This window comes from Scylla paramamosain, chromosome 14 (genome assembly GCF_035594125.1).
Source record: "Scylla paramamosain isolate STU-SP2022 chromosome 14, ASM3559412v1, whole genome shotgun sequence".
In the NCBI taxonomy this organism is placed as follows: Eukaryota; Metazoa; Arthropoda; class Malacostraca; order Decapoda; family Portunidae; genus Scylla; species Scylla paramamosain.
The window spans coordinates 21,860,934-21,931,769 of record NC_087164.1 but is presented as its reverse complement, the minus strand read 5'-3'; the positions used below and the strand labels follow the sequence as shown (position 1 = coordinate 21,931,769).

At 41.7% G+C, this 70,836-nt stretch overlaps 5 protein-coding genes across 7 annotated transcripts; 1 reads left to right on the top strand and 4 right to left on the bottom strand.

Moving 5' to 3' along the window:
• The first annotated feature begins 23,359 nt into the window (after nt 1–23,359).
• On the top strand, nt 23,360–38,509 carry LOC135107024 (D-beta-hydroxybutyrate dehydrogenase, mitochondrial-like). 2 transcript variants are annotated; one of them, XR_010271549.1, is made up of 11 exons: nt 23,360–23,747; nt 29,277–29,448; nt 29,638–29,721; nt 30,131–30,293; nt 30,549–30,704; nt 31,319–31,424; nt 31,685–31,746; nt 32,043–32,185; nt 35,648–35,771; nt 36,781–36,950; nt 38,006–38,144. XR_010271549.1 is itself a non-coding variant. In XM_064016588.1 (9 exons), the coding sequence occupies exons 2-9, from the start codon at nt 29,284–29,286 to the stop codon at nt 38,207–38,209; spliced, it is 1,083 nt and encodes a 360-aa protein (XP_063872658.1). In that variant the 5' UTR covers nt 23,393–23,747; nt 29,277–29,283; the 3' UTR covers nt 38,210–38,509. The 2 variants fall into 2 exon arrangements, 1 of the variants encoding a protein (XP_063872658.1); XM_064016588.1 differs by lacking the exons at nt 35,648–35,771; nt 36,781–36,950 and having other exon boundaries at nt 23,393–23,747; nt 38,006–38,509.
• A 312-nt stretch (nt 38,510–38,821) lies between these two features.
• Nucleotides 38,822–50,448, bottom strand: LOC135107023 (D-beta-hydroxybutyrate dehydrogenase, mitochondrial-like). Of its 2 annotated transcripts, none has more exons than XM_064016587.1 (9): nt 50,313–50,448; nt 47,926–48,093; nt 47,404–47,487; nt 44,737–44,899; nt 44,227–44,382; nt 43,900–44,005; nt 42,151–42,212; nt 41,255–41,400; nt 38,822–39,325 (listed from the first exon to the last, which is right to left on the bottom strand). In XM_064016587.1, the coding sequence occupies exons 1-9, from the start codon at nt 50,355–50,357 to the stop codon at nt 39,134–39,136; spliced, it is 1,122 nt and encodes a 373-aa protein (XP_063872657.1). In that variant the 5' UTR covers nt 50,358–50,448; the 3' UTR covers nt 38,822–39,133. The 2 variants fall into 2 exon arrangements, with proteins under 2 accessions (XP_063872657.1, XP_063872656.1); XM_064016586.1 differs by lacking the exon at nt 50,313–50,448 and adding an exon at nt 49,817–50,029.
• Nucleotides 50,449–52,951: 2,503 nt separating this feature from the next.
• Nucleotides 52,952–55,912, bottom strand: LOC135107021 (uncharacterized). The gene is made up of 4 exons (XM_064016585.1): nt 55,750–55,912; nt 55,032–55,176; nt 54,381–54,600; nt 52,952–54,193 (listed from the first exon to the last, which is right to left on the bottom strand). The coding sequence occupies exons 1-4, from the start codon at nt 55,759–55,761 to the stop codon at nt 54,109–54,111; spliced, it is 462 nt and encodes a 153-aa protein (XP_063872655.1). The 5' UTR covers nt 55,762–55,912; the 3' UTR covers nt 52,952–54,108.
• Nucleotides 55,913–59,946: 4,034 nt separating this feature from the next.
• Nucleotides 59,947–61,945, bottom strand: LOC135107020 (uncharacterized). The gene is made up of 3 exons (XM_064016584.1): nt 61,785–61,945; nt 61,413–61,529; nt 59,947–61,148 (listed from the first exon to the last, which is right to left on the bottom strand). Exons 1-3 carry the CDS (start codon nt 61,938–61,940, stop codon nt 60,804–60,806), a joined length of 618 nt encoding a protein of 205 aa, XP_063872654.1. The 5' UTR covers nt 61,941–61,945; the 3' UTR covers nt 59,947–60,803.
• A 211-nt stretch (nt 61,946–62,156) lies between these two features.
• LOC135107019 (uncharacterized) lies at nt 62,157–66,741 on the bottom strand. The gene is made up of 5 exons (XM_064016583.1): nt 66,592–66,741; nt 65,588–65,715; nt 64,925–65,042; nt 62,540–64,123; nt 62,157–62,385 (listed from the first exon to the last, which is right to left on the bottom strand). The coding sequence occupies exons 1-5, from the start codon at nt 66,641–66,643 to the stop codon at nt 62,285–62,287; spliced, it is 1,983 nt and encodes a 660-aa protein (XP_063872653.1). The 5' UTR covers nt 66,644–66,741; the 3' UTR covers nt 62,157–62,284.
• Nucleotides 66,742–70,836: the final 4,095 nt, after the last annotated feature.

Sequence of the window (70,836 nt, the reverse complement as noted above, 5' to 3'; positions counted from 1 at the left end):
GTTATCTTAACCTATAAATTTTATATACATTGCTTACGTATAAAGAGAGGAGCATGGAAAATAATAAATAAATCAAGAAAGAAGAAAAGAAAGAGAGAAAGAAAAAGGAAAGGAGGAAAGAAGATGAGAAAAAGAAAGAATGAAAAAAAGAAGATAATAAAATAAATAAATACAGAAAGAAAGAAAGAAAATAACCATCACTATAAAAAAAAAAAAAAGGAGAAATTTCTGTACAAATACAACACTTACTAAATTAACTTTGCCGATGAAATTGTAAACACACACACACACACACACACACACACACACACACACACACACACACACACACACAAATAAAAAAAATGCATAAAATTCAAGAAAAAAAAAAAAAAAAACTTAGCGGACGTGATAAAGTGATAATTACATCCGTTGAAGAAGGAATTAGTGCAGCACCATTAACCAACACAACGTCAAGTATCTTTTATTATAGCGGGTTTAGCGTCGTGGATAACCTTCCTTATCGCTATCGTGAGGTTCTACCTGATAGTGCTGCCCTCCTGGAGCTTGTGCGCCGTGTGTTTGAGTGAACTGGTAGATAAAACGTTTCCCTATTGATTCAGTCTCCTCGTTGTCGTTTGATTTGATTGTTTTAGTGGGTGACTTGAATGGTATCGTGTTTAGTGTTTTAGTAATTTGTTAATTTGGTATTCTTAAAACAATATTTCTTCTTATTTTTTTTCATTTTTTTTTATCGATTGATCTATTTAATTTCTATATTTTCTTATTTATCTATTTCTGTTTTTATTTATTTTACCCTTGTCTAGTTTGTTTTTCTCCGTCTTTTCTTAAATATACACTTACAAACTTTTAATTTTCTAGTAACTTGAATCACAAAACTCTCTTAGTCACAGTGAGTATTTGAATTTTTCTTCTTGTAACTCAACATTTACTATCCGTTACCATTCATGTCGAGTTTGTGTTCCTTCATCTATTCTTGAACAATCTTGGAAACTTAAAAAAAAAAAAAAAAAACACTTTCCGAATTATTTGAACCACATTGCAGTCTTCATATCTCAATAAACAACTGAATTATTCTCCTCGTAATGACTCAATATTCTTTATCTATCTTGTATCAATCTTGTCCAGTTTGTCTTCCTCCAACTTTTCTTATACAAACTTTCTGAATGACTTGAATCACAGCACTCACTCAGTATCTTAGCAAACAATTAAAGTTATTCTCTTTCTTTTGACTCAATATTCTTTACTTTGCATAATTCCTGTCAGTGTTTATCTTTCTGAATGACTTAATCACATCGAGAGGACAAAGAGGAGTTGCGGATGGTTGATGGTTCACAAAGAAGCTGAAGTGAGCGTTGGAAGCTGCGGAGATGAAAGGGGAGATAAGACGGACACACGACGAAAGGAGACTGATCTGGCAATATTGTGTGGGTTTACGGTGACGCAGTAGTGAGGAAATACAGTAAAATAGAGATAAGGATGCGGATAAGCGGGAAGACTGCGAGGTAAGGAAGAAAAGAAGAAAAAAGGGGTGAGATTAGAGAGTGGAGTAAAGTGATAGATGGTGTTGGATTGGAAGTGAAAAGCGGGAAAAAAGATAAAAGGAAATAATAAAGAAAAAAAAAAGATGAGGAAGAAGCAAGGCCTACGAGTTTAGACAAAATATTAAGAAGGAGATAGAGATGAAGGAAGATTTGGGTACGGGAGAAGAGGTAGGATATGATAGACAGAAAAAAAGAAATGTGTAGTTAGAATATAATAAAGAAGAATCATAATAATAGGATAAATAGAAGGATAAAGAGAAATGGAAGTCAAAGAACAAGACGAGATGCAAAGAAAAAGTGATAAATGATGTGAAAGAAAGAATGGCAAATACGAAAGAATTAAATAAATAAAAGATAGTAGACAGAGAGATTAGAAAGAGAAGAGGAGAAAAGAAGGAGGAGGAGGAGGAGGAGGAGGAGGAGGAGGAAGAGGAGGTGGAGGGGGAAGATGAGATGAGTGAAGAAAAGAGTGATAAGTAACGGACAGGAAAACGTGAAGAGATGAGACAAGATGATAAATAGAGAAGCAAAAAGAAAAAAAAAAGAAGAAGAAAAGTAAATGTCATAGTTAGAAAATAAGCGGATAGACGTGAAAATAAAAGTTAAAAAAATAAAAAGAAGAAGAAAAAGGAGGAAGACGACATGAGAGAGAGAGAGAAAAAAAAAAAGAAAGAGAATTACAAATGATGAAATGAACAAGAGGAGAAGGATTAAGTCTCAAGAAACTAATAGACTAAACGAAGATATAAGAAAGAGGATGGGATGAAGAAGGAGGAGGAGAAGGAGAAGGAGAAGGAGATGGAGGAGGAGGAGAAGGATTGTGAAGTGAAAGAGGTAGGAGAGTGAAGAGCTTGCCTGTTTATTTATTACGGTAACAGACATTTTTGAGAGGACGTCTAAGAGTCTCCTTTTTTACTCTCTCCCAACTGAATGCGCATCACGACTCGGTAAGCAGAGGCGAAAGATGAACACACACAAAAACGCACGAATCATTTATACATTGTGATCACTTGGACGGCGCTTGACGTGAGGAAGAATGGGCCGGATTTTGAATTAGATACGACCACTGGATATTATTGAGAGAGAGAGAGAGAGAGAGAGAGAGAGAGAGAGAGAGAGAGAGAGAGAGAGAGAGAGAGAGAGAGAGAGAGAGTAAGGAATGACAGAATGGTTCAAAAGTTTTAGTGCCTGTGCTTTAAATCTGCTTAAATAAAATCGTCAGATATAGAGGAAGAGGTTGTCATGGTGTCATTAGCGGTTTGTTACCCAGACTGTTCATTGTTTGGCTACTCTGGCGACGCAACATCGAGGATACCATATGGGTCAGAATTTCAATGAATATAAAACATAAACTAAGAAAAAACAAGTTAGAATATAAGTGTAAAATGAAGTGAGGAATTAGAAAAAGAAGGAGTCTCATTTATGGAGATTCTTAGCCAGACTCGGAATCTTCATTGTTCTAAGTGAGTTATAAAAAAAGAAGAAAAAAAAAACACCTTCCAGCCACGTCTTTGCGTAGAGAAGCGGAGGAGCCTCAGTAACTCTCTCGTTGCTGTTTCTTCGCCTCAGGCTCCATAATACACACTACATATAAATGCACACTCTATATAAATACATGTCTATTTGAATTTTGTATATCTTTCTTCTGTCTCTTTCCACAGCCAAGACTTCACTGTATGAATAAACAAATTATACAAAAGTGCCAAGTCTTTAGATATTCAAGCAATAACTCCCCGAAATTCATAAATCTTTCAACACAGTATAACATTGAAAGACACCAATGAATGCAGGGAGGCGATTATCTTTTATATACTCTAACTCTTTCTTATGACACCTCTGTTTCTTGCTGCTTTGAATTGCTGATTAGATTTTTTTTTCTTTTTCAAGGAGGAGGAGGAGGAGGAGGAGGAGGAAGAGTAGGGAATAATTTCTGGTATTGTAGGTAGTTGATATGTGTAACTATTCGAGTGTCGCCATATGACCCCGCTGCTGAGACACATGGATGCATGAATAAGTTAATGAATCAAGTAGTGATCACAGTGCGTACAAATTTCATTCAGTTATTATTAATCTGTTACGTATATAAATATTTTGGAGAATTTTTGTATTATTATTATTATTATTATTATTATTATTATTATTATTATCATTATTATTATCACGACTTTTATTTCTTAGGTTGCTATTGCCAGTGTTCGCCGCAGTGAGTACTGAATTCCTTCCCTTATTATCATACTTATGTAATGAATCTATTTATTACATTCAAATACCCTGAGATAAGTTGCTGGTACAGTACAATGTTAATAGCAGTAAGTCTAACTCCATCTAGCTCAACACCTGACATGACTGATAAACCTTCCCCGGCGCTAGGTGTGTCAGAGAAGAGGGCAGCACACCAGGAGGAACGGAGGGACACCACCGTTCCTTACACCATTTCCTGCTTACGCTGCCAGAATCCGTAACGAGGCATTTCGTAACCAGCACATTAATCATCCCAAAACAAGACATCTAAACAGGTATATAGTTCTTGGTTTCTTCTTCTTATTTATTTATCTATTTATTTTTGTTATGATGAATCCTGTGTATCGCGTAGTAGTCGGAAATACTGTCATGTCCTTTCACAATCTTACACATTCTAAAACAAGGCATGTAGTATTTTTATTTTGCATTTTTTTATTACTTTTTTTTTCTTTGCTGTAATAAATTTTGTATCTCGTATGGTGGTTGGAAATCCTGCCTATCCATCCCAAAACAACACATCCAAACGAGCGTATAGTCCTTTTATTTATATATTTTTTTATTTATCTATTTACTTTTGTAGTATAATGAATCCTGTGGCTCATATAGTAGTTAGAAATATTATTCTTTTATCCTTCCACAATCCAACCCATCCTAAACAAGACACTCAAATGAATATAAACTCCCTTTTGTACCATAATAAACTCTGCTGCTCGATAAGAATAAAAAAAAATAAATAAATAAGGGAAGTTTCAAGAAGCCTTCATTCCTACACGTGGCAGTCCCTGTATGAAACAAGGAGGCTGGAAATGCTATCCTTTCTTAAGCAATCCTACTCATCCTTAGGGAAACTATGCAGCTACTCGACGCGGGAAGGGTAAGGGAGGGGAAGAGGCGCGCCGGGTCAGATGAGGTCACTGTCCTCCGCGGCCAAGTCATCGTTACTCCCGGTACTGGAAAGGAGCGGTGGGCAGAGTGTGGGGGGATAGGAGGTGGAGCCGGTACTCTTAACTTAAATCCTCTCTCAGCCTACCAGTGGTGGTGGTGGTGGTGGTGGTGGCGGTGATGACGGTGGTGCTGGCAAAAAAGGAACAGTACTCTTAAATGTTTCAGCGTCTTATCTCGATTCCTTTTAACTGGTTCTAGTGGAAGTTGTTATTTATCCTAAATTTATGTAATTACTGATTAACTAACTTACCGATTTATTTATTTATTTATCTATTTATATAGTTAGTTAATTAGTAGATCAGTTGGTTGATTAGTTAATTTAGTTAATTAATTAGTTGGTTAGGTTAGTTTTACGTATCAGGGAGTCCCGCTAAAGGTACGAATAATAAGTGAGAAAGTGAAAAAAAAGAGAAAGAAAAAAAAAACAAAAAACGCTGGCTTAGAATGCAGTTCCAAAAAAAATAAACAGCAGGAGACGGAGAAGTTTTCGTGATTGTAGTGATGGTTTAACAAGGGTCTCAAATCGTGAATGGGGGAAAAACAACCACGACCTCAACTAATCACAAAAGTGGCCTTCGAAAAACAGTTATGATGGGAAAATTAAGCGCTTCAGAATACTCCACTAATTATGTTGAAGATGAAGGTGAAGGTGTTAAAAATATGATACATTCTTGCCTTTATAATTGCCTGCGGTGAATGGTACAAAGATTTCAGGCTCCAGGATATGTAACAATGTTGACACTTAATGTTCCTTATTCATTTATTATTTATTAATTTCCCTCATGCGTGTGTAATTCACCATGACCTTAATTCCTTTGGTACCACAATATAAGTGTGATTTTATTTCAGTAACCATTGCAAGACCACTAAATTTAAGATACTATTTGTCGTGTGAGGTTAATACTCATCTCTTGTTACTTATTTACTATCTTTATACCTCCATTTACTCTCTTCTTACTAGCACATAAGAACATAAGAAAATGAAGGAAGCTGCAAGACGCCGTCATAAATCTGTATAATCTTCTGTTTATCTCCCCAGTGACTCATCACTAACTACCTGAATAATAAGTCTATACCCTCAATTTACCACTTTATTTAAGAACTAATTCCTTCCTTAATCTCTTTTAAATCTAACCTTGTCAAACTTGATCCCATTATTTCTCATCCTATCCTGATTGCTGACCATAAGAATTTTGTTTACGTCATCCTTATTATATCCCTTGTACCACTTAAAGATCTCTATCAGGTCCCCTCTTAACCTACGCCTCTCTAAAGAATGTAAAATTAAAAGCTTCAATCTCCTTTTCTATGGAATACTTCTCATCCCCTGTACGTTTTTTTTTATTTATTTATTTATTTATTTATTTATTTTTTAGTTATTCTCCTTGGTAGTAATTCTAATAGGCCTACATTCTTCCTGTAATATGGGGACCAGAACTGCACAGCATAATCTAGATGAGTCTGACCAGCGCCAAATATAGCTTCAATATTACTTCAGGACTTCTACTTATAACAATTATAAATATTAATCCTAACACACGATCTGCCTTATTTTTGGTCTATGCATTGTTTTCTCTGACGGTGATCAAAGCTAATTATAACTCCAAAATCTTTTTCATTCTCTGATCCTACCAAGACCTCGTTCTTTATTGCGTACATACTGTGTGGGTTTCTTCTACCTTAGCTATATATTTCACATTTGCTAATATTAAACTGCAATTGCCATCCATCTGTCCATTCTTTCATTGTATCTAAGTCTGCAAGGCAATGACATCTGGACTGGTGACTTATGAGGCCTGAAAAGTATGCAGGAAGGGTTACTGAAGGGGCTCTGGATCACGTGTTGTGCTCGTGACAGCCCGCTACCATTGCCCTCCCGCTGAGAGATTATAATACCTTACATAGCCTGATTTATGGTCAAGGATGAGTTTTTGTTGTATTCTCTCTCTCTCTCTCTCTCTCTCTCTCTCTCTCTCTCTCTCTCTCTCTCTCTCTCTCTCTCTCTCTCTCTCTCTCACGTAGTCCAATGAAGTTATACATTTAACCGACCAATATTCCAGTGAAGTAGACGAGTCACCCCCTCAATGCTGTACAAGAAAACGTGCGGACTTTATCACATACACGAGAGATGAGATTCCTGCAAAGCCTCGGTAGAAACATAAAACACTCTTACAATTAATCATTAGTATGCAAAATGAACTAGAATAATAAGAAGGACTTTGGTATATTGATATGATTAGTATGGTGGATTTTAATACTGATAAGGCTGGTGGTGTGTGTGGTTTGATTGTATCCTGTCTGACATAATTTTCTCTCATTGCTAACCACTCTAAGACATTTTTCTTCTTGCTCTACAGCCACCTCCAAGCATTTTCCTGACTATAAATTGGTTAATGTTTTCTTTTCATTCCCTTTTTTTCCTTTCTTGTCGTTGTTTATAAAGATTTCATTGCTTTTTAGGGGTGTGAGTCGTTGCATATCGCAGTGAAAGGGTTGTGTTGTCAGTTATACCTCAGGAATGGTGGAGGGCAGTTGTTTGTGTCTCCAGTCTATGGTAAGGTTTTGCTGGTTGACTACAGAATACAGTGTAGTGTGAAGAGTGATTATTACTACGCTGAATGTTATTAAACTTACACAGGAATGAATGAGAGGCCACGTTTTCTTTCTTCAGCTTTGGTGCGTATTTACTTTTGTAAGAAAACGAGGCAGTTCAGATGAAACAAGGGTAACTTCTTTAAATTTAAGTGTATTGTTTCCGTTGCCGTTACCGTTTTCCTATCTTTTTAATGTACTTATTAACTGATAGGTGATAAAATTTTCAAGAAACATATCATGCACAGACATGGTACGACGCAAAACCTGTACGAACAAAAACTAATAAACAAAGCATAATGGTATAACAAGCAGGGATTCCGATGGAAATATAAGCGTGGGAACAAACGCAGCTGACAGTGTGTGTGTGTGTGTGTGTGTGTGTGTGTGTATGGAAGGAGCATGTGGTAGTATATGAGTCGATAAGTCGAGGCAGCACGAAAACTTTACTCACTCTTTCGAGGAAGCAGTTAAATGAATTTCCATACGTAATGAAAAAAAAAAAAAAAAAGAAAAATAAATCTTGAAAAATGTAATGACTTCCTTGCCGGCATTTATGTATGGAAAAAAAATTATATATATATATATATATATATATATATATATATATATATATATATATATATATATATATATATATATATATATATATATATATATATATATATATATAACGATCTTTCCCTTGCTAACCGAATATGAAGGCTAATTACCACTTGCGTTCTACATATCGAATAATAATAATAATAAAAAAAAGTAATTAAAATTCTACTTTATATGGTTTTATTTCCTCTTTTTAGAATATTGAGCTCTTTAGTATAGTAATTTATACAAACAACAACGAGTAACTTTCATTCCCAAATCATGACCCAAGAGGCTAAATATTTGTGTGTTTTCCTTCCACTGCTGGGAACTTCCTTACGGGAGATCCTGGCCTTGTGTCGCTCTCTCCTTACAGGAGTAGGTGATCCCCACCAGCTGCTGCCCTAATTGTAACCTTAGATTGACTACACACACACACACACACACACACTTGACCACTTTTTCGAGATCATCCAACTCCCTGGAAATACAACAACAACAACAATAACTACTACTACTACTACTACTACTACTACTACTACAATACATAATTTTAGACTTGCTTCCGGGCTGTATTTCAATAAGGGACTGGCATCTTCAGTGGGGCTTTTCTTTCAGTTTACTTATCCTTCGCTAGACCCCATCTTAAATTAAATAATCTTCCTTATCGTAGCATTTTTCCCCGTGAACTGCGTAATAAAGAACACCAAATGACTGCTTCTTGCCTTTTCATTATGCAAATCACTGAGCCACACGCAAATAAACAACTCGTGCTAGCTAACCAAACTTATCTACCCTGCCACTCGTAAACGCTTAAATCTACAACAGTGATATAATTTTAAGTCCTTTTCCTAGTCCTTGATCTGAAGCGTAGTGGTGGGTGGTAATGTGGTGGTTAGTATTCACAGTCGGGAGGATCGTGGTATCAGTGGGTAGTGTTGTGTTGCACTTAAGGCGGAGCAGTGCACATAATAGGAGGAGGTGCTGTGAGTTATCAAGGAACGCTGCATATTCTGAACTGACGCTCTTTTTCACGGTAAGACCTCCATTGCCCTTGCTTTCTTACTTAGGTGTGAGTGACTGAGAGAGAGAGAGAGAGAGTGTGTGTGTGTGTGTGTGTGTGTGTGTGTGTGTGTGTGTTTCGTTTCGTCTTGTGGTCAGCTTCTAATAACATATCACGGTATCTTGAAGCATTATCATATTACATAGCGTGCACAGTATTTATGTTATTACTGTATAATCTATCCATTATTTCGTGGTAATCCTGCTGCTGCTGCTACTGACTGGTAAAGCTCTCGTGTTAGTCGTGTCGGTGTCATGATTTTTCCTTTTATTTTTATGTATTTTCAAGTGAGAGGGACACTGGCCAAACGATCGAAAAAAAAAAAAAAGGCCCATTGAGAGAGCCAATTCGAAGGGAAAGTCGAAAGGATCATACAAAATTGGAGGATAAGTGTCTTGAACGTACAGCCAGCTCCCCACTTGATGAAGCAGAACTTTACATATATTTCTAACAAAAGCGACACCTGTCATCTTTTTTCATGGCAGCGGTGACTGGCTAGAGCTGCCTTTGACGTAGATATGCTTTTAGGCCTGTCCTCTTTCTCTCCCCCTCCACATCCACCCTTCACATATACCTAGCTGTGTGACTTCAGACATAGTAGGAACTTTTAGCACCTGCACATCCCCTCAGCCATGTTCAGATACTTCTTCTATGGCATGAAGAAGAGATTCCTCCTGTCAGTGTTCATCTCCCGTCTGGTATTCCCCATCTGGGTACAATGACCGCCGGTGATGCTCTTCTCTACGGTATGACAGGCGCTGATTGACAGGCTCTGATAATTTTGAATCTCTAGACAGGCGGTCATTCTTGTCACAGTGCAATTCCTGTAGTATGCATGCTGAGTGCTACACACGCGCATACCCTTTCCCACTAACTGTACATGAAAGCAGGCACTTTTCCTATCTGTTCGGTTTGTTACTGTTTCTACGCACCGTCAGTTGGTAAAATCTACCCCTGGATCTTGCTGTCCTATCACCTCATTCCTTTCCTGGGTGATGAGGTACAGTACAAATTATTCTGCTCCCTCTTTCAAAATTTTCCTACCTACGAGGTACGCACTGAACAATCGGTCGTCTTATTAGGAAGTTGCACACTCGTATATTCATTCCATGTATATTATGGGTCGTCAGGGAGGCAGCTTTCCTTCTTACGATGCATAAATGGAAATGTGTATCTTATCTTGACTACTTTTAGCAGCCTCTAATGGAAAGTTAATGGGTTTTTTCAAAAGGAGTTTCGCGATTCTTGTGGTAATCTAACAAGGATTCTGCATCATTAATATAAAAAAAAGAGGAAAAAGTCATGATAACCCGACTGATAATCTCTACGACCATTGAAGCCTTTGGACGTAAGCGAACGAATCCTCTCGAGATACTGATCACTAAGAGTCGTGTATGCTTAAGTGCATTGATCTTTAATTAGTACTTTTCAAAGACTACAGAGATGATTTGTTACGTTATCATGGATGTTTTTTTTAATGATAATGTAGAATACCTATCAAACTTTAACCCTTTTGTTGTTATGATCGTCTTTCTTTATCCTTCCTAGCACTGTGTAAACTGTTTGCAGTGAGACGCAGGAGAGAGAAGAGGAAAAAAAAAAAACAGAAGGTTAATCTTGACTTTTTACGCAGTATTAGTATTTACGAGAGCCTAGCACAAAAAGTGTCTGAAAAAGCAATAGGGTATTAAAGAAGAAAATTTGTCTAGCAGTGAAAGGGGTAACTGAAACAAAGAAAACACCCTTGGATAAAAAAAAAAAAAGTAACTTCCACTGTTGAAAGTAGTCGCGAAAAGACACCAAAACATTTAAGAATACGAACCTAAGTATAAAAATAAATAAATAAATAAATAAATAAAAAAATCAGATAACATGAAGACCTTTGAAGTCCCATCCTTGCCCTAATATTAACATGCATGACAACACTCCCTGACAACGTGGTGAGATGCGAAGACTAAATGGCTGAGATCATAAGGAGGATCAAGCAGGCCGCCAGGAAGATTTGAGAGAGCGTATACACTGCTTGCCTTCCTTGCCTTGCTTCCCGCCACTCCCAGCCATTTGCTACCCGCAGTGCTGACAGTGGTGGTCTTGTGGCGCCACTCACCACATGACTCATAAGTTTTGTGGCTTTATTGATAGTGACGACAGAGTGACTAGTATTCGCGTATCTGCAAAGCTAGGAGGCAGAGATCATTTGGCCTTGTATCTATGTTCTAGTTTCTATGTACGAGTATGTTTGTCTTTTTTGTTTGTACTTATGCATATTTCTGTTTATTTCTGTTTGTATGTGTGTATCTATCTATCTCCCTGTCTATCTGTCTATTTATCTATCTCTTTTTTCTTTCTTTCTTTCATTTACCCATTAATTTTCGTACTTATCTCTCTATGTATGTATCGCATTGATTTATTTAACAATACCTCTCTTTCAATTCATTTACGTCCACTTCACACACACACACACACACACACACACACACACACTTGTCACTCTTCCAGTCATAAACAATGAAGTGACCGTGACCATCCTCTGTCGTCACGTGGAAGGAAACAAGTGTGAAGTGCCTCCGCCTGACCAAAGAAGGAGAGGGAGAGAGGAAGGAAGGGTGAGCATGACAAGACTATCTGACTCAAACTTTTTCCCGTCTGGCCACTTGCAAGGCTAACAATTAACCACTTTCCCAGACGTTTCAGGGCGTTATCTTGACCGTAGTGGAAGCTATCAAGTGTTTTAAGATTTTTTTTGTCTCTGGTGGTATTTGAGTAAGGATAGTGGACCAATAATGGGGAAAAATATCGTGAAAAGAAGACTAATCATATACGTGGCCAAAAATGCTAACCAATAATCCTGAGAATCCTAGTAAGCATATCTGGAATTTAAATATAGTCTCGTAAGCCGAAAGTATTTAAGAAGACGAGTGCAATACAAACCACTAGGGAGACAACGCGTTAGGGTGTTGGGCAGAGGTACTTGCAAGTGATTTTCCTTAGTATCTCCTCGGCTAGCCAGACACCGCTCACTCTGACCCAGCATCAGAGAAGTTAAGGGTATTCAGTCAGTTACATTGAAGCCCTGTGCCGCGTGTTGTACAGAACTGCTACCCATCACATCATAAAGGGTTCATATACACTACTCTCTCAAGTCTGGTGCCCATTCAGTCTTCGTTTGTATTCCTTAGATAACACTCATCATATCATAAGATTGTTTATTTTTACGCGCATCTGGAGACAAGGCCGCGCTTAACAGGAAGGACTCCTCGCCACTCCCAAGACCCATCCTAATCTTCCGCAGTGTATTATGGAGTAAATGAATTCTGTAGTTAAAATAATCACTTTATTGTGACTGCTGCCCTAAACCACGACAGACTTACGTAACTAAATGCGTGGCTGTAACTACTACTACTACTACTACTACTACTACTACTACTACTACTACTACTATTTTTTCGTAAATCCCTACACACGCTCCATCTCCCAACACAACTGCTAGAGCGAACGTACCCGAGGAGGCAGCGAAGTTTACAGGAAGTGATGAAAAACGAGGTGAAGGGTGAGGAGTGAAAGAAGTGGAAGTGAAGAGGGAAGGGTGAGGGAAGGAAGAGGTGAAGAGACGGGGTGAAGGACGGTGTTAATGGGCGGGGCACTGAACGATAAAATATTAGAGATGGTCTGTGCTGTTGCGGAGGAGGAAGAGGAGGAGGAGGAGGAAGAGGAGGAGGAGGAGGAGAATGAGGGTGAGGAGGAGGAAAGGAATATTGAGTTACGAGCAATAACTAACAACGAAGCGTATTGAGGGCGGGAAAGCTTATCAGTAAAAGCAGTATTGTTTACAAGGCGAAAATAATCAAAATGTGAAGGAAAAGAATATAATGATGATGAAGATAATGAGGAGGAGAAGGAGGAACAAGAAGTGGAGGAGACAGAAGAGGAAGAGAGTGAGGTGGAGGTAGTATAGAAATGATAATAATAATAATAATGATAATAATAATAATAATAATAATAATAATAATAATAATAATAATAATAATAATAATAATAAAAGATATTGCACGCATAATTGAGAATTAGAGGAATGAACGAAAAGTTATGAAGCAAACGAAGAGAGAGAGAGAGAGAGAGAGAGAGAGAGAGAGAGAGAGAGAGAGAGAGAGAGAGAGAGAGAGAGAGAGAGAGAGAGAGAGAGAATGAATCATTTACTCAGCAACGTAAACCAAGATTTTAACAACACACACAAATACACACACAGACACACACACACACATTTTTTATTAGACAGAATAAATTGACATTTTTCTTGTCCCAAAACAATCCCTCTAAGTGGTGGTAATTGGACTGCTTCTGTCAGCGTGTTGGAAGGGGGAGAGAGAGGGAGGGAGGGAGGGAGGGAAGGAGACAGGAGGGGAAGAAAGGAAGGAAGGGAAGAGGTGGACTGAGGCAACAGTCACCACCACCATCACCATCACCACCACCACCACCACCACCACCATCACTAACAACAACAATAATAACGGATGAAAGAAGAGCAGTAACACAAGAGAAAAGAAGACGAAGAGGAAGAAGAGGAAGAAGAAGAAAAAGAACAACAACAACAACAACAACAAAAGAAACAAAAGAACAGCATACAAAGGAACATGCGTATTTTGTGATAATTTCCCCTCTCCCTCTCTCTCTCTCTCTCTCTCTCTCTGTCTGTCTCAGCTGGCCGGGCGCAACCTTCATTTACTACACAAGGCTCATCATGCCATTGCTTTCTCCTAAGTTATCGTCCGTCTGGTTGTGTTGTTTGTGCTGATGTTTGTTTTCAATGACGGCCTTCACTAATATTTTCACCAGTGTTCATTTCTTTTTGTCTTTCCTTGCGTCAATCTTACGTAAACTTGGTATGGGGAGAGGAACTAAAGTGTGTGAGTGTGTGTGTGTGTGTGTGTGTGTGTGTGTGTGTGTGTGTGTGTGTGTGTGTGTGTGTGTGTGGTACAGTCAGGTTAGAGAGGGAAGACAAAAGCGTCAGTTTGCATCCCGCGGCGGTCGTGGTGTGTACTAGAGAGGCTCGGGGCAGCAGAGTTGGCTGATTTAACTTGCATGCTGCGAGGTACAGGGCGTCACTAAGGCAAGTCAAGTTTAGAAATGCATTATAAGCTCGCCATGTTTTATCTCGACTACTTTAACAGGCTCTAGCGGAAATTATTGCGGGTTTTCAAGTGGTTTTTCATAATTCCAGTCATACTTTAGCAAGGATTCTGTGTGACTGCTAGTGAAAAAAAACAACAACCATGAATCCGCCGAATCATCTCTGTGGTCTTTGAAAACAGTCCTGGTGAGACCCTTAAGTGTTAGAAAATACGACCATTAGGAAGAAGGAACGAATGAAACGAAAGGGGTTAGTAGCGTGTGTATTGAAGAGATGAGGTGCTGACACAGAGATGTTGGGAAAACCAATACTGAAGTGACTGTTTGTGGCAGAGGACAGTGAAGGATTAAGTGGGTGCGGCGAGCAGTCTGAGGTAGTGGCTTAGTGGCGTGGTATTTAAGGTGTGTGGGTGCCTAGAAGAGGAAGTGTATATATCTTGCAGGAAGTCTCCATGAATGCCGCACGAAAGATTAAAAAAGGGTTACGTTATGCAGTTTGAAGCACTGATGATTTCTTTCTTTCCTTCTTGTTTAAGGAAATTGAGCCGAGTTCCTTTTTTTTCTCGTTAATAGTCCTCGGGGTGTATCGTTTACTTGTTAAAAAAGAAAGAGAAAAAGGCAGATTCTGTTAAAAAAAAAAAATAGTTGTATATGTTTGTAGTTTTGTTATGAGATATCTGCGTAGTGTTTTGAGTAAGTTGGTGTGCTTAAAAGAGGCCAAGTGGATATATCAATACTTAAGTGCAGGGAGCATCCGTGAAGACACTGTATAACCATCTGCGTTGAGTGGTGAAGGATTGCTGTTTGGTATGCAGGCCGAGGCTATACGACACTGGCATGATATTCCAAGTGCCTGTGGGGGTGAGGGGGGGTTGTGTATGTATGTATGTATATGAAAAGATTTGATAAATTTATGGATTGAAATGAAAGGTGAATATAGGTAGAAATTAAATTGTCTCTTCTCTCTCGGTTCTATTTTTTTCTTCTTTTTTTTTGGGAGGGAACGGTAGTTAAGCGTTTATATTCACATATTAAGGCATTATTTTTTTCGTCATTGGCCTATCACTTATGTACATGAAGAAACACTTATGTTTTATACAGGAGCTGCCATGTGTAAGTCTGCTGACTTCTTGGAGCTCTCTTGATTTTTATTATGCTCTTATGTAATCAAAGAAAAAAAATTCCTGTAAACACAATCAAATACACGGATATTCAATATTCCACAAATTTCACTCAGGAAAAAAGAAAAAAATATTCATCACGACTTGACTTGCTGTAGCTTCCTTAAGTAGGTCAACCGGCCTTTAACATTCTCGTTGTTTTCTTATTTTCCTACTCGTATACCCTAAAAAAAAATAAGTACCGTGAACATGAGTGAGGAGACAGCATAACCATCTCGCTGTGGGATGAGGCTGCCATCCCACAGTGGCTACTCAAGTGGATGCGAAGGACCATGTTTTGAAACCCTTCTGGCCACACCACCACATTCAAAAGGCTCTAGTTGATGTTATGTGGGTCTTTGTAGATATTTTTCTATGGTTCTAGTGACAGATTAACAAGATTTCTACATTATTAACAGGAGAAACACTCTTGAGAACCCGTCCACCACATTCAAAAGGTTCTAGTTGAAGTTACATGGGTCTTGAAGGGTGATATATTATGGTTCTAGTGACAGATTAACATAGTTCTGCTTTATTAACAGGAGAAGCACACTTAAGAACCCTTCTAATCATCTCTGTCGCCTTTGTAAATAATCGTGCTGAGAGTCTAAGAGAGTCTGAATACGTGCCTTCGAAGCCACGTGTCTGCATTTACTGTTCCGTGGTACACACGACAATGATGTGGTGAAATGGTAAGCTTCTGGGAACGCAACACCCTATTTTTTCGTCAGGCAAATAAACTGGTCCTGGTGACGCCACTGCGAGGGTGCGTGGTCCACTCAAGAGGAAGTGATAAAGGACTAGAGTCTGCGTCATCAATCATACGAAGCTTGGATTTTTTTCCTGGGACACACATCTGGGTAGGAAAAGGAGTGGTGTAGTATTTCCACGTTCCTTCCCTTCTCGGAAACAGAATGAGTGTTTGTCTGAGATGTCGCGTCCCATTTAGTGGGAATGGAGCAGAAGGAGGAGGATGTGTACACTCGAGTTACACTTTAGAGGATTTGGTGTTGTGGTTGTTACATCGCTACTTACATTACAATATGGTAAACTGTTGCTCTTAAATTGTCCGGGGAAGTAACAGAGTAAATTAATGAATAAACAGATGAGACTACATAGAACACTGTAATACATCCGAAATACCTTCATAAGAGATTTATTTAATGAACATGAAAATTAAATAATATTAAACAAGATGTTTAAATAATAATAAAAAAAAGTATTCTTCATGATAAATAACCTCATGATTTGATGAATAAAAATATATTTCAGAAAGTAACTACGACAACTATTGTTTACTAAATCTCATGAATTTGTCTCCTGTTTTCTTCTCAGGTGTGTTAAGTTTTCATACATTAATTTGTTTTTCGGACTGACTCTAAAAAGAAATAACAGCTAGAACAATAAATAAATAAATAAGTAATAAAACTTCTATCTATGATCCTTCAATTAATACATCTACACATTCTGAATTTTACGCTTGCATTAGAGTCAGTCACCTTACGTTCACTTCACACAGCGGCATTTCCGGTGAGACAGTGAGAAAGGAAGAACTGACCCTAAAAATAACACAAAAAACAAAACAAATAGATCATAAAAGTTAGATATATTAGCCTTTAACTGACGCACCAATTCAAAATTTTCCTCCTCCATTACTTAGGCATCTTACATTCACTTCACATAGCGGCATTTATTTCCTGGGAGAGTGAATGAGGAAGGACAGTCGGGGAATGCTGGTGCTTGTAACTGTCACCAAGTCGCATTATCCCATTGGGGTCACTTTGAACTGATTGTACTACAACCTCACTTTGAATTTCACTCTTCCTTCAAGGCGAGTGAGTGAAAACACGACGGCTGCTCGATTGGTGTTATTGTGGTCGTGCAATGTTGTCCTTCGCGTCTCAGGTGGTCGATAGCCGGTGCCAAACAATACAATAATACGAGGCTCACTGAAGAAGGGGGCCACTGCAATACTCGAGGCTTCCCTGTAATCCCAGTGCTGCTGTGAACACGTGAGGCTGATTGTGAAGGCTGAGGGAATAGATCAAGAAGGAAAAGAAAAAGAAAAAGCGCAGTTATATACAAAGGGGAAAAGAAAGAAGTAGATACACAAAAGAAAGGCAAACGGATATCCACAAAAGAAGAGGAAAGAGAAAGCTCAGTTACAAAAAGAAGAAATGAAACGAAAAACCATACACAGAAAAAGAAAAGAAAAGAAAAAGCAGACACACAAAAAAAAAAAAAAAAATCTGACACACACATAAAATAAAATGAAAGAAAAGAAGTCACATAAAAGAAAAAGGGAAGGAAAAGAAAAGGAAACATCATAAAAAACAACAACAACAATAACAGGACATAGCTACCTGGCGCGTCACTATTTAGTCAAGGTGAGCCAAGTATCGCCTCGAGGCACTGTATTTTCCAGAGTAAACATCCCAAAGCATTGCACCAAGGTTCTTTTTGTATTCCACATCTGTTCGTTCTATTTCCATTTCACCTTTTTCTATTCTTTTTTTTTCAGTGTTGTTTGTGTTGGTTATTTCTGTATAGCCTTAATTTTTTTTCTGTTATTTCTTAAGATGATGTAAAGCAGTGTTCAGGCGATATTTTCCTTCCATCTTGTAATTTTTATTTCCTCTTATTTTTTTTTTGTTTGTTTTCATCTCAAATTCGAAAGATTTCCACTAAGACTTTAGAGAAAATTACGAAAAAAAGTCTAGTGCAATGTTGAGAAACTATTTCTTTATTAATCCTTTAATTTTTGCCTCAGTTCCGTTTGTAATTTCACATTTTTTTTCTTTAATCTTTTCGTTTTCATTTCAATATAACTTTTTTCCCATTTCCCGTTAAAATTAACTCGCACCTTTGACATTGGCTGTTTCAATCTTCCACTTCAACAAAAATTGGTTTAACCGAGAGAGAAAGAAAGTTCCATCAATACAAACCAAGTACATTTACGGATAACCAATTTTGATTACCACCACATCGTCATTCGTCTTCCTGTCCTTACCATTGTTTCCACTAGATCTCCGGTGCAACACGAGAAGCTCAGCTTGACGTGGAGGGTTACGGACAGGTCGTGTCTGCTCGAATGTTGCAGGGAGGGCGGCTCGATGTCTCCACAGCCATTAGTGGTGACACGAGTAAAGGAGTTTTTCTAAAGTGTGGTGTACAGGCTCTGAGCTACACTGCTGCCGTCCTGCCTCTAGGTGACACGAGGTACATTGTCCAGTGTTCCTTATATTGATGCACACACGTATTCCTGTTATTTCTTCGTTCTTTAATCTACTCCAGATATCTGTATTTCTATGAGGGAAGCTGGATGTACTTATTCTTTTAATATCATTTATGCATCTTCTCTATTTCTCGTTTTTCTTGTATTTTCTTAAGTATTCAGTCTTTCTGTTTGTCTCACGATAGATCGTTTCTCTGCATTTCTTCCGGTTTTCCTTATGAACTTTTTTTTTTTTTTTCGTACGTACGTGTCTCCTTTCTCCAATTTCTACAATTTTTCTTTGTTGTGTTCTCTTAAATATCCAGCCCATCTCTGTACCAACAATGAGAGATTTATGCATTTTTTTTTCAATCCGTTCACTAACTAATATATGATGTGTGATCGTGAATTAGTGAGTAAGTTAATGCGTGTGTGTGTGTATGTGTGTGTGTATGTGTGTCATTCTTCCTTCCTCTTATTTTCAGTCTGCTGCTCACCTCGACCCTCTTCTTTGCTTCTCGGCTGAGTGAGGAACAGCCAGTTGACCTTCACGAGCCTCATAACCTCCCGCACCTGGGGCCTCTCACCGGCACTCCCACCAAGTTCTTCCCTCTCCACTTCTTCCTCCTCACTAATTCTCCCCTCTTCATCATTAGCATACATCACCTAATTGAGTTGTCTCGTGTGTTGTTTTGTATCTAGTGGAGGGTAAATTGTTGATGCTCACATGTAGGGCTATGAGATGCTGTTTAGATTACTAATAGTGTGTTTACTGGCAAGGCCGCTTTTTATAGTCGGGCTAATGGAACACACACATGCCTTGACTTGCACTCTTGGCTTTGTTTGTAAACGCTCCTTGTTACTGAGGAAATGGCATCTCATATATTTGTATTATGCGTAGGAAATCTTACGTGTTATCGAATTAATTTTATGTAAGGAACTTTGTGTATGTTAGAGACGAAATTTTATCTGAACACTTAAACATTGCTGGACATGATGTGTGTATGTGTGTATGTGTGTGTGTGTGTGTGTGTGTGTGTGTGGAAGGACAGATAGAGTTTCAGTATTCAGTTGCAATCAATCAACACTTCATTGGTAGGTGTTGTATTTCTTAGACCGTATGTTTTCCTTCTCTCCTTAATGGATCGATACGAGTCACTACGTATTTTTCACTTATCCTCAGCTTTGGGAGGTGGTAACGTACTTAACCCTTTGACTACTATTTGACACACCTTGCTTTAATCGTATGCTACTCGAGATGTTTTTTTTTTACTCTACGACCATATCTAAATATAAGATGGACCAAACATTGGAAAGTTATTTTATTCTGTCTTTTCTTTCCTGTACATGCTTGTAAACATCTTGAACAGAGAGAGAGAGAGAGAGAGAGAGAGAGAGAGAGAGAGAGAGAGAGAGAGAGAGAGAGAGAGAGAGAGAGAGAGAGACTTAGAAATGCTTTTATCTCTTTTAGATATTAACGTAAATATGCTTAAGTTTCTCAGATAAACTCAAAACATAATGCCAGAATCCAAGTGCATGCATATTCCAGTCATTCCTTCTGTATTGAGTACCTAGCCAATAACTTCCCTTACTCTACCCTCTATGTACTGTGCCTGTGTTTTCTTATCATACACATTCACTCCCCAGAGAGCCGCCACTCGTTTACCCTCTAACAGTCGCCTGCATAAATTCATTCCTTCTCGCCTCCCTAAACAAAAGAAAACACTAACCCTATATCATAAGAGGAAAAAACGATCTCTCTCTCTCTCTCTCTCTCTCTCTGTGTGTGTGTGTGTGTGTGTGTGTTCAAGGTCCATAAGCGAAGTTAGGATGACTTGCGTGCAATCAGCCTTGCTAAAAAGAAGCGCGGGACTTCACGCTCAGGAAATCAGTATTACTAATCAAATATGAACGCTGGAGAAGAATAAATTTAAACGAAATCGCACTAAAATTCGAAAGAAAAATGTTGGTAATTGCAAAGCCTCTGTCGGCAGCGGTATCTTCTTACAACACCTTGAGAATCGGTGTTGCTGAACATAATGAATTCCTAATGAATCAAGACGAGAATTAGTGAAGGTTATCCATCCTTGCCTCCGTACTTAATGGTGCTATACATCATTCCTTATAATTTTTTGCCTGTCAGTGGAGGCCTCTCATCGCCAGAACATAGTTAAGCACGACAATAAGTCTTCTCTGCAGGGTATGCAATTATTTTTCTCCATAAAAGCGACCACAGTTTTGAAGATTACTTTGGTGGGCAGCTCACCGACGTTGCCTTATCGAGAAGTGAAACACCTCTCATTAAAATGGCTAGTCACGTGCAATCTCACTCTAAGTTCTGAATCTTGGTCATAGCAACGGACACCTGCTTCTCCCATTTGTTGTCACTAAATAAGGCTGTGATAGAATGATGCCGGTAACGTGAAGCATACAACGGCACAATGGCAAAACAAAGGGGAAGAAAATTAAAATGCAAGCTCATACGTATAAAATTTCATGCGTTAATAGAAAAGAGTTTAGATATACGTCTTAAGGCAACACAAGACAACAGGCAAACATATTTCTGTGCTGTGACTGGCTTGTATAGTGACCAAATGTTGTGCACAGTCACCTCACAATGCAGTAGCTCGGCATGGTAAAGAGCTGCTTAAAATAGATAACTGGTTGTGTCTGAGGCAGCTCGGCAGGATGCGGGCTGACACAAGTGGCTGGTTCCAGGTGTCGCTTGATGCGTTGTCCCTCCTCAAGGCAGCAAATTATGACACAGGAAGCCAAAATCATTATGATGGAATGGAATGTAATCCTCCCAGCGTGCCGGAAACAGGCGCGGCACTGATGCGTCATGGCAGGCATCACGTGATGACACTGTGCTCCGGATAGTAATTTCTCTGGCGTTATGATGAAAATAAATAAATTAATTAATAAATAATCATTTAAAAAGATAAAAAAAAAAAGACTGCATGCGGTGTTTAGAAAAGCTACAAACTCGATTAGCTTTCTTGCACAAATCGGAGACCCAAAATTTCTCGTTCGTCACATCGATAAGACGTGCTGGCTGAATCACTGGCATGTAATGAGCTGCTACTTCATGAGGATGGTACTCCAAAGATATTTCAAGTATAAACCTTGAGATGTGAATCCTGTGTATGCATGGAAACGTGTAGTGTTAATTCCTTCAGCATCACGGGATCAATTATGTTTTATCCCAGATACCACTAGAGAATTTTATGATACTTTCCCTTATCAAGGACTAAAACTTATTCTAGTCACCCATTCACCACAACAACAAGTGTGATATGAAGTCTAGAAATTGTCTTTAGTACAGAATGGGTGGAAGGAATGTGTGATCTTGGACAGTCGTCTCATACACACACGACAACTGTGACTTAGATGTGATGTATTAGGAACGCTGAGCAAAGAGGCTGACAGGTTTATTACTCGAGTGCAACTACGTTATATTACTTCATCAAGGCAAGCCACACCTCAACTTATCGTGTGAAGTTTTCTTTTTTCCTTTCTTTCCTTTTTTTTTTTCATTGGCTGAATACATTAGTTGTGTCCTTTGGAATGAACACGTCATGCTTCCTTATTAACACATCCACATCATTCATCTATCCACACACCGCTCATCCACGTACTCTACAAACCAACCCACTTCCTCGCACATAACCAACACAACCACACATCCACCCACCTTCCACACAGCCATGCATCCACACACCCTGCACACACCCGCCACACATCCTCCACCGGAACTACGTACACACACACACACACACACACACACACACAACGCATTCGCCACACACTACACGGTTCTTCCTGTTCAATCCTTTCGTAAAGCTTCAGACCACACAGCCTAAGAGGAACGAGACGGACAGACAGACAGACGGGCAGGCAGACAGACGGACAAGCAAACAGGTGGAGGTAGGAAGCTCCTCATCATTAATATTTATGACGGAGTAACACAATGACGCGCTGGATTCTTGTAGTTTGTTAACGAAAGGTTCCGGATATGTCGGTGTTATTCTAGTTCATCTGGCTTGTATGAAGGACGCACCGAAGTAATACATGGTGTATTTTGAAAATTGCAGGATACAACAACAACAACAACAACAACTACTACTACTACTACTACTACTATCACTACTACTACTACCACTACTACTGTTATAACTTTTAATGCAACTACTATTATTATTATCATTGCCTCTACTCCTCTACTACTGTATTTCCGTATGTATAACCTTTGTCTTCAAAATGTAAGGAGGTACCTGATTGAAAGTGCAAAAATAGATAGATAGATAAATAGATAGATTAATAGATAGACAGATAAATAGACTAAATATGTATTATGAAAAATTCGCCAAAATTTTATAGTGCCTGAAGGAAAAATGTATAACCATAGAGTTGTTTAGTGTATTTCCGAGAATCAAATGTTGAAAGAAAAAAATAAATAAAAAATTGTGATGAAAAGCGTGAAAATTTTGTTCCAGTTTTTCGTACCTCAAAATTATCTTCGCTACATATTCAAACTGCATCTCCTCCCATAGTTATTAACAAATTTTAACTACGTTTCTTTTCCTAGAAAGAGAAACTTATAATGTAAAGAACTGTAATTGAGAAATAGCAATATCTGTGATAAAAAAAAAAAAATAGTAGTTTGTGTGAAGAAAGGAAAAAAATATATATACTTTTCTTACGCATATATACACAAACGTGAGCAAACTTTGAACGGGTAACTTAACACATTTGCTGACCTTTCCTATAGCGTGGTAAAGAACGAAGAAAAGTTCCCAGAGAGAGAGAGAGAGAGAGAGAGAGAGAGAGAGAGAGAGAGAGAGAGAGAGAGAGAGAGAGAGAGAGAGAGAGAGAGAGAGACCCATTTCCTTATATATATCATCTCCGGTATTGTTAGTTTATCTATGCTGTAAATAATATTCTTAAGACACTGCCTCCACCTCTACTTAACTCCCCACCAAGACAACCACTCCGAGGGATCAACAGTGCACTTCAAAGTTCCTATTTGGACGTGGGTGGAGACTGGAAGTTCAAAGGTGGGGCTTGGAAAAACATGTATACGTTCCCATGACGCCTCTTAAAACGCTTATACTTGCGTCGTGTCGTGGCAGCGCGGGTCCGGTTGGGGTTGGCAGAGAGTTTAGTGCACGTCTAGGGCTGCTGGCGTGTGTGGACTGGTGGTAAGGCTTCGCTCTGCTCCGAGCCTTCAGTCTGTGTTGGTGGGTGCCTTCGAGAGGAGCAACACCGGCCACTACGAGGTAATAGAAGAGAGAGAGAGAGAGAGAGAGAGAGAGAGAGAGAGAGAATGTCAGCACGTACTTCGAATAGTGTAGTGATAATTGGCCTCTTCTTTTGAAACGCATTGAATTCTCATACGGACTACCTTCAAAGGACAGAGATTATATTATCAACCAGGTTCTCATGAGTGTTTCTGCCTTAGACGATGAAGAAATCTCTGTTAAATATCGCTAGAATCACGAATACACCCATCAAAACTTGAAGAACTTACACTAAACCAAAACCTGTTAAAAAAATGGTCGAGGTAAGACGCCGCAAACTATCTCTAAAATCACGAATACATCCTTGAAAACTCCAGTAACTTCCATCAGAGGAGATAAGACGAAGCAAGGTTGAAGAATGCGGTCCCCGGTGCGTGTGTATCAGGTGGCAGAACACGAGCACAGGGAAGTTATGGTGTTTTCATTAATGCCTCGGCGTTTACTGCGCTGCATGACGAGTGATGGAGAAAACAGTTACGTTCTTGTTTTGATATCATTGTGGTCGAGGATGTGCATTTATTTACTGGAACGAATTGATGTTCTTGCTGTAGAGATAAGAGATGAAATAAAACAATATATAGATGAAATAAACATATATGAGTAGATAAACGAGTAAATATAGAGTGAATAGATAACAAAAGTTTATTAGTGAGCCCGTGATGCTTAAGTGAACCTGATTAGTGTGCATTTATTGTGGTTATTATCATTATTATTATTATTATTATTATTATTATTATTATTATTATTATTATTATTATTATTATTATCACTACTACAGCTACTACTACTACTACTACTACTACAACTACTACTACTACTATCATTATTATTATTATTATTATTATTATTATTATTATTATTATTATTATTATTATTATTATTATTATTATTATCATTATTATTAGTAGTAGTAGTACTAGTAGTAGTAGTAGTAGCAGTAGTAGTAGAAGTAGTAGTATAAATTTTATCTACGTAATCATTTTCTGTTCGCAAATCCTATTGTATGAGAGAGAGAGAGAGAGAGAGAGAGAGAGAGAGAGAGAGAGAGAGAGAGAGAGAGAGAGAGAGAATTGCGAGGGTCGTCATTCCTTCCTGCTTTGCGAGTATCAGGAGAAATTATGAATTCCATACACGTGTTCCAGCCACTCAGAAATAATCTCTCTCTCTCTCTCTCTCTCTCTCTCTCTCTCTCTCTCTCTCTCTCTCTCTCTCTCTCTCTCTCTCTATTTGAGCCAGGTCACGGCAAAATTAAACGTTTGGCCAAAATAACTAAAGACGACTGGTATTAGCAGAGAAATTATGGGAATTTAGTGAACAGAAGATAGTCAAGTACAGAAAGGTCTAGCTAAAGTATGCACAGTTGCTCTAGATAGTGATGACTTAAGGTAGAGTGAATACAATGTCTATAAATCAAATGGAGATGAATAAGACAATATCAAGACGAATGAACTGCGTACTAACCCTTTCAGCGTTATGGTCACCCGCTAACATCCAAAAGTGTGAAAAAAAGTTATAGGCTAGGTTAATCCCAGCCTTCTGCCAAACTTACAGCAGACTTCTAGACGCCACCTAGACTGTAGACAGTTACCAGTTGCTCACAAACCTGAACACATATACAGTTGCACACCAGCACTGCACGCATGCAGACTGCAGGCACACAGGCAGCCTTTGCTTAAGGCTTAAGCATCCTAACTATCGTATTGCCTGTTCAAACAAAAAATTCGCTTTCGCATTCGCAAATACTGAAAAATACACATTCGGACCACCTCTAATGTGTGTGTGTGTGTGTGTGTGTGTGTGTGTGTGTGTGTGTGTGTGTTACCCGCATACATCACATAGTATTTATCGAGAGTGCGTTAGTAAAAAGGAAAGAAAAGAATGAACATGCAACAATAGAAAAAAAAAAATACGATAAGCTACGCTGTCTGCTCTAAGGAAATGCAGGAAGGTAAAGGCTCTTCCTCTCTTCCCCTTGCACCGCTCCTTCCTCGTGTTGCTTGGCAGGGAAGGAAGAAACATGATGCAGCTTATAAAACCTGCATTGAATTTTCTATGAGAATGATACGAGGACTATCACTACCACAAAAACAACCCGGACAAAACAAGTAGTGTCAGATTATTACTAATAGCAAGTTTTTTATATACTTTTTTTTTTTTTATAGTAATGAGATAAGTACTATTAATACTGCAAGAACTAAACATGCAAAACAAGTGTTGTCAAATTATCAGTAACAACGTCAAGAAACAGCGACATCTAATAGAAATAATCTGGAGCTATTTGAATTGAAGTATGATAATGTATCTTAGTTGTGGGTGAGAGTCAGTGCTTGTCTGACCTGTCCTTGAAAGCTGGAATTGTTATGCTATCGACGACACTGGTGAGGAAAAGTTCCAGACGTTAACAACCCGCCTAAAATATTAAACGGTTATGGGATCTTATTAGGCACTATAAATAACATAATAATTGCCACTTAACACATTTCTGCTCGACACTTGTTATTTTCCTAATTAATGCCAGATGTATAAAATCATCAGTTATATTTGTACGGTTACTGATGAAGTGACTTCCTGGAGAGGTGCATGTGAACCAGAGATAACCAAACACCAGCTCAGCTTTTTCCTACACCATTAGGTAGGTAGATAGATAGATGGGAAAGAATAGGATAGTATAGGATAGGAAATTAATAAGTAGAGATGGTGGTCGGGCAAAGAGATAAAAAGAACGCCAGATAGATAGACAGACAGAGAGAAAGATAGACGGAGGCAGCCACGAAGCACAGGCATCTCAATCACCGGGTTTGCCTTACCTGGGCTTATTGACTTGGCTTACCTAACCTGCCTTGCCAGACTGTACACACTCTACGGGAGTTACTTGGCACTGTACACACCTCGCCACATTCAACCACCACTACAAATCGGTCCACCAAACTTGCACAAAACTTACAATCCTACATGATTTATTATATTATGGCACGGCACGGCATATTTAGTAGTTAAGACTAGTAATAATTTTGTCTTCTGAGCCTGTTTAAATGCTACACTGTTATCAAAAACCTCATAAGCTGATATGATGTAATGTATTATCAAGGAAGGTACTACTGTAGGTGATTACAACGAATGATACAAGTTAACCTTTTGATTGCTAATGATAATATAACACCTTACAATTAAAATACCGTACATGATTTTAATTGAACAAATGTATAATTACTCGATCACTGCTTTTGTTGTCACTGGTGTCTTGGGAGATCATACTCTAAACGCGCACCAGACCATTCTACAAAGTATTAGAAGCCACAGCAAACAAGGCGACAGCAGTGTGTTCTTTAGAGTGTTATCTCATTATCCATAAGTAGATTTTACAGGAAAATAGCAGGTTTGTTGCTTGTGTTTTGGCGGAGCAGCAATCGGATCATATGGCGTCGTTTACAGAGAATGCGCACCAGTTTACAGTGAAAGTTAAGGGACAAAAATACGACTCAAATCGGAGTGACATTCCTACAAAACAAGAATGGATGAGAAACCTTAATATTTTCTTTTTTGCCTTAAATACACTTGCAAAAATAATTAATCTTGGCTGCCACTTACATTGTTGGAAAGACAGGCAGTTTAGGACAGACAGACTCAGTTCTTTTGTTAACAAGCGCAGGGGATTAAAAGAAATAATTTGACTTAATTTACTGAAGCCATCTTGTTTTATGTTCAATGGAATGCTGGAGATTAACACTGCACACCAACCATGCTTGTTTTACACAGACGCATGGACACTCTCAACACTGGACATCTGTGTAGTGTACCGCCTTGCCATAGGCGGGAGACTGAACAGAGGACGATACACAAGGTACAATCTTCTCGGTTTCATTTGATGATAAACTCTGTGGGTCCCGTATGTCATCGAGAGGGAAAAACAGTTGGGTGTGTTTATGGCTGGGCTGACGTGCATAAAGCTTCCGAGACGGTGAGGGTGGAAATAGATGAGCCTGTCTCCACCGATTGCCTCTAAATGAAAAACGCTTCCTTTAAAACAATATTTTATCACTGTGTTGCCGTAAAACGTATCAAAACACCTCAAACGTCTGTTTATCTATCTTTCTACCTACCTATCTGCCTATCTGTCTGTTTGTCTGTATGTTAATTAATCTATTTACTGTCCCATTCTATATCATTTATCTGTCTACAGTATCTAAATATCACACCAAAATTTTCTTCCTAAGACCTTGTTTTATCTCATTGTAAGAATAGAAATACAGTCCTTTCCTCTCATTCCTATCACGCCTCCCTTACGTTGCGTAATTCATATTTCTCCAGCTGCGTGGCGCCCGGCCAGGCCTACTGGATTACGCAGCATTATAAACAAACAAATCGTTACTCCGTCAAGGCAATTATAACGATGTACTTAGGGAGTTTGAATCATCAACTCCATCAGTCATGTTGGTGTTACAAAATACCGGATATCCTGATACAAGAACCCTTCACATTTCCTACTCCTGGCTGGCCTCTCGTCATACTGAGGTGCGAACATGTAGGTACTTGCTTGCGTCACGGTGGAGCACAGTGGATGGCAGCTCACCAAAACTTTTTTTGAATTTCATGTTGTATCTACATTTTTTTCTTCTTTACGAGTGGAGGACATTGGCAGCTCCTGTACACACACACACACACACACACACACACACACACACACACACACACACACACACACACACACACAAGCAAACATAAATAAATAAATAAACAAATAGGAAACAGAGAGAGAGAGAGAGAGAGAGAGAGAGAGAGAGAGAGAGAGAGAGAGAGAGAGAGAGAGAGAACTCGTAAAAGGGGGACTTTCCAAGCTCTGTCTCTACGTGGCGCCACTGTACTGCGCCACTGGCCTGAACACAGCCCTTAATTATCTGATTATTACGTTCGTGCAAGGTGCTCTTCGTCAAAGTGTCAGCACCTACTGCAAAAATTTAGGAGACATGAAAACATAACCATGGTTTATTTACTTGAAAACAAAGCCTTATTTATTTAACATCTTACAACAAATCAGCTTTCAGCTTGACCTTTTAAAATGCTTGGTATACATTTAAGTCTTAGGAAGGTAGACATTTTTAGCGTCAGTATGTCTTTTGGCGTACATGAAATTTAGTATATTATACAACAGAGGCCGCAGACAGTCCTCGACCGAAGATGACCTCTGACCCATTACTGTTTACATTTGAAACGCGCCGCCACATTCACTACACCGCCTGCGTCTGTCCCTACCCCTCACTGACCCATGGTGTTCTGAAAATAGATATTATATCAAACTAACCTCGTTTTGGGAGCCACCTCTTAAATCTTTCCTCCTCGCCGCTGACTTAGCGGAATGGCGGCAGAAACAAGCCTAAGGACTTAAAACCATATAACTTCAGCTATAGGATTTTGAAAGTAATGGAGGTGCACGCAGAAGTGTTTCAGGATACGGGCTATAGGGATAAAGGACCTTAAGATTTAGAGTAACGATTTGATCATACTTATCAGGGCAAGGATGGGGTGGAACTTCGACAAGACGGGAGAGGTGATTCTGTGGGGCGGCGTGAGTGGGGGTGTGGCGCTGCTGCTGCAAGGTCTGGGCTTCTCCTTCTGTAGCTGGGTATTCATCGGCTGCTGGCTGCTCTCCGCCGCCGCCGCCCTCCAGCTGTCCTGCATTAAGGTGAGCGAAGTGTTTGGTTTGCCTAGCGGTGCCTGGCTGAGATGTCTTAATGCACAAATGACTCGATGCTTCTTGTTCCCATTAAGAAATTAGCTTGGATGCTTCTTGACTTGACCTGAACTGTTTGCTTCTCTTAAGCTAGTGGTGAGGGCGTGCCGGAACACACTCACTTCTCAGGTCTCGTTGCAGGTGTCGGCGGCAGGCAAAGCAGTGGTGGTGACGGGATGCGATCATGGTATCGGTCACGCCCTTGCCCTCCACCTCCATCAGCAGGTAAATAAGGCTTGGTGTTCATTGACAAAGTACTTAATAAAGGCATCACGAGCGGCGGAACTTATCATAACGACCAGCACATTCTTTACTGCATAACAATTATCTTTCCGTTAAAGCCGGCGTGTGTTGGGAGGCCGCTTGTTTACATTCAAGTGCCGATTAGCTTATACGTAACTCACAGGAAGATATTCAGATACGCTCAGCTCTCTCACTATGACTATTTTCAAAGGCCACAGAAATGATCAGCCGGATTCTCAAGAATGTTTTTCGTTTTAATAACGCAGAAATCTTGTTAATCTGTCACTAAAACTGTAAACATGAAACTGTAAATAGTAAATGTAATGGAGGCTGCACGGAAGTGTTTCAAAATATTGTCGTCAGTCCAACGCTAATTTTCCTTCCTCGTCAGGGCTTCCGGGTCTTTGCGGGGTGTTTAAATGACGCCGGAGAGGGCGCGGCGAGGCTGAGGGAGCAACATTCGGACAGACTCATTGTCTTACCCATGGACGTCACCAAGCAAGAGCAGCTTATCGCGGCAGTGCAGGAGGTGAAGCTGCAGCTGCCGGAAGGAGGTAAGTGCAGAATAAGGAACGTCTAAATTAACCGTTCCGAAAAGAACTTAAGGTGCTCTGCTCACATAGAAAGAAATGACAAAAAATGAAAAAAACAAAACAAAAGATAACACTATTGGCCTTCCCTCAGAGGATGGATGGATGGATGTTTGGATAGTAAAGCTAGTGAAAAGAATAGCAGAAGGTGTGAAGGATGAGATACACTGAGTGGAAAAGGAAAGACAGACAAAGATAAAAAGTGTGTGTCTTCCTCAGAGGTGTTGTGGGGGCTTGTCAACAACGCTGCGATCATGGCGCGGGGCTACGTGGAGTGGGTGCCGCTACAAACCTACAAGAAGATCATTGATGTCAACGTGCTGGGCGTGTTAGCGGCGACCAAAGCCTTCCTGCCACTCATCCGTCGGGCCAGAGGTGAGGTGCTTCCAGCTTTGTTTTCGGTTCCCACATTTGGAAACGCTTTGGACTCTCAGGAGGACTGTTTTAAAGGCCACCACCTAAGACATATTAAAATAAACTAAATATAAGATGCCGAAGTGTTTAGGAACATGGGCACTAATATTACACGAGTTTAATTTTTCCACGGTCAACTCTGAGCTCAGAAAAAAAAAAAGAAGAAATCGCTTTGTTTCTGTGTTCATTTCTCGCTATCTCTTTTAGACGTACCGAACTGACTATCTGTTAATATTTGCCTCCACCTCAGCGTCCTTCTTTTTAGTATTCCACTAACTAATTCAGAACTTGAAGGAGGACAAGCATATTATTAGTCCATTTTCTTTATTCCTCTATTTCTTTACCTCTTCTGGACTTATTAACTGACTTCTCTCACTTCCATCTTGCATCCAACCCAGTCGACGTTTCTAATAACAACATCTAAAAAGACCAATTCGAGAAATCAGCTGCATTCACGTTCAGGTATTCCTTGTCAACTCTTCTCGACCTACTAAGTCACTTCCCTCACTTCACCTTTGCCATCCATCACCTCAAAAAATTCTTTCCCACGTCCTCTCTACACATCTTCTCCACAGGTCGGGTGGTGAACATGTCCAGCGTGTCGGGGGTGATTGGTACAGGCATCATGTCTCCTTACACCATCACCAAGTACGCCGTGGAGGGACTCAGCGACTGTCTCAGGTAGGGGAGGACACACGTACCGGAACACTAACACTAACACACACACACACACACACACACACACACAGGAGGGAAGAACTATTAACTTTCCACTTTCTCCATATTACAAAATCACTACTTAGTGGCTAACATCCTATATCTATTATTTACTAGGCGAATTGGGGACACGAAGAAGCAAAGTTAAATTGCTTCATTGTTTCATTCACTAATTGTTTCCTTTTCCGTCCCTTTCTCTGTTACGTCGCACCGTGATCCGACAGGCAGGAGATGAGGCAGTGGGGCGTGGCTGTCTGTGCTGTGGAGCCGAGTAACTTCAATGCTGGTGAGTATACAGTGTTTTATGCTAACGGATTCACTTAACAATGATCCAGTGCTACAAGTTTTGTTCATCTCTCTCTCTCTCTCTCTCTCTCTCTCTCTCTCTCTCTCTCTCTCATCATCTATAGGACCTTTGATATAGACCTTAGGAGAATCCAAAGCGTCCGCGAATACTAGCCAGACACACACAAGCAGACAAACAGACACGAACATTCTATCATAACAAGACTTTTAAAACTCTGTTCTTTGTCATGATATATACAGCTACTAATATTTAAACACTGCCATCTTTATGTGCAGCGACCCAACTGGTGACGGCGGAGGGCGTGGAGAACCAGGCCTTGGAGATGTGGGCCTCCATGCCAGAGGTAGTGAGGTCTGACTACGGCAAGCATCACTTCGACCGCATCATGAGACTACAGCGGGAGTCTGCGCAAGGAGGGGTGAGTTGCTGGAGACTGTTTTGACTTGGAGTCCTCAGGATACGTTAATTGCTACGGCTAATTTCAGTACTTAATATATTTTGCTAGGATTTGGTATATCTCTGTGTAATTATATCAGGTAAATAATTAAAGGTGATTTTCAGCGTCTTAATGGTAATATATATCATGCGAGACCTTATAAAATACTCTAATGGTATCTGAAGTATGATGAAATTGATGCTGTGATACTGATTGGGTTAAAATAAGGTAAAATTATTGCATTAATGAGGAAGTTTTATATACGTACATAATGAACGCCTTCTACTGTTATAATATTTAATTACTGCAGAAAATTAATTATACGTACTTTTTTTAGATCTTTTTTGTATATCGTGTATCATTTTTAGTTATTTTAGTAATCTTTTTTTTTCTTTTTTGCTCGGACGCATATTTTCATATAAAAAACCTGAACTATTTTAGTACTTATTTTTCTCTTTACTTGGACCCCACATGTTTCTTACTGACACTCTAAATTAATGGTGACGTGACTGGCAGCATCGTGGAGTAAGTGGTGTCGCTTTTTCACCAACATAATTTCATAATATTCTGTGGACCTGAGTGACCAGCGTGGTAGGCAGGGGTGATCAGCGTGGTAGGCAGGGGTGACCAATGTGGTAGCCCGGGATGACGAGCGTGGTAGGCCGGGGTGACATGGGTAGGAGGCCGGAGTAACAGAGAGCCGGAGAAACTAACGGCCGGACTGAATGGAAATCCTACTGATGTGCAATGCTGACAGACAAAATTTCTTGGTCACTGACATCAGAAAATGGAAAAAATGGCTTCTTTCTGCAGCTATTAGACGAAATCAGATAAGAAAGAGATAGACAGATAGATAGATAGATAGATAGATACAGATAGATGGATAGATAAAGAGAGAGAGAGAGAGAGAGAGAGAGAGAGAGAGAGAGAGAGAGAGAGAGAGAGAGAGAGAGAGAGAGAGAGAGAGAGAGAGAGAGAGAGAGAGAGAGAGAGAGAGAGAGAGAGAGAGAGAGAGAGATTTAAATAAGAAAATAAGTAAACCTTTCAAATCTTCAAAGAACTTTCTCTCTAACTCTCCCTCTCTTCACCATCCCCATCTTCCTCCCCTCATCACCACTTTAACATACTCCTTTTCCTCCCTTCTCTTCCCTGCACATAACCTCATTCCTTCCCATTTTTGTCCCATCCCCTTTTCTTGGAATTCGTACCTTCCAGCGAATACCTTAACTCGGTACACTTTACATAAAAATTATTCTGTTCAAAATAATGAAGCTGGAAATCGCTCTGGTGTTCTTCGTGGGCCTGGCACTGAAGGTTGCCGAGTGTCACGAGCTGCCCTCGTGGGAGGTGCTCCAGTCCAAGAGGCTGGAGTATAAGCAGCGCCTCCAGCGCCTCCAGACCTTTCTCAGCAGCAAGGACCACGAGCGCCAGACTTGGGCGCTGCAGGAGTCAACCGTCAAGGACCAAAACAGACTCCTAGACGTGTCCTTGACGGTACAGACGCTGCAGGCCATTGCCCAAAGAAGCAACAGGGACCTTTGTGCCCTCACAAAGGCCACCAAGAAGAGGCGCGATGCTGCAGAGCGCAAAGCCCACGAAAACGCCAAGTTACAGAGAGAACAGAAGGCCGTCCTGGAGGGCCGCTTACGGAGCACAAAGCTGCAGCTCCAGAAGGCCCAGGAAAAACAGGCGGCCATTGACCGTGTCCTACTCCAGCGAGTACAGACAGAGGCTCCCAAGATACAAGCCACGCTGGAGGAAGCGGCCAATCTCCGCACCCTCACTCAGGAGATTGACGCCGCAACGGAGATGATTCGCGCCCACCAGGAATGGAGAGAACGGAAGGCTCAGCTGGTGGCGACGCTCCCTCTCCTCCCTCTTTACTGCAATGGGGACATCCAAGACGACGCAGGAACAGTATAATGACACTCCGCAAGACGTCGGTCCCGCAAGCTTGTCTGCCGTAGATACCCAAAGTCACGATGACCACACAGACGACCAGCCTGACTCTGGAATCAGCACAACCGTGGCCACAGAAACAGAGGCACTCCCAGAGGATAATGGCCCAAGTGACAACACCAAAGGGGACACTGAGGCTGAAGACGCACCAGCAGAGGCCCGCCCCTCACAGGATAATGACACAGATGATACCGCCGAAGGGGACACTGAGGCTGAAGACGCACCAGCAGAGGCCCGCCCCTCACAGGATAATGACACAGATGATACCGCCGAAGGGGACACTGAGGCTGAAGACGCACCAGCAAAGGCCCGCCTCTCACAGGATAATGACCCTGATGACACAGCAGAAGGGGGCACTGAGGCTGAAGACACACCAGAAGAGGCCCGGCCCTCACAGGATAATGACTTTGATGATACCGCCGTAGGGGACACTGAGGCTGAAGACGCACCAGCAGAGGCCCGCCCCTCACAGGATAATTACCCAGATGACACTACCGAAGGGGACACTGAGGCTGAAGACACACCAGAAGAGGCCCGCCCCTCACAGGATAATGACCCTGATGACACTGCCGAAGGGGACACTGAGGCTGAAGACGCACCAGCAGAGGCTCGCCCCTCACAGGATAATGACCCTGATAACACCGCCGAAGGGGACACTAAAGCTGAAGACTCACCAGCAGAGGCCCGCCCCTCACAGAATAATGGCGACAGGACGCCCTCCACATGGCCAATGTACCTGTGCCTGTACGCTGCAGTGAGTGTGGCCATCACTGTCGCCAGAATGAATGCCAAGTGCCGCACACACCACCGAGGCACTCCTTGATCCCTCCGCGTGCTCAATGCCGCACTCCCTTACGGCACTGTGAATGATGCCACGCGTCGGGCTGTCCGTCTCTGTGAGTGGCTGTAACACATCTTGAGAAGGGCGTCAACACGCGGCCCTGGAACCACACACACACACGGCCACACGGAATTACCATCAGCATCCTCAGTGCGTGGGTGCAGACTCGTGGTGCACGGGCGTCACCATCGCCAGCGCGGCCATCGTCACAATCGCTCCCGTCGCTGCAATCACAATCGTATCACCGGCCACGATCGATTGTGATTGCGGCGACGGGAGCGATTGTGACGATGGCCACGCTGGCGATGGTGACGCCCGTGCACCACGAGTCTTCCCCCACACACTGATGATGGCGATGGTGATGCGTGTGGCCGCGCGTGTGTGTGGTTCCAGGGCCGCGTGTTGACGCCCTTCCCAAGATGTGTTCCAGCCACTCACAGAGACGGACAGCCCGACGCGTGGCACCATTCACAGTGCGGTAAGGGAGGCGACATTGGGGAGGCGAGGGATAGTGGTGTATAATGGCGGCACCACACCAGGCATTCATGTCTCTTTTATCTTTTCTTCTTTCTTAATCATCTACTTGACAAGTAACTTTTGTATACTTTATCCCACATCTCTACTTAATGTAAACACTCCCGCAGATTCTGGTGCTGCCGCTCGTGGTCCTCGATTCTGAGTTTGTTCTGGAGGCATCGCTCATTTTTCAGCCTTTTAGCCCCCACCACCTTCCACGATGGCAGCTTCTGACACACGGCCACTTTCACTGTCAGTGCCACAAATTGTACTCGAAGAATAAAAATAACAAATGTAACACAGGAATAAATGACAAAAAAAATAAATAAATAAATACATAAATAAACAAATAAATAAATAAAATAAAATAAAATAAAATAAAATGTCACCGGCAAACGTCACAAATTTTGAAATAGGAGAAAACGACACAAAAGAAAAAAAAAAAAAAAAAAAAAAAATATATATATATATATATACATATATATATATATATATATATATATATATATATATATATATATATATATATATATATATATATATATATATATATATATATATATATATATATATATATATATATATATATATATATATATATATATATATATATATATATATATATATATATATATATATATATATATATATATATATATATATATATATATATATATATATATATATAGCTACTTGTGGCATCGATTAGATTATGTTTGATTGGTGTGGGAATGATTTGGATAGGCTTTCAGCATTCTAAGAAATTTACAAATTGTACCATTGACTTTTACTTTGAAGGATGTCATTTTTTCCCTTATATATATATATATATATATATATATATATATATATATATATATATATATATATATATATATATATATATATATATATATATATATATATATATATATATATATATATATATATATATATATATATATATATATATATATATATATATATATATATATATATATATATATATATATATTTTTTTTTTTTATTTTTTTTTGTGCATGTTTTTCTTGTCATATTTTTCTTGGTGCTTATTCAATTATTTTTTCTCCTATTTTCTCTTTTTTTCCTCTCACGTATTGCTTTTCTCCGACATTTCAAACACACACATAATTCTGATGATCCCACACCATAACACGAGGAAGGACGAGATAGTGGTGAAGTAGTGTTGGCATGGCGAGCTGGAACAAATATGAAAATTCCTACCTTGAGGCGCCAGCGATGAAGCTTCCTTAATTCGCAGCGAGGGATTCGAACGCAGCACGAGCCAAGCACACGTCCCGGGTGGTGTGTTTCCTTACCCGAGCACCACTTGACGCGCAAATATATTGATGGAACCATGTTTAGGAGACAAGAGGAAGCAGCCAAGGAAATGTCCAGTGTTTCCTGATTCCATGCACTCGTTGATATAAGGTACTAACAAATATCACCAGTTCACTACAGCTGCCGCCAAGGAAGCTTTACACACATCCTGTTTTCCTTGGCTGTCGCCGCACACTGATAGCTTGCGTCACTCACTGCCAGAGGTCAGCCCCGCTCCCTATCGTCTGTTGGTCTTCACGTAATGACTTTGAGAGAGAGAGAGAGAGAGAGAGAGAGAGAGAGAGAGAGAGAGAGAGAGAGAGAGAGAGAGAGAGAGAGAGAGACCCCTCTTAGTCGAATTTAGAGAATGTAGCAGAGCAGCAAATATAACGAGCTGGTTTCATATGGAGATAGCGAGAGGTGATGAGCCGACGCAAAGTCAGGTAACGTTACGAACTACGTCTTGTCTGTCAGCAAGTGTAGCAGGTCAGGCCACAGACGACTTAATAAAGTGGATATCTAAGAAATTTGTGAGGTTCAGATACCTACCATTTTTCTTTTCAAGTTTTATGAATCTAACCATTTATTTATTCATCTGTGTATCATTCTATGAATATTCGTTGAGTGTCTATGAGGGAGGAACCTTTGGATTTATTATCGTACATCTTTTACTTTAGATTAGGTAGTATAATTAATAGCGAGCAGCCTCGTCAGGGCGAATAGGCATGCTGATGTTTATTCTTTCTTCGTATGTTCCTCTGTATCACGTATCTATTTGAATATTTACAGGCATATAATTAAGTCGTTACTGCTCATCTTTAAATTCAACCCATTCCTTACTATAAAAATGTTCAAATTTCACAAAAGTTACTTTATGGTAATCAGTAAAGTTTATATCATGACCTTCATTATCAAACTGCCTTTTAGGAAAAGAAAAATCAAAGAGAATTTTATACAACTCGCACCCTGGACATAAGTGCGTCACGTGATGAAGAATCTGTCAAATTGAAAATCCAAAAGCCACCGAATAATGACTTGGGCAGTTTGCTTATGAGAGTGACGATCTGATGGACTGAAGATAAGAGGCGGTGGAAGGTGGTTAAGCAGGACAGTCGTCATGGCCAGGTGTGAGTTCCCTAGGTAACCATTGTTGTATTCCCCTACAGGAGAAGGATCTGACACCCGTGCTAGATGCTCTGACTGAGGCACTGACGCAGAGGTTTCCGCGTGCTCGCTACCGCGTGGTCGACACTTACTACTTCCTCAAGGTTGCCGCTGCCATCCACCTGCCGGAGTGGATGTTTGACCTCCTGTACCTGCCGCAGCAAACGTTTCTTTCCATGACATCACGCGCCTGTAACCCTTCCTGAATCATTCATCCTCCTCCTGTCACCACCTTCACCCTCCTCGTGTCAGCACCTTCACCCTCCTCTCCACCACCACCACCACAACCACCACTGCCATCACACACCGCCGCCCATCGCCACCTCATCCTTGACTGAAGCACACTTTGTTGGTGTCTCAGGGTTCCTTTTGCCATAGCTTAACTATATAAGATAATACATCATGTTTTTCTATTTAAAGGACGCATAGTACATTTAGGTTCCTTTCGTATTCAGTTTGTTATATTTGTATTTTGTATTGATAAGAATAAAATACACCTGAGGTTGGACGCACGTGTTACTGACCACATTTTCTTTCTTTGTGTGTTGTACGCATGTGTATTGATTAAGTCGTATGTGTCTTTAAAAAAACATCTCTCCCTAGTTTTCCCTCATAGAAAGTTACAGTGCAACAGTTAAGTCAACATGGACACATATGATGAATATTTTACCTTTACCGAATACGAGTCTTAGAAAAGAAAGCACGTCTTTGACACACTCACAGGTTGCACTGCTCTAACTCATCTCGTCGAGGATTCTCAACAACAATAATAATAATAACAACAACAACAACAATGCCAACAACAAAAAGCACTCAAATACATAACAAAATGAACTTTATTATGTTACTGGATGGATGAAAGGAACAACCGTAACAGTTGGTTTGATGAGATCAGTCATTCATGATGGAAACTTAAGTCAGTCAGTCGCTCTGTCAGCTTAAGTATTCCGCCTCTCTCTCTCTCAGGATGGCAGCATTACTTAGGTTCTTCGCCACACGTAGAGTACAAACAAGGTACTACAGTGTTCTTGGTGGGACTGTTGCTCAGGAGTCAACATTGCCATCGCATAATCATAAGCTGTTGATGTCTTGAATTCGTGCAACACACATTTTGGCAGAGATGTACAAGCTTACAAGTCCTCCTTCTTCAGCAGCAGGAAGGCGAGGATTTGCAGCAGGCCGTCGTAGCACCACTCCGGCAGGTGAGTGCTGACCAGGGCGACGAACAGGGTGAGGGGCGTCATGGGGCAGTAGCGGGCCTGGGGGTGCTGCTGCGTGAGGGCCTCGGTGAAGGCGTTGATCACTGGGTTGATGTCCCTCTCCTAAAGAGTACAAGAACATTATCAGTCCAGAGATAGTATCCGTTAAGTGAGTTATCGTGAGCTTCCTCTTCTATTCTAGTAGTAGTAGTAGTAGTAGTAGTGTTAGTAGTAGTAGTAGTAGTAGCAAGAGTAGTAGTAGTAGTAGTAGTAGTAGTAGTAGTAGTAGTAGTTTGATTTGTACACATTAGTCCACTTATCTATCTACTTTCCCGTGTGCGCGGCGCAGCAATGGGGCCATATGGCGCCATGCTTTTATCTGACGTGGGAAGAAAAAGCTCCCAGCAAGACTTTCCATCACTGATAGAAAGTCAACGAATAACCTGCACCAACACACAAAAAAGAAGAAGAAAAAAGAAAAGAAGAAGAAGGAAAAAAAAAAACTATCATGTGAGATCAAATGATTGTATAAAACGACCCTTCATCACGCACACTTCACTCTCATCACCACGAGGCGCATCGCAGCTCCCTCACAATTTCACCACTAATGGACCTCTTTCTGGCAAATTGGATGGCGCTGCGGTATCCAAGAAATGACCACAATGTTTTGCCAGTCCCGTTTTCTGCACAGCTGGTTTTATTCGCTGATCCATTTTTCCTATAAATTATGTGGTAAGTAGACAAGCTCCCATAATACTAAGAAAAAATTGCTCTCTTCGCTTGTCTTATCGCTTTTACTGACTGGCAACATCTGGAAAACTTCTCAGGTTGTGAGTTCCATGTGCATTTCGGTTACGCTGTAAGAGAAGGCAAGTTTTCACAGTAATATTTTCACTGACAAGCAATTGTTTCCTGTGGCAATGAACGCGTTTAACTCCATTGCTCCACTAAACTTGTTCTCAGCAGACTTTCCCCTCCTTCCGTGGGCTCGCTGCTTAGTCTCCCTACGTGCTCTCACCTTTATTCTGTCCACTTATACTAGTGCAAAAATTAACATTATACATCCAGTGTTTTCATCTTCTTCATTAGTATACTCTACAACCTTCCATTATTTTGTTTTTTTTTCCACCTTCCTACAACTCTGAGTATTTCAAGAAAGAACAATGAAGACACTTAAAGACTAAACTGGCTTGTCCGATTGGTGTCCTTTTCTACTCAACATTTTGGGAAAGGACAGATGAGTGAAACTATACCACTAAAAGAAATAAGTGTATAAAAATTTCTTGGTGCTTATGGGAATATTTTGTCTAGCAATAAGATGTTAAAATTTCTCTCATCCTTCCTCTGATGTGCTTTCAAGTTTAGTTTAGAATGTGTGTAAATGTCATGTCAGTCTTATTCCTGGAAACACTGCATCATTGCTTAAGGGGCTCTGTATCGTGATAAACGTGTAAAAATGCGACTGTTCATAACTATTATTGTGTTCCTAAGGATTACTGATAAGGCAAGACACAACAGGATGAATTTAAGGAAACTAGTTACCAATGATCGAGAAGAAGAATGAAAGGAAAAGACTCGTGCAAAGAAAACTGGTGCCACAATCGGAAGAAAAAAGAAAAAAAAGAAAGCAAAAACTAGACATCCGTGTAGAGCAATGAAAGCAAACAAGAAGCAAAGCGAAAAAAAAAAAAACATTGAAAAAATATCGTTGCTTTCTAAAATATAAATCACCACGTATATTTACACCTCTGAAAATTATCTCCACGCAGATTTACATGCTGAACGTACTGCAGATAGACAGACACACAAGATACAGAGCAAGACCAGAACACTTGCTGAACTGGAATGGAAAAGAGAAAGGACAAGTGTGGATAAAAATCAGGCGGAGAAAACTGAGAGGAGCATGTGTGTGTGTGTGTGTGTGTGTGTGTGTGACTGTTACACATGATGAAGGGAAAGTCCAGAAGTGAATGCGAAATAAGTAAATCTCCTCCCATTATACACACACACACACACACACACACACACGTCTTCACTCACTCATTCACTCACCCCCTTTCTGCGGAAGTTCTTCATGAATCCCTTCACTTTTCTGCAGAAGTCCTCGCCGTAGTCTGCCTTCAGCTCATCACTCAGGTTGTTCCACATGGTCACCACCTCGCGGTCCACCACGTCGTCCATAGCGAAGAGAGAGGTTCCTGCAGTCGTATGAAAGTAAGGACATAAGAACATAAGGGAAACTTCAAGAAGGCAGTGGGTCTGCACGTGGTAGTTCATGTGTCAAGCACACACACTTACACCTATATTTCATCTCTATCCTTTGATTTAACCAGTCTTCTTTTAAAGTTCTATATTGACTCGGCGCCAAAAAGCCAGTATGTCAGTACGTGGTAGTTCATGTGTAAAGCATTCGTTCCTTAAAAACTACATTTCGCTGTTCCTTTTATAAGTAAAACTTAAAGACTCTTTTCAAAGGCCACAGAGATTATTAGTTGGATCTCAAGATATTTTCCTCCCCTTAATACTGCAGAATCTTTGTTAGAATATCACTGGAATCGTGAAAATAACCTTGGAAACCACAAAAATATCGACTAGAGCCTGAAAAATGAGTTGAGACAAGGCATCAAAACGCTTCAGAAAAAGAAACTTAAATTCGTGTTTTGAAGCCATAATATTTCACGAAACATTAGCTTTTTTTTAATTGCTAGATATTTTTTCCTCTATAACCACATGTAACGTTTTAGACACTTATTGTTGTATAACAGCCACTCAAACAGTCTTGTAGCTTAGAAAAGACACACTCAGCTTCATATTCTCTCTTATCCTTGTGTGTCAACGTAAACAAATCCTAAGAGTGCGCTGAATGTTAACAAAAGATGACCAAAGCAGTGAAAGAATTACTTTAAGGTAGTGCTGAAAATTGGCAAGGTAGGAAGGGCGGACATTACCATTGGCGTAGTTTCCTGGTTCTATGAGGCACACTTTCACACCGAAGGGCTCCATTTCTAGCCTGGCAATGGAGAGAGATTGACATTAGAAAGTAACCGATGACTGCAGCGGTGGTGTTGTAGGTGTTTTTTCCTTATGAGACGTAGAAACAGCATGTTGGGAGAAATTCTGAGAAGATAATTGGGGGAAGAAAGTCACTGTCGGGGTAAATTGTAACAAAACAATTAAAGGAGATAAAGTTTGTGTGTTGGATTAAATTCTAAGAAGATAATCAGAGGAAGAAAATGAATGTGGTGCGATAAATTTTGGTAAGATAATTCGAGGGAAAAAAAAGGGAACATTTCAGGATGAAATCTAGTATAATCGGCAAAAAACGACCAAGTTCAGGTAAATTCTGACAAGATAACTAGATGAAAAGAAAAAAAAAATATGTTGGGATAAGTTCTTGGTAGATTTAAATGAACTATAACAAACAATTTGAGCTATGACAAAACTAAATCTTTATTAACATTTCCAATCTCCACACTTGACATTTTCATAAGTTTTGGGAGCAGAAAGCCCAATGTCATAGTTTGTTTCTCAGTATTACTCCTTATGTAATACCTTTGTTTTGTCACCTACCGAGTGCTACGATAGTCTGAAGTAAACCAGTTGAGTCACGGCTGCGGACACACTCACACACGTAAACCGGTCCTCTTTCTCCCACATACGCATACGCACCGTGATCTTTAAACCTGCCGTTACTTATAAAATTACACGAGCAAAATCTTGAACCGACACACTAATGAATTAAAGCAACGTCTGATTAAATGTAACAAATAAGCAAGTCTAACACCATCGTCACTCAGTCAGCTCTCAGGATCAACAAGTCTCGTGCGTTACTCAGTGCACCGTGTGATCTTGCAGTCATTCCTGGGAAACAAGATTCGAATAGCAACTGTTTTTAATGTTGGAGCGGCACTGGGGAAGAGCAACAAGAAGAGTAAAAAATAAAAACTATAATAATAAAGGACCACTAAGGTTCCCGTCACAAAAAAAAAAAAGTTTGGCTCATGAATATAGATTAGTTCCCCTTTCCATTCACCCACGACACTCATATACCCCAAGAACTTTGATTATTATGAAATCTCCCTATATAAGAACCTCGAGTACATGTATGGTCATTACCGATTAAGTTTAACTGCGTTCCTTTTAACAACTTATAACAATTGCCTTCACAATATATGCATCCGTTTAATAGACTCGAATAGGATAAGTCAAACACCGAACAAATACTAGATGGACATTCAGAGTGAGGGAATGGCAATCTTGAAATAGTAAGAGAATCAGAGTGTACATAGAGCGAGATGGAAAGATGAAATAAGAAGTTTTTTCCTTTTCAGAGTGAGGAAGATTGACAGGAGTGGAGAGGGTTGGGAGTGGTTCTGCTTTGTGATGGAATTATAGAGAGTGCTGAAAAAAAATGTTGATGATGATGATGATGATGAGCAGACACAGACTCTGAAACACTTTGCTCTTTTAACACAACAATTTTCAAATATCGCAGGGATGATTATTGTTCTCAAGAGTGTTTCTCTTATCAATAATGTAGAAATCTAGTTAATATGTCACTAGAACTGTTAAAACACCCTTACAAACCAGTGTAACTTCAACCAGAGCCTCTTTGAATGAAGTGAATGCGGAGCAGAAATGTTTCAAAATATGATAGGTAGGCCTGGACCACTACCACCACTACCATCACCACCTACCTTAGGGCATCGTTGAATCCCTCCACGGCGTACTTGGAAGTGCTGTAGGCCGCCATGAAGCCAGTGCTCAGCCGCCCCGCCACGCTGGCCACGCTCACCACTCGCCCTGCACACAAGACAAGGGTTTGCATCATTGATTACACTCGTAAACACACTGATTCGGTAATTTTCACTGATTTCTGCAGTTTTTCTTAGTCAGTACTTATTCTTCACTATTTGTTGCACCATTCATGACACACACACACACACACACACACACACACACACACACACACACACACACACACACACACACACACACACACACACACACACACACACACGTACCTTTGCCTCGCCTGATGAGAGGAAGGAACGCCTTGGTCGCTGAGATGAGCCCAAACACATTCACCTCAGGATCCCTTTTGAAGTTCTTGAGGGAGAGCCACTCGACGGGGCCCAGCGTGCAGAGACCCGCGTTGTTCACCAGCCCCCACAGCCCCTCTGTCCGCCGCCGCCGCAGTCACACCAGGATAACGTTATGATGAGTTTTCATTGGCACAAGTCTGTTTTTTTTTTTTTTTTTTTTTTTAATGGTATTCGAGCCCCAGTGCAATTTTCTGATAAGTTTTTACAGACAAACTTTTTTTTTTTTTTATGATATTCAAGCCCCAATGAGTTTTTACAGGCACACTCGTTTTTTTTTTTTTTCTTTTTCTTTTTTTTATGATATTCAAGCGCCAGTGCAGTTCCTTGCTGAGTTTTTACAGGCACTTGTCTTCTTTTTATATCATACAAGCCTCAAAGCACTTTCTATTCCCACATGACAAAAACTAAAGCAACAGAGCACAACCTCACCTTCACCAGGCAGCTGCTTCTTCACTTCCTGCGCTGCCTTCACCAGTTGTTCCTGATTGGTGACGTCCATCTGCAGCACTACCAGGCGATTGGACCCATGGCGCTTCAGGCTCGCGGCGCCCTCCCCGTTGGCGTCCAGGCATCCCGCAAACACCCTGAAGCCCTGAGGAGACATGAAAGAATACAAATAAAGGCACGTATTCAGAAACGCTTCGCTCTCTCACCAGTACTATTTTCAAAGGCCACAGAAATTATTAGCCGGGTTATCAAGAGTGTTTCTCCTGTTAATTATATAGAACTCTTGTTAATCGGTGACTAGAACCATAGAAACATCCTTAAACACCCGTGCAACTTTAACTAGAGCCTTTGAAAGTAGTGGAGGTGCGGCCAGAAGTGTTTCAGGATATGGACCTAAAATTATGCTGACTGGCTTCCGTATTGCTGTCTTGTCTTGGGATGTGACTCTTTTCTTTACCATATTTTCTGTTATTTCCTTCCCTTGCACCCCTCTCCCAGTTCCCTGTTTTTCTTATGTGCCCATTTATGTGCTTTCCTCTCAATAAACTGTTAAACTGACTCTTACATTCCCACCAAAGCCTTTACTTGTAAGATACCACAACATCCATAATATACAGATAACCCGATGTCTTACTAACAGACAGAGTTTTCAATAGGAATACAACATCAATTTACAGAACATTTCAAAACAAGACGGAAATACGTAGATAAATAACCCTATACCTTACTCATATATAAGGGTTCTGATAGGAATACGTACAACATTAATTTTGCTGAACATTTCAAAATAAGACAGGAACCTGCAAGGAGAAATCACTCTCAGGAGCTTCTAAAAATAAAGGCTGCACTTTTCTACCCGACGCGGTTCTTCAGGGAATGTGATCTTTACTAATATGGAGCTTCATGTCCAACAGCCTTCGGGGATTCAATGGATTCTTCAATGTTTCTGGGCCATTCAGCAGAATTTATTGGAGGTACTCGGGTTTTTAACGGTGCTTTCGTGATTCTATTGAAAGATCAACAAGGATTCTGCACCATTATTGGAAAAAAAAAATCTATGAGAACTTAACTATCAGACCTCTTCTTACATAAAAAAAAAGAAAAACTAATTATTTGCTACCTTTGAAAAGATTCCTAGCATAATCCTGAAACATTTAAGAATACAAACCAAAACTCAAAGCAAATGAATCACAACGCAAGATGGAATAACAGAGAAACAGAAACCCGCAAACAATCCTAACAATCTGACATGACGAAGCGAAAGAGAGAGAAAGAAAGAGAGAGAAAGAGACAGAGAGGGAGAATAAAAAAAAAAAAAAAACAGCCAGGGAAGCACAGACAAGGCAAAAGTAAACACACAGTTAGCAAAGAGAGTCCCCATTTCCCTTCCTCCTTCCGTCTCTCTCCCTCGGAAAGAAAGCGTTCTCTGCATGTTGTCAGTCCGAGGTGCTGGGATGCTGCGGACGTGGGTGGCGTGAGGCGAGTGTTAGATACCCGCTGGATCCTTCTCTCCATTTTCCCCTTTCAAACAATGGGGCTCAGAATGGTGATGACTCTCCTCCTCCTCCTCCTCCTCCTCCTGCAGTAGCAATGTAAACAACTTTCCCCACAGCGGTACCCGACGTGGAGAAAGCGACTAGTGTGCCAGAGAGAGAGAGAGAGAGAGAGAGAGAGAGAGAGAGGGGGGGGGGGAGGTCGGGGGAATGGGGGAGAGGGCGGGGAGAAATATCCGAGAAAAACGTAGAGAAAAAAAAAATAATGAAATAGAAAAGGATAAAGGCAGTGGGTTAAAAAAAAAAAAAAGAAAGAAAGAAAAAAAGAAGACATAGAGGAAGGGAGAACTAGAGAGAGACAGAGAGAGAGAGAAAAAAAAACCGTAAACTTTATATAATGTTACCAAAGTCCATTGAGCCGTTTATTTCCCTCTCAGGTCCGATTGCTGTAGAATATGATCTTGTTCCCGCATCACCGCAAACCGGCCCTCCCCTCTCCCTCTCTCCTCGACATACCCCTCCTCCCCTCCCCCACACGCTCATACGAGAAAAAAACATTAGAAAAACTGAGTTCCAAAGGAAGACGAACAAAGCATGAGAAACTTGTCTTGAGCGAGGAGGAGGAGGAGGAGGAGGAGGAGGAGGAAGAGGAGGAGGAGAGAGAGGTAAGGTAAGGAAGGGGGAGGAGGAGGAGTGTGACTATGATTAAGAAGGAAAAGGAACAGAAAGGAGGACATGGGGGTGGAGAAAAAAAAAATAAAGGGATGATGGTGATGATGATGCAGAAGAGGAGGAGGAGAAGGAGTAAGAGGAGAAAGTAACTATGATTAAGTGAGAAAAAATAAAAAGAGATAAAGAGAAGGAGGAACATGACGTGTAGCAGGAGGAGAATAAGGAAGAGAATGATGATGATAATAAGGAGGAAGAGGAAGAGGATGAGAGATAGGATGTGGATGAGGAGCAGTAGAGGAATGAGAACAATGAAGAAGAAGAGGAAGAGGAGTAAGGGAATATATATAATGAAAACAATGCAAAGGGGAATGAGTGAGTACAAGGAAGAAGAGGAGGGGGAGAAAGAGGAGGAGGAGGAGGAGGAGGAGGAGGAGGAGGAGGAGGAGAGATGACCCAGGAGTGAACGCTGGCGAGTTTCACTAACCAGTTTGTGGAGGTGTAGGGCGAGGGCGTGACCGAAGCCAGAGTCGCAGCCTGTTACCACCACAGACTTGCCTTGCGGAGATACCTGGGGGAACACCAACACCTGAGTGCCTGCCTGCCCTCCCGCCCGCCCGCCCGCCCACATCCTCTGGCCGGGCACACATCACCTGGATCACACACACACACACACACACACACACACACACACACACACACAAAGCATATATTCTCCTTCTCTCTCTCTCTCTCTCTCTCTCTCTCTCTCTCTCTCTCTCTCTCTCTCTCTCAAGTACATATGTAAAGTAAATGTATTGAATTGTGATTTTTATAACAAGCATCACCATTATTATTGTCATTATTATCACTTATGAGAGAGAGAGAGAGAGAGAGAGAGAGAGAGAGAGAGAGAGAGAGAGAGAGAGAGAGAGAGAGAGAGAGAGAGAGAGAGAGAGAGACGGGTAGAGGAAGCAGAAAACGTAGAGTCACTGTAGATGATTATATCCCGCAGCGGAGAGTCACGCACCGTCAGGCTGGCCCGGTACAGGTAGGCGGCCGCGGTGAGCAACCAGGCGACGGGGAAGACGAGGCGGCAGGAGGCGAGACCGAAGGCGTCGAGGAAGGTGGCGAGGAGGGCGCTTACTCCCCCCCAGAAGGCCACCCGTGTCCCTTTGTCCATAGTCCACAACATTTTCTGCAGCAGCAACACCAACACTCAAACACATACACACTACAATACTTGTGCTAACTACTGGGATCATATTCAATACTTGTGTTAAATACTGGGATCATATTCAATACTTGTGTTAAATACCGGGATCATATTCTGAAACACTTCTGCGCCGCACCCTGACTACTTTCAAAAGGCTCTAGTTGAAGTGATGCGGTTTTTAAGGCAATTTTTACGGTTGTGCTGATAGATTAGCAAGATTTCTACATTATTAACAGGAGAAACCCTCTTGAGAAACCGGCTGATCATCTCTGTGGCCTTTGAAAATAGTTGTGATGAGAAAGCAAAGCGATTTTTAATACGGGCCGTACAAATATACAAACATGCACACTTGGTCTGTGGCGGAAAAAAAAAAAAAATCTAAATTAGGAATAACTACTTCTTTTCTCCGTCTGCGGTCAATGTTTCCATTAATTGGTATCTTCGTGCGCTTGAGTGGTTATGTCAAGGTCATTTTATTGCGCAAGAAATCATTGTCCTCGCTCCTCCTGACAGTTGCCTTCCCGCTCTATTGCCGCGCCACGCACACCACGCCAGGTTAATTGCACTGTCGTATTGGTGGTCTGTGAGATGAAAGTTTATTTTGGTTGTATAGTGCAAATACGACATAAGTTCTAGAGTGTACCATCATTATAATTCTGTGCTGTTGCCTCGCCTGCGAAGCACTTGACACCTCCCAACACTCGCACCTATCCCGGCAGTGAGTCAGGCGCACACCAACACCAACCCCTGTTACTTTGTGGTGCATGCAAGGCAGCACGTCGCTCTCGATGATTTCTCTCAACTTAAGAGAGACAAAACACACCAGGTCTTGCCAAGCCTTACACAACATCTCACTAGGAAATGCACGGTCACAAGATGATACTTCCCGTAACGGGCGAGCAGCGACAAGCACGGCGCTCGGCTCCGCGCAGCACGGGACCGCAGGTCACGGGGGTTGCCGTGTGTTGGTGGGGCACTGAAATGATGCCGCGGGGCACTTGGTTAGCAGTTCCGGGAGAAAAAGCGGCCCCTAAACCTCCATGGTGGCAGGTTCCCGCATGAGAGAAAGCTTTCGAGAGTCAGACAGAGCGTCGTCAGGCTCAGGCCGCGGACCACCAACACAACGAACACGAGCAACTCCCTCTTGTGTGTCAAGTATTATCACCATGACTAAACCCACTCGCCTCCCAGCATCGCACACAGCGTAGGCGTGATTTGCGGCCTTGTAACAATTCAAGCTTAGAATTTTTTTGAACATTTTTGTTTGCAGTACGATAATGTTGTCACAAAATCTACGATAGGTATCAGCGAATATAATGAGAAGAAATTGTCATAACAACAATGACTTAATTAGCAGCAATAGCACCAGTAACAATGATGATGACGATAACATCTTCCTCTTCTGCCTCCTCTTTCTTTCCCTTATCTTCCTCTTCCTCTTCTTCATGTTCGTCTTACTTTTATAGTCATTATTACTATTATTGTTATTATTATTATTATCACTGTTAATATTATCATCATTATTATCAATGTCACTGTTTTTATTACAGAGAGAAATTATAACAGCAGCAACAATGAGCTGGACGCCAAGATGACAGACGCGGCGGGAATCAACACTCGCCCTGTTTATCGTCACTCGTGCGTTGCCGCCCCCATCAGATAGCAAGAATCACCATGCAACCTTGAAACGTTAATTTAACCTTACAATTCTACCCTGGTAGCGTGATGGAGGCGACACTGATAAGCGAGATCTGCTGGCGAGCGTATCAAGGCTAGAGAAAGAGGCAGTGAAAGTCGGGAGCAAGGAAGAGAAAGTTCTTAACAAGGTGGAAAAGTTGGTTAAGATTTCACATTCTGCTGTTATGTAGTGTAGCAGTTTCTTGATGGTGAAAAGTACACGCATTTCATCGGCATCATAAAACACGTGATATTCGGTACAAACAATATACTCGTCTACGATACACTTGCCCCACGTTTTTCTCCACCGCTTCTGCCTTCAGCGTACACGCACACGCACACGCACACGCAAACACAACTGGTGACAAGACGCGACTGACAACACTGATAACACAACGTCAAAAGCACACATTTCCATAGCCACGCAAGATCTGACATTCGCCTCACCCGCGCACCCACTACTACCATCATCACCACCAACACCACCACCTCCACCACCACAGCTGGGCCGGGCAGCGTGTTACCTCTCTGGCCGCCTCCGGTCGAGTGCGGCGGCAGGTTTTCTCCATCGTACCTCGTCCCCAGTTCACCCCCCGCTCCCTTCACCTTCCCTCAGCAACTCTCCGTTTTTGTTAGGCGGCCTCGTTTGGCAAGGGAGCTGTATCAGTAGTACACCACGTGCCTTCTAATCCTGCTTATCTCGAACAAGGATGTAGAAACGACCCAGTCCGCAGTGTAAGAAAATACAGAATCTAAAGTCATCGTGAAACATCAGGTACTCGAGTCTTTGTGGCGTTGGTGGATCCTCCCTCCGTCCGGTTTGCCAAATTGTTGCTCATTCGTGCTTCAATTTTACCTCTGATCCTGCCAGCAAGAGGGCGTTACTACCCACTGTGGGCCTCAGCAGCAGTCATGATCCCTACACAACCCACGCCTGAGTCACTGAAACGCAACAGGTAGCCAGAGCGCACCTGTACAATATCTTTCATCTCACCTGGCGCAGTATGGACAGAAGCGTGCAAGTCATATGAATTAATTCTCTGATCGCAATGAAAGGTTATGAAAGGCGAGTTTCTAGATGAATAGGTCACGTGCAGCTTCGGGTGGCTGATTCACCTCCTCCTCTCCTTCCTTCCTCCTCCTCCTCTCCTTCCTTTCTCCTTCTCCTCTCCTTCCTTCCTCTTCCTCCTCCCCTCCCACACACACACACACCCTTATAAGGTACACCACCACCACGACCACAAAGCTGACGTGAGTGTCGTACTGGAAAGCAAAGAAAGGAGGAACTAAAAGGTGCTGTTGGTGCTCCCCTCGGGTTCCTCTCATCCTCCTCTTCCTCGCCCCGTCATCCCACGCCTCCCTTCGCACCACCCCAATAAGGGTTTGGACACAGCAGCCACTCATCATGCCCTAATCTTTCCTGCACTCTCTCCTCACAATCTCCTCAAACTGCCGGCTTCGTCACTCGTCACATCACCGCGTCCCATCCTCGCGCACCACAACTTGCCTTCACTCCTGCAGCCTTCACTACTCCTGCAGGTGCTGTAGTGAAGTCAGTTGCCATAGTTAATGTGACTTCATAATTATTGTTTAGGATACCAATGTAATGTTTTCCTTGGTATGATGTAATGTTTCTCTTGTTTGTTTTGTGTGCACTGATTGCCTCCCGTTCCAGTGTGATGCATTAATACTACGCAGATTACTTAGGGGATGTATGTAGTAACGCTGCTGCTGTTGCTGCTGCGATATTGTATATGTATTTGCTACTTTACGATGTCTACTATTGCGGGGGCCATGGTTGTGAAAGTGCTGTTTTGTATGCTTTGATCAAACAGGATATTGTCTTGTTTGCATGCTAAATACCTCGACACCAGAAATTATACGGATGCTAAAACTTTGGAAATAAAGAAAAAAAGGAAGGTAAAGGCAAGTTTATTACTTGTGTGTGTGTGTGTGTGTGTGTGTGTGTGTGTGTGTGTGTGTGTGTGTGTGTGTGTGTGTATGTGGGCAAAAATCGTTCATTGCATCTGACTATTAAGTGCCGATTAAGCCCTTAAGGCACTGACTAAGATGCTTTCCTCACCCCCTTCGATAAGCCTCTTCACACACAGGCAGCGCGCTGTACGCGTCCTACTTTACGAGCTTGACAGGGAACTTTGCTTTACATTTAACTTGAATACTCTAAACCTGCTCTTTCTTCTAGTGTTCATACTCAGGGATAAGTTTCACCGTTTTTGTTTGTGTAACAGATCCCAAACCTGGCGAGGTGACCGACCGCTCACCTAGCGGTCCACGATGGCTTGTTTCTTGGAGGAAGTTGATTATTTCCCGGCAGGCGATGACACCGCCGCGGGGCGAACCCACTGCTCAACTTCCTCAACGCTGCTACAGGCGGCAGGGACTTATATATGTATTACACGTGAAAAAGGCCGTTTCCATAGAGCTGACATGCATTGATATTTCTACGACTTGTTTTTGGTCCGGTTTTTTTTTTTTTTTTTTTTTTGAGAGAGAGAGAGAGAGAGAGAGAGAGAGAGAGAGAGAGAGAGAGAGAGAGAGAGAGAGAGAGAGAGAGAGAGAGAGAGAGAGAGAGAGATAACGAAACAAATGTACACGAAACAGAAAGTTGGTTCTTTGAATGAAATATTTGCTGATCATGTGAATTATCAGATGGAGGAAGTCAAGAGATTCAGCTGTTTCTCTTTGATGGAAGACTTTAACATGTCCGTGGGTATCTGTCTTTAGGAGCGCGCGTTGTGTGTGTGTGTGTGTGTGTGTGTGTGTGTGTGTGTGTGTGTGTGTGTGCATGACGTGCTGTGTATTTCAGGGTTTGTGCAGGATGGGTGTGTGAACATTGAAGATGAATCAGTCTTCTTCACACATACGAGTACATAAGCCGTCGTATTATCAAGCTCACCGTATGTGCGCTATCTATTTTCCTGCTTATCTGCTTGTATATATATAGACGTACCTTTCTATCTATCTATCCATCTGTCTTTCCGTCTATCTTCCTTTCTTTCATTCTTTTCTTTTTTTGTCTGTCTGTCTATCTATTTCTCTATCTATCTATACATCTATACATCTATCTAGCTATCAATCAAAACACTCCACCATTTGTTGACTCTTATGTAAAGGAGCTTTGAGGTGAATAAGTACAACATTAGAAACATGAACTATTATTATTATTATTGCTTGTGGACCTCGACACGTGACTCAAGACAATTGCTGCCCAAGACAATGCCGTTGCGTATCATCAAGGTCAATAAAATCATCCTTCTATTAACCCCGCGTACTCTTAAAACAAGTCAACGTGTGCTCTGTTTATCTGCGCCACGAACCCACCGGAGGCAGACCCAACACCCTAATAAGTAGTCTAGTAGGAAGAGTCTTTTGCGTGTAACCTCGATCATAGTGCTTCATACTCTTACAATCTCCCCCCGACACCGTGATAAGTAATCCAACAGGAAGAGTCTTTTTTACCTTTTTTTTAACAGTCTCGTCATAGTCAACTACATACTGCAGGTTCCCGAAGTCATTTGCCATAGAATAACATCATCAGCAGCACAAAAGCACGTTACCTACACATAATAATTACCGTGTGCTTTGGACCGTAATGTGAAATACTTCTGCGCCGCATCTCCGTTATTTTTAAAAGGCTCTACTTGAAGTTACGCGGATTTTTAAGGGTGTTTATGACAGTTCTAGTGATGAATGATCAAATATTTCTACATTATTAACAGGAGAAACACTCTTAAGAATCCGTTTAAAGATCTTTGTGGCCCTTAAAAACAGTCGTGGTGAGAGAGCAAAGCGTTTCAGAATAAGGGTTTTGGAGTGAGAAGAGAAACACCAGTTAAAGAACATAAGAACATAAGAAATAAGGGAAGCTGCAAGAAGCGACCAGGCTTACACGTATCAGTCCCTGTATGAAATATACCTACCTATTTCCACCAAGCATCCCCATTCATAAACCCGTCTAATCTTCTCTTAAAGCTCCCTAATGTCTTAACACAAACAACATGATCTACCAGTGGCTACAACCTCTCAAAGCATACCCAAATAAAGTCGTGGTTTGGAGTCATTTGCTGCACTCACTCCTACTGTCTTTTGCGTGTTTTGCTTACATCTAATCTGGTAATGACAGTTTCCTTACAAATCATAACTAACAGAATGCCAGTAGATAAGGAAAAAAATAAACACAGAAGGGAGTGAGAGCAGCCAACAGGTTAACTGACTGCTGGCCATGTCTTTACGTGTGTCCAGTTGTCCTTCACGGTTTTGCAAAGTTTGAAGAATTGACGTCAGAGTGCAGAAGTCGGATTACGAGTAGCCGTTTGCCTCAACCGCCTGCATCACTCTTCCCGTGAGTTCCTCCATTCCACCTTCTTCATGCTCACCGGAAGAACTGCGGAGGTAACACAGGCTTTCACACACAGAACAGGAAAACAAGGGTAAGTCATCATTAAGAGTCACACGTAATGTATTAAGTCATGTATTCGGGAGGGCTGCCTAGTGTGGATAAGCTCCGCTCTGTACCATGTAGATCTACTTGTGTTCATTGAGTCTCGTCATCATGATCCACAGTGACTCACCTCCAGCTGCGACCCAGAACGTTCTTTCCGAGCACAAAGGTGGTGACGAAGTACCAGATGACGCCGCCGATAACGAGAGGGATGGTGATGAGGTACAGCGGCCACAGAGCACTCGAGAAGTCAACCACAACGGGATTCAAGAAAAGGGAGGAGTCGGCGTCCAGAGTGAACACTTTGGAAGCCGCATCCAGGATTTCCTTGGTGAGCTCAGTCGTGTTTTCTGTGACAAATTAATCCACTTATTACGAGTATTTGAAACGGGTTATGTGCTTAACTTAATGAATTAAAACTGGAACATGCGAAGAGACTTGAAAATGTCAGCTTATTCTTATTATCAAAGACAGAATCAGATTTTTTCGAAGGATGCCTTATAAAAGAAGAAGAACAACAACAACAACAACAGCAACAACAACAACGACAACAAATGAAACAAAGAAGAAGAAGAAGAAGAAGAAGAAGAAGATCAAAAACCACCACCACCACCACCACCACCACCACAAACAACAACAACAACAACAACAAAGAGAACACAACAGTTACCCTTCACATATCCACACACACACACACACACACACACACACACACACACACACGCACATATCGAAACGAGCTCCGTCAACTTAATACACCACACAGACATTTCCCCCTCACCTGACGATTCCCCGAGCAGGGCAGAGGTGAGGGACAGAACACGGGGGAGGAGATACTTCAGGAGTTCTGCCGTGGATGTGGTGTTGTCAGTGCTCGCGGCCGCCACAGCCTCGGCCAGACGTGCATGATCCATGTTCTCCGCGGCCTGCAGAGGAACCAAGGCTCACTGTGTTAGTAATCGGGAAGTAAGTGGGCTTGATGAAGTTAATCATGAGAGAGAGAGAGAGAGAGAGAGAGAGAGAGAGAGAGAGAGAGAGAGAGAGAGAGAGAGAGAGAGAGAGAGAGAGAGAGAGAGAGAGAGAGAGAGAGAGAGAGAGTATGTGTGTGTTAAGGAAAAAAAAAAATTCCCAAATAGAGTGATAAGTGACAGGAAAACACTTATCAGTTAGGATATCAGTGTCAAATCAATAAGGAGCTTTTAGAAGAAGTCTAGATGAATTTATGTAGAGGGATGATAGATGGATTTAAGTAGATATGCTTTATACAGGGGGTCTGCCTCGTGTAGGCCTACTGGCTTCTTGCAACTTCCCTTACTTTTCTTATGTTCTGATGTTCTTATTACACCTTTCAGTCTTCCAGGAATTAGACGTTACCAGTATTACTGTCACCTGATATTCAACACCTTGTCCTGCAAATAAGCTTTACGAATCACCAACGGTCACCTAAATGATATAAGTATTCGGAATGTATGGGGATTAACATTACTTTTGGTACGTACGTAGTCAGACATCACACCAACACAAGCTTTGAGAACACAGGATAAAGTACTCCAGGGAATCTTGCTGCCAGACTCACGAGAACTCCTCTGAGCACTGACTGTAATAGCATAAGGAGACCCACCACTGACTCCTAGCTCGCCTCCGCCGCCACCTGGCCAACTAATGAGTGACCAACCAGGTGCCGTCCCTCCTCGCTGCTGCCTGGCCTTGTTTTGCGGCGTCCCGTTTGCGATGTCCCGTTAATGTGTGTGTGTGTGTGTGTGTGTGTGTGCTCGTTAAGATTAAGTAGGCAATCAGACATCTGTTACAGTTCGTGATCTTCCTATAGTATCGTATTTTGTGTTATTCTGCAGATTTACTTGCTCATTTATTCATTTCGCAGTGTTCGCCAAATGTATTAACCAACTGAGAGGAATGAGACGCTTCAGAGCTTAGAAGAGACATACAAAACGCAGAGTAGTCATCCTTAGAGGGAGAGGATAAACATTACTGAGCCAACTGTACATCATTACTCATTTCTGCCATCTCTTTTCATCCCGTGTATCTACTTATGCTAACCGTCTCCCTTTCTCTCATATCAATAATCCTTCATTACATATGGGTGGCGCTATTATCTCGTTGCGGCGCCAAATTATGTCAGTCAATCAGTCAATCAATCAATCAACCATTACGTATGAAGGAAAATGTCGTGAAGGTTCGTCTTGTAATCAGTAAGAGGGGAGGCATGGCCGGCGCAGCAATGGGTCGGTCAGTAGTCCCTTGCTCATAAATAATAGCACAGACCCGTTACTCGTTCCCGCAGTAGCGAGAAAGTGACCCACGGTCCAAACTGTGTTGTTACACATGTCCAGCACCGCCTGTGCAGGAAACACGTAACCTTTGTGGACGACTGTTCTCTTGAAGGCACAAAACAATAGTGGCTGTGCTGCAGATACATTAGATGAGTCGTCTGTAGAGGAGATTTTTACTGTATAAGCAAAACATCTGATATTTCAATAAGAGAAAAAGAGAGAGAAAATTGAGTGTACGTAAATGAAGAAAGGAAAGTAAAAAAATCTAAAGGAATATATCGCGTTCATGACGAAACTCATAAAACACCTTAACAGTTTCCCCCTTGTTTTTCTCGGCACTAATAGGAAAAATGGCTGGGAACTGCAAGCGAATCAATTTAGGGAAATAATCAGTTGCCTGGCTGGTTATTCAAACGATCCTCCTTGTAAGGCACGAGAAGCGCGGGTGTCCTCAGGGTGCACAGTGTTCTTGTGCAACCTGGAAGTGTGGGTGAGGAACACTCCAGGCTAATTCCAGGTAAAGGAACATACACATTCTCGTAAATTAACATTTCTATTTGCCTTTTATATTAGCGTAGTAGAAAAATGGAATTTTCAGGACGAACCATTTTGTAAATTGAAAGCCTCACAATGTGGTCACCGTTACAAGTTAACACGATGACAGGGCGTTCCTTGTCCAGCGGGAACACACCAGCGCTCCCTTGCGATCAAAGCATTCCTTACACTGTCACTTCTGTAACCAAGACTCCTCAGTGCGAGTAACAAATGTTTCCTTCGAAGGCCTCCAGCCAAGCAGAATGACTTGTGGCTTCACAATCAATATTTGCGCTCTGAGTCCGTGAAAGTTAGTACAACAGCTTTTAAGGGAAAGGTGAAAGTAGTGGGCACTGACTCCCTCAACTCCATCAAATACTCCGCTTCAACGATTCCTTCTTCCTTTCATTGTATGTATGCGATACATACATTATATATATATATATATATATATATATATATATATATATATATATATATATATATATATATATATATATATATATATATATATATATATATATATATATATATCAAAATAAGGTAAGTACAGTCTCAAGCAACGGTGCCGGAGAAAAGGAAGCGGCATCTACTTTGCGAGTTCACAAGAGTAACAACCATAAAAATAGCGGGAGAAGACGGTAACAGAGGCAACACTGCGGCAGACTGTGAACAGACCGCAGACGTCGTGAGGAGACGAAGAGACGAATAGTTTCATTTCATACTGGCTAGAGGTGTTACGTGGGTGCAGCCTGACACGCAGACAAGATGATCGCGGCCTCTGGGATGACAGAAAAAAATAACTAAAGAAGTTAACGCAGAACTTAGATTTATTTAAATGAACTCATTGATGTGGATATTACGTCTAGTCTCCCTTCTCTCTTTGTGCTTCCTCTCAACGCTCGTCATTACGTAACTCGTGGAAAACGTTCTCATTTTGCTTCGATGGCGTTCATGCGGTGGCGGATGTCACGCTTGGTTGGTGCTCACTGGAAGGGCGCGAGGCTTTAATACCTCGGATGGGCTATTGTCACGGCAAACTGCGCCAGAAAGAGGATGATATGGTATAACTATCTGTGGAGGTGTTGATGCGCGGTGACCAGCGAGTTCCTTGTGGCGATGATACGAAAGTGTGACGCGCAACTTTGGCGAGGCGGGAAAGGTGAAGCGAAGACAATCATATGTTTGTGTGGAGATGGTATGACTGTAGGAAAGCTGTTGAAAAAAAAAAAGGAAGTGAAAGAAAGTCGTAGAGGGATGAGTTGCAGAAGGGTTGTGTAGTGTTATAACGATTCTCTCTCTCTCTCTCTCTCTCTCTCTCTCTCTCTCTCTCTCTCTCTCTCTCTCTCTCTCTCTCTCTCTCTCTCTCTCTCATGACACAACCAATAACTCATAACGTAAGGAACAAGAACACAAGTCGACACGATAACACGCATAGTCTGTCAAGATGATGGATGAGATGGCGGGAAGAACGCAAACAGCCATGCCCAAACACACACTCCACACAAACACACATACACCCACACCCTCCCACGAACCCGAGGAAGACGCAAAGACGCAAAGACCACAGTGAAGCAGCAACCGTTAAGAAGACCTCATTTTTTTTTTACCACCGCAGAGGAAGCACTACTTAGCATTCCCTTCTTGAGCCTGACACAGCTACGCCGGCCACCTGTGGTTCCCGCGGAGGCTAACAGGTGTCGTGACGTGCGTGATGTGGCTACGTGTGTCACCTGCCTGGACTGTATGTTACATTATCATTCCGCTAACTTGCTCTTTGTCACTTGTGTGTTTGTGTGTTTGTGTGTGTGTGTGTGTGGGTGGGTGGGTGAGTGTGTCCAGAATTTATATAACAATACAGAATCTCAGTCACGTAGTAGCAAACGTAAGTGTAGCACTATTATGATGACATTCGTTCAATATGCAAACTGTAAATATAATAAATAAAACTTCCTAATACTTACCTCACCTCGACCAAATACTGACAAAAAAAACAAAGAGATTTATAAGTGTATTGTCTCATCGGCATCACAAACACAGCAAAGGAATGTAAGAAAATAAGGAGGCCAAAAAAGGTAAGCTGACCTACACAAGGCGGTTCCTGGAACAGGCTCGTATTCTGAAATGGTGAAGGTTCTCATAAGGAATATTTTGAAAGGTTACAAGGATGATTATTCGGGCTCTCATAGGTGTTTCATTTAAGTAATGATGTGGAACTATTGTTAAACTATTACTGGAATCATAAAATCATCCTTGAAAACCGTAATAACCTCCAGTACAGCCTGTTAGAAGTAGTCATGGTAAGATTAAGATGCTGAAACGTTTAAGAATAGGAAACATAGTTACCATGTTACACAGAGAGCACCTCCTGTCTTGGCGCGTGACGAGACCCGGTGTGAGGAGATCCCAGGGAAAGCAAAGGGAAGAGGCCCCTTCTTCGCCAGGCCGCCAGCTCCAGACTGGTGGCGCGCCTCGGCCGCCTCGGTGACCGTCAAAGCAGCGAGGCACAGCTGGCAGGCAGTTCCGGTGTTACTGTCAAGGAGACTTGTAGGTCTTCCTCAGTCGTCATTTAACTTACCGGTAAGACAGGAGTGATTTAATAGTTTCTTGAACTTGAATAAAATCATTGTGATTATACTGATTATGTTGAAAGGTGCGTCATTTTTTCTTTTCTTCCTTTTTCGCTAAGAATATATAAAACAGACAAAAATGGGTCACAGTTTTCATGAGTCATGGCACTGACAAGGCGATGTGTGTATGTGTTTGTGTGTATGTGTGTGTGTGTGTGTGTGTGTGTGTGTGTGTGTGTGTGTGTGTGTGTGTGTGTGTGTGTGTGTTTGGGGGTGGGGAAACGGGGTAGGGGCCCCGACGAAACACCAACGACGTACGAATATAACTTATTTAGTACATGATGTACGTGTCAAGAATACAGGCCAAGGGTTGACTGAGACACATGGCCCTTAATTGCCTACCTGTATGCATTTACATCTAGTCATATTACACATATTAAAGCCAATGTGTGTTGGGGAGGGGAAAAGGGTAGGGGGCCCGACGAAACACTAACGACGTACGAATGTAACTTATTTAGTACATGATGCCAAGAAGACAGGCCGAGGGTTGAGTAAGACACATGGCCCTTAATTACTTGCCTGAATCCAATTACATCTATCATATTACACATGTCAAAGCCAATTACGTTTCTTCTTGGCGCGGGTCAGGTATCGCACTGCAGACAAAAACGAGAATGGAGAGTGTCCTGAGGTCTCATTCTCAAATATTTCTGTATTTATCTCGACCATGTACATTTATTAGGCTTCATTCAAAGTTTATTCCGTTTTCAAAGTCGTTTTTAATTATTGTAGTGAAAGTTCAACGGGCATTCTAAATCTTTAATAAAAACAAAAAGATATCCACCACGATTAATCATCTTCTTGGCCTTCCAAAACACGAAAGCCCAAAGCGTTTCAAAACATGTGGCGTGGTATTAATCGGGAAGTGGAGGTAGCGTCAGTATTTATCATCACTGGAACATTTATCTAATGATTCACCGCAAAGCCAGGCAGTAAGCATTATCCCGCTGTCTCTAACGCACAGTAACTATCTTCAACGTCGTCTCTTCAAACGCACACTAAATTTCTGAACATTCCACTTCGGCACCACAAATACGTCATCAGAACCAGGAGACTCTGGAACACACTCTATTAACACTGAACACGGACATACAGGGATTAGAGAGAACCCTGCTGGAGGAGGAGCACCCAGTACACGATATTGAGAACCACCACCATGAGGGGCACCACCCACATCCTCACGGCAATCATTATCCGCTCGGCCGTCAGTCTGGAGTGTCGAGCAGCACTCTTCATCGCGGGATGTACCTTCACGATCTGTTGTCTCTCTGAGATGTACTCTGTCAGCACGTGAATCATTGTGATGAAGAAGAGGAGAGAAATGATGGAGAAGAACCACATGTCGATCATCTTGACGTAGGCCGTGACGGGGAGCGAGTCCGAGGTGTTGCTGAAGAGTGTGTATAGCACCAGTAGTGTTGTGAGGCTCACCGCCATGCGCACCTGTGGGAGAAGTACTGTCAGGTGACTCGAGGACCTGCCGCCAAGGAAGTGTTGTGCTGCATGCTTTAAGTGAAGTTGGTATGCATCACAACTCTTCCTAGTCATCCGTTTTCTCTCTTTTTTTTTTTTCTCGCAAGTTGTATGTATAAGAAGTGAGGTAATTAGTAAATGCATACAAGCACACACACACACACACACACACACACACACACACACACACACGAATGACTGTCAAAGAGTGTGATAACATGAAAGATAACGTACGTCCATCATCTCCAGCTTGATGTAGAGAGTTGCATATCCGACGCACAGCAGCATTGAGGTGGGCAGGAACACTGTCACCACGATCACCGTCCACCGCCGCTTCACCTCGAATGTCATCTGTGGGCAGCCCGGAGTGACTCCTCGTAATTCTTAGCACAACGTTGTCACTTAACCTCAACAAGGGAAGCTATCTTTCGAAATCTCAAGTAACATAAAAGCTTGCTATACTGATTGGAAATTCTTGTTTAATTGTGTGGCTTATAAAGTACGAATTACATTAAATTCTGTTGAAAAAATCGCCTTAAGGAAAAATGGAAAATTTACATGACACAACACGGGAGACATAACTAGAGTTGTTCCCACGATACTCACCTCGAGGACACTGAAGAGAGTCTCGTTGTTGCCTCCTTCCGTCACGGCCAGAGAAGTCTTGCTCACTTCGTAGTCAGGTAAAAACCTCTCCTCCAAATAGATTATCTTTGCTTCATTCATCGCGAATATGGCCTGTTCCTTGCTGGCAGAAGCCATCTTGATCAGGATAAGGCACTTTTGCTTGTCAAAGGGGTAGTAGAAAACCTCAAAGGAACAAGCAAAACTTCCACTGAAATAGAATGTGACATTTTTTTAACATACATACTGTTTTGGAACATGAAGATCTATGTAAAATGGAGACGAGGAGGATACGTGGCTGGAAGTTAAAGGCTGACTTAATGGATCAAAAAGTAATGCAAAGGAAGAACAAGCAGTGGAGGGAGGATGTGAGTGCATGGACTTGAAATTGTTGATGATGAGATGATGATGAGGATGACCTTGGCAAATGAGTGTGAGTGCGAGTCAAACTAACAGACAATCTTTTTTCCCTGAGTTTCATTTCACATTAGAATCCCACGTAAAGGTGAAGCAGGAGGCCTCGCGCAGCACCTGAAGTGTTGCTGCTGCACCACCAGAGCCGCGTCGCCGCCAAACGCAATATCTGGTGACGAGAAGACTCACGTGAGACAAATCAGTGACGCACCAGTTAGTGATATTATGCTATGGTTCCAGTGCAACAGTTGTTGCCTTTGTGGCTGTTATTTATTTATTTTTTTCTGAAAGGAGTGTGAGCGACAGAACCAAAGATTATTTACCCATCTTCTCGTCATTGTACTGAGGTGGCAGTGGTCCTTTCAGCTTCCTGACGCTAAACTCTTCTTGTATCAAGTTGATCTTCCCGTCATAAACATTTGGGAAGGCCAGCCTCGGCTTCCATATGTTTTTGGTTTCATTTTCAGTCAGTTTGTTCCACTCCAGTGTGTCGCCGAGGTTGAGATAGGTGATCCTCGGGTCCGGCCACTGCAGGTCGAGGCTCATCTCTACGTCAATCGCCCGCCGCACGTCACTGATCCTCGTGATGCGAAGAATGCGAACCACTGAGCCGAGAAGGAGAGGCCGAGTGCCTTGTGTGTTGGTGGGCGGCTGGGTGGGGCGGTAACCGCGGGGCAGCACCAACATTTGACAGTCGTCCTCGTCCGAGAAATCTGGACAGTTGTTGTTGCCGTCACAGCGATACTTCTTGGCAATGCAGTCCCCATTGGAGCAAGCGAACTCAGTGTTGGCACAGACGGAGAAGCTGAGAGTGATCTCAGCGTTAGGAGGAAGCTTGCAGATGCCGCGTCTCAAGGTCCAGCGGTGGCGTCCAAGAGGGTAAGAGTCTTCTGAAAGGAGTGTAGTGGTGGCAACCACCGCACTGTGCGCCAGGTCGTACATCTCCCATTCTACTCCTTCCCTCCTGTACACTAAGTTGCCGTAGTAGCCGTGGAAGTAAGGCTTCTCGCTCTTGTAGCCAAGCACTTCATAGAATGTCTCGGCCTCACTCGGGGAACAAAGGCCACGAAGACGGAGGGGTTTGGAGTATGACACCTGGCAGGGCACACAGGCGGCCCACTTGATGCTGCAGGACGTGTCCACCCACAGGCCGCTCAGCAGGAACATCAGGATGCAGTCCTCTCCGTCCCCACCATTGGGTTCATTCTGTTCGAAGGGAGGGTCTGTAACTATTGTTCCGTCGATGAATTTGCGCCACACGTTCTCTTGCTCTCTGTCGGTGGCGCCCACCCACAGGTGGTAGTTGTTGGCCAAGCATTCGGAACTAAAGAGGAGAGACTCATTGAAGAGGGCGGTGTTTTGAGTGTGGGTGGAAGGGCTGTACATGTCGTAGCCGACTCTGCGACACGCCTGCAAGGAATCCGGCAGATTTCTGCGTTCGGGAAAAATAACGTAATCGACAGACGCTTCACAAAACTCCTTAGCCTCGTGAAGCTCAATGGTGACATTGGTCAGCGTCATCTCGTCTCTTTCTAATGAAAAAATGTCTCCAGAAGCAACAATACCGCAGGAAGCTTGCTGCTTGATTTCTGCTTCAGTGACGCGTCTGCTGTAGATGTTCATGAGCGCGAGGCGGCCGCGGTAGCTCTGGTCTGGGTCATATCCGCCTGCCAACAGGTCCTGCTCCTGACCCAGAGCAATCACGCCTCGCAGGGGCACCGGCACCCGGGAAGTGGCAATGGTGCCTCCTCCCAGCTCCTCCCCGCCTATGTACACCGCGTACTCCCCTTGGTAGAACACGTGGCAGTAATGCTTCCACGTGTGCAGGTCAATGGCAGTGACGAGGTGAGGGAATCCCAGCTGCCTCACGCCATTGTAGTAAAACCCAAGCTGGCCGCCGCGCCGATCTGGAGTGAGCATAGACAACATTAGTATCATAAGTTCACCAAATTAAATTGTATTCAACTTTCCGTTAAGCAGCGTAAAAGGCTGCAAAATGCTTAACATATTAAAGTGTCTAAATATCTTATCCTATGCCAGACACTTGTGGTTTTCTTTAAGAATTAAACAATTTTAATCGCAGTACTGCTTCTCCTTTCTTATCACTGAGAAAATTAAGCAAAGAAAAGTAAAATTAGAGAAGAAATGGTGAGACAAAGCACAGCACTATATATCGATATCATTCCTCACCGCGCTGTCAGAATTCCTGGAACGGCGAATAGCACAACATTCAACAGCTTCTGGCATTTATTTCCATGGGCAGATATGCGAGTGATATTGCAGAGCTTTAAGTACATATATGGATGGGCAGCAATAAAACATTAAAGTGATTCTGAGAACCTACGTAGTCTTGATGCTGAATTCAAATATGTCCTACCATCCATACAGTCGTGCTAAGTGTGTGTCCAGCGGTTTTTTCGGTGCAGGGCGGGTGTGGGTGTGCATCGCGGGTGTGGGTGTGTATTTGCTCTCACCAACACAATTTCCAGAGGCCACAGAGATGATTAGCGGATTCTCAAGACAGTTTTTTCTTTCATCAATGTAGAAATATTGTTAATCTGTCACTAAAACACAAAAACACAGCCATAAAAACCAATGTAAATTTAACTAAAGCCTTTTGAAAGTCGTCGGGGTACGGCGCAGTGAGTAAGAATTCTGTGTTGTAAGGAAAGCGTGAAGCGTGATGTGGTGGCGGGAATGCGACTCACACAGGTGGAGGATGTCGTTCTCGTAGTCTGAGGCAGCGAGGGACAGGTGGGTCTCGTAGCTGGTCAGAGTGTCAGGCTTGGCCCAGTAACACACACTCATCTCTGACGCCTCTCCGCCCTGCCGCATTCCACCAACAGGTAAGAATGAAAGTATGTCAGATTTGTCATTGTAACAGCAAAAAAATCCGTAGAGAGAGAGAGAGAGAGAGAGAGAGAGAGAGAGAGAGAGAGAGAGAGAGAGAGAGAGAGAGAGAGAGAGAGAGAGAGAGAGAGAGAGAGAAGCCATAAAGACGAAAATATAGTCTCAGGAGCTAAGAAATACACTATAATTTTCTCCTAAAGTAAAGAGACTGAATTATTCACGCTACACTCACACAACATCTTCACTGGTATCTTAATGTAAGTGTATTCCCCCATCTGACAATCTACTGGGAAGGAAAGGGCGCTGAGATTTACGATAAGCTGACACCCAAAGTCCCTGACACCTTAGAAATATTTGACACGTTAAACAGTCATTTTCCTGAAGAACAACGTCAGGTAGAACATCAAAGCATTATTTAGATTTCAGACGCTTGTGGGGTGAATATTTCTTGACTGTGAGTAAGGGAGAAAAGTTGATAATCTGTTCCTTTCTCACTTATCTCTCGCTTCTTGAAAACTCACCTCTGGAAACTTGAGGGAGAGGTTGTAGGTGGCCACGACGTCTGGCCGGGAGGGTGCTTCCAGATCCAGCTGCATTCCCAGTACTTTCACCTCCTCGCCTGCCACTTCTCTCCTCCCGCCTCCGCCAGCTGCCACATAACAGTGAGAAAGAGGTGTCTGTACATATTGCTGGAACACTTTAAATCTCTGACCGTTATAGCTTCTCTTCTTAATAAAATAGTCTTGTGTAAGTTTAGAGTATGACTCCAAAAGACACTTCTGCCCTCCCACTTCCGCCAGCAGCCGTGCAAGAAGGAAAAGAGATGTTTGTACAAATTGCTGAAATGCTTTAAATCTTTGACTGCTACAGCTTCTCTTCACGTTTAATAAAATAGTTTAGTGTAAGTTTGGAGAATGATATCAAAAGACACTACTAACAACAAAACGTACAGTCGGATACCTCAAACATATTTTATGCCCGCAGTTTATTTATTTTATACGTACTAAGGAGTTAGGAAGGAAGCAAAACGGATAAAAGTAGAGAGTTTCAGAGTTTATCACTAGAAGAAATTAATGAGTGAAGATACAGGTTAACTTTTACATTAGCGAGGTGGAAAGAAGAGAGATGAGATTAATTAGAAAGTCCTTGTACTTAAGTGAAATCGCAAGGTAACAAGTGTCGTGGTGTCAGCATTCAAAAGGTTTAAGTCAATTTATTCCAAGTTTTAAACTACTGATGTTGAATATAAGACGGATTTACTGATGTGAAGGTTGCATCGACAAACGGTTCACTACCTTATATTTTTACCGTAAATAGTGGACGAGCGTGGTGTCACTGGTCATCAATCAGAACACTAAAGAAAATAACCCTCTAATATTAGTGAGATTTATCTGGCTACAGTAGTTTTCATTATGTATTAAACACCAACAAGGATAAGACGATGATATAGGAAAATTAAATAAAGTGAGTTTGTGTCTGTGTGTGTGTATTATCTCGTTTATGTCAAAACCAGAGACACACTCACCGCCACAGAAGAGGAAGAGGATGGTGGCACAGAAACGCTGCTTCCAACACATGCTTCCTCTCACCCTCGCGCCGCCCGCCAGATACCGGGATCACATGCACCCACGCTGATCACCACGCCGCTGAGCCAGTGTGCTGAGGGGCAGGTGAATGCAGTTAAGAGGAAAGAGACCTATTTTTCTTCTCTTTATAGGTGTGAAGCAGGCTAATCAAGAACACACTCAAAAGAAAAAGAAAGTAAATAAATAAATAAATAAAATAAAGAGAAAAGGGGGAAAAAGAATCCTTAATTAGTCGAATTCATGTTTTCTTGCTCTTTTCATTCTTAGTTTTCATATAAAGATTCAGAATCCTTTTAAAACCTAACGCTGGAATCACGAAAATTCGCTTGAAAATCCCAACCTGTGAAGTGTAATCCAAATCAGATGACCGAAACCATTTGAGAAGACAGACCTGCTACTGTTACCTCACCATGACAATTTGACAGACAGATCGATATCCAGGGAGAGGAAAGCTGCCGGTACACCACGCAAGGACCCGTAACTCTCTCTGGGGCCAAAACACCAACAACAGGGAGGATTTACTTATAGGTATCGTTGCGCATGCTCGTGTAAGCTCTCGTTTATAGCCTCGAAAAAGAGGGTGTCCTTGAATAATTCACAGCCATATGACTCGGCCAACACAAGCAGACGCACAAAAAAGCGACAACACAGATAAAGACATACAGACACGCCGCCATATGTACGCTGGCATGCTAGCATTACACGGCCACAGAAACAGAACATTGACACTCGCTGCTGGACAAATACCACAAATTTACCACACAAATCCTGGCCCACGAGTCACACTGCGCGCCCGCTGTAGGATGAGGGGGAGGAGCAGGAGGATGCATATGTGGAGGATGAGGAGAATAACAGTAATATGATGGTAGTGGTAATAAAAGTGGTAATAATGGTGATGATGATGATGACATGATGACGATGATAATAATAATAATGATAATAATAATAATAATGATAATAATAATAATAATAATAATAATAATAATAATGATAATAATGATAATAATGATAATAATAATAATAATAATAGTAATAATAATAATAATAATAATAATAATAATAATAATAAGAAGAAGAAGAAGAAGAAGAAGAAGAAGAAGAAGAAGAAGAAGAAGAAGAAGAAGAAGAGAAAAAGAAACAACAACAACAACAACAACAACAACAACAATAACAACAACAACAACAGCAACAACAACAACAACTACTACTACTACTACTACTACTACTACTACTACTACCACCACCACTACTACTTTTTTTTTTTATGTAGGAAGGACACCGACCAAGAGCAACGAAAATCCAATAAAAAAAAAAAGGGCCCACTGAGATGCCGGTCCCCAAATAGGGTCCAAGGCGGTAGTCAAAAAATAAAGGATAAGTGTCTTGAAACCTCCCTCTTGAAGGAATTCAAGTTACAGGAAGGTGGAAATACAGAAGGAGACAGGGAGCTCCAGAGTTTACCACAGAAAGGGATGAATGATTGAGAATACTGGTTAACTCTTGAATTAGTAAGATGGACAGAATAGGGGTGAAAGAAAGAAGAAAGTCCTGTGCAGCGAGGCCGCGGGAGGAGAAGAGGCATGCAGTTAGCAAAATCAGAAGAGCAGTTAGCATGAGAATAGCGGTAGAAGATAGCAAGGGATGCAACATTGCGGCGATGAGAAAGAGGATGAAGACAGTTAGAGGAGAGGAGTTGATGAGACGAAAAGCTTTTGATTCCACCCTGTCTAGAAGAGAGGTATGAGTGGAACCCCACCAGACATGTGAAGCATACTCCATACATGGACGGATAAGGCCCCTGTACAGAGTTAGCAGCTGGAAGGGTGAGAAAAACTGGCGGAGACGTCTCAGAACACCTAACTTTATAGAAGCTGTTTTAGCTAGAGATGAGATGTGAAGTTTCCAGTTTAGATTATAAGTAAAGAACAGACCGAGGATGTTCATTGTAGAAAAGTTGATTGTCACTGAAGAAGAGGTTGTCTGGAAGGTTGTGTCGAGTTGATAGATGGAGAAATCGAGTTTTTGAGGCACTGAACAATACTAAGTTTGCTCTACCTCAATCAGAAATTTTAGAGAGATCATAAGTCAAGCGTTCTGTGGCTTCCCTGCGAGAACTGTTTACTTCCTGAAGGGTTGGTTGGACGTCTACGAAAAGACATGGAAAAGTACAGGGTGGTATCATCAGCGTAGGAGTGGATAGGACGAGAAGTTTGATTTAGAAGATCATTGATGAATAATAGGAAGAGAGTAGGTGACAGGACTGAATCCTGAGGAACACCACTGTTAATAGATTTAGAAGAACAGTGACCGTCTGTCACAGCAGCAATAGAACGGTCAAAAAGGAAACTTGAGATGAAGTTATAGAAAGAGGGATAGAAGCCGTAGGAGGGTAGTCTGGAAATCAAAGTTTTGTGCCAGACTCTATCAAAAGCTTTTGATATGTCTAAGGCAACAACAAAAGTTTCACCAAAATCTCTAAAAGAGGATGACCAAGACTCATTAAGGAAAGCTAGAAGATCACCAGTAGAGCGGCCTTGACGGAACCCATACTGGCGATCAGATAGAAGGTTATAAAGTGATAAATGTTTAAAAATCTTCCTGTTGAGGATAAATTAAAAAAAAATTTAGATAGGCAGGAAATTAAAGTAATGGGACGGTAATTTGAATCATTAGAACGGTCACCCTTTTAGGAACAGGTTGAATGTAGGCAAACTTCCAGCAAGAAGGAAAGGTAGATGTTGAAAGAGTTTTACTAGACAAGGTGTAAGCACGGAGGCGCAGTTTCCGACAACAATAGGAGGGACCCCTTTAGCTCCATAAGCCTTCCGAGGTTTTAGGAAAGTGAAGGCATGGAAAACATCATTGCGAAGAATTTAAATAGTCAGCATGAAGTAGTCAGAGGGTGGAGGAGAGGGAGGAACAACCCTTGAATTATCTAAGGTAGAGATTTTAGCAAAGGTTTGAGTGAAGAGTTTAGCTTTAGAGATTGGATGTGATAGCAGTGGTGTCATCTGGTTGAAATAAAGGAAGGAATGAAGAAGAAGCAGTTATTGGAAATTTTTTTGACTAGGTATAAGAAGTCAGGAGGGGAGTTAGATCTTGAAAGATTTTGACTACTACTACTACTACTACTCCTACTACTACCACTACTACTACTACTACTACTACTGCTACTACTACTACCACTACCACCACCACCACCACCACCACCACCACCATCGCTACTACTACTACTACTACTACTACTATTACAACTACTACCACAATATTTGGATTCTTACCAATGAAGACTTCCTCACTAGTACATACATAGTACATAGCAAGACATCATTGAGGACAAAACAGAAGCTTCCTCACCGCACTTAGCATGTACTCACGCGAAGTGGCAATGTACAGAAGGTATGAACGAAGCGTAGATTGCATGTGATACTTAGCACGTAGAGTAGCCAGAGTATTTGCTTTTTGTGGATCGCTCTGACACGCGGATAACACACGCAAAAGTAATCTTACGCATACAAACACGACGCAACCATCGCTAAACACTTCCCTAAAACCACCACCACCATATACTAGCCACACACACATGCACACACACACACACACACACGCACACTTTCGCAGACGCACTACTACAACCGCACTGACACCTGACACACAGACCATGCACCACATCCTACGTCTTGCAAATTCATTATTTACTCATACTTTTTGTCTTGCGAGGACTGCGCCATCGCCCAGTCGCTGGCTGTATCTACATGTAACAGCAGTCTATGAATATTACTTTAGGGTAAGGGGAAAAAATACACTCACGTAAGTCTGGGCCGCCTTGAAAGTACAATACGAGTATACCTTCCCGTTGCATGCGAGGTGTGGAGATACGACTCTTGTAATTTGCGATATGAAGCATAAAGAACACTCACGCTTGTAGATATTCATGCCATATCTGCCACGCACGTCACCTTTAAGACACATATGTAAATACGTGAAAAAAAAAGAGCATCGTGTACGTGAACCTTAGTAAACAAAATGATCAAATAGAAAGAAGTTTGATCTACCGGTATATCTAAGCCACATATACAGCGCACAATCGCCTACAGCTCACCTTTCCTTCTCTGATGAGGTGATACAACATAACAATAGACACACAGACAGGCTCATCCTTTCTCGTGTCTCACAGTCTACAA

Excerpts from the sequence above, each read along its gene's own strand:
- LOC135107020 (XM_064016584.1), bottom strand. The coding sequence starts at position 61,940 with ATGGCTTCTGCCAGCAAGGAACAGGCCATATTCGCGATGAATGAAGCA. Across the intron at positions 61,530-61,784 it reads CTCTCTTCAGTGTCCTCGAG|ATGACATTCGAGGTGAAGCG; the intron begins GTGAGTATCGTG and ends GGCTGCCCACAG. Across the intron at positions 61,149-61,412 it reads TCAAGCTGGAGATGATGGAC|GTGCGCATGGCGGTGAGCCT; the intron begins GTACGTTATCTT and ends CTTCTCCCACAG.
- LOC135107023 (XM_064016586.1), bottom strand. The coding sequence starts at position 50,014 with ATGCGTGTACTTTTCACCATCAAGAAACTGCTACACTACATAACAGCA. Across the intron at positions 41,401-42,150 it reads ACCAGGAAACTACGCCAATG|GAACCTCTCTCTTCGCTATG; the intron begins GTAATGTCCGCC and ends ATACGACTGCAG. Across the intron at positions 39,326-41,254 it reads AGAACTTCCGCAGAAAGGGG|GAGAGGGACATCAACCCAGT; the intron begins GTGAGTGAATGA and ends TGTACTCTTTAG.
- LOC135107021 (XM_064016585.1), bottom strand. Across the intron at positions 54,601-55,031 it reads CCTGCTCGGGGAATCGTCAG|AAAACACGACTGAGCTCACC; the intron begins GTGAGGGGGAAA and ends AATTTGTCACAG. Across the intron at positions 54,194-54,380 it reads GTTCTGGGTCGCAGCTGGAG|TTCTTCCGGTGAGCATGAAG; the intron begins GTGAGTCACTGT and ends TTACCTCCGCAG.
- LOC135107024 (XM_064016588.1), top strand. The coding sequence starts at position 29,284 with ATGGGGTGGAACTTCGACAAGACGGGAGAGGTGATTCTGTGGGGCGGC. Across the intron at positions 31,425-31,684 it reads GGACTCAGCGACTGTCTCAG|GCAGGAGATGAGGCAGTGGG; the intron begins GTAGGGGAGGAC and ends GTGATCCGACAG. Across the intron at positions 31,747-32,042 it reads GCCGAGTAACTTCAATGCTG|CGACCCAACTGGTGACGGCG; the intron begins GTGAGTATACAG and ends CTTTATGTGCAG.
- LOC135107019 (XM_064016583.1), bottom strand. The coding sequence starts at position 66,643 with ATGTGTTGGAAGCAGCGTTTCTGTGCCACCATCCTCTTCCTCTTCTGT. Across the intron at positions 64,124-64,924 it reads GAACGACATCCTCCACCTGT|ATCGGCGCGGCGGCCAGCTT; the intron begins GTGAGTCGCATT and ends TGCTCACTCCAG. Across the intron at positions 62,386-62,539 it reads GTACAATGACGAGAAGATGG|ATATTGCGTTTGGCGGCGAC; the intron begins GTAAATAATCTT and ends TCTCGTCACCAG.